The 72089-nt window shown below is 33.8% G+C and overlaps 5 protein-coding genes across 10 annotated transcripts; 2 read left to right on the plus strand and 3 right to left on the minus strand.

Annotated features, from left to right (window-relative positions):
- Positions 1–7999: 7999 nt before the first annotated feature.
- On the plus strand, positions 8000–12025 carry LOC120072305. The gene is made up of 7 exons (XM_039024759.1): positions 8000–9018; positions 9087–9173; positions 9291–9506; positions 10115–10279; positions 10376–10429; positions 10527–10673; positions 11523–12025. Exons 1-7 carry the CDS (start codon positions 8845–8847, stop codon positions 11898–11900), a joined length of 1221 nt encoding a protein of 406 aa, XP_038880687.1. The 5' UTR covers positions 8000–8844; the 3' UTR covers positions 11901–12025.
- A 2869-nt stretch (positions 12026–14894) lies between these two features.
- On the minus strand, positions 14895–21666 carry LOC120071345 (2-oxoglutarate and iron-dependent oxygenase JMJD4). Of its 5 annotated transcripts, none has more exons than XM_039023563.1 (10): positions 21317–21666; positions 20381–20551; positions 17857–18019; positions 17664–17781; positions 17138–17207; positions 16967–17047; positions 16598–16654; positions 16379–16490; positions 15301–15971; positions 14895–15121 (listed from the first exon to the last, which is right to left on the minus strand). In XM_039023563.1, exons 1-9 carry the CDS (start codon positions 21524–21526, stop codon positions 15517–15519), a joined length of 1437 nt encoding a protein of 478 aa, XP_038879491.1. In that variant the 5' UTR covers positions 21527–21666; the 3' UTR covers positions 14895–15121; positions 15301–15516. The 5 variants fall into 5 exon arrangements, with proteins under 5 accessions (XP_038879491.1, XP_038879492.1, XP_038879493.1 ...); XM_039023564.1 differs by having other exon boundaries at positions 20381–20655; positions 21317–21453; XM_039023565.1 differs by having other exon boundaries at positions 20381–20544; positions 21317–21444.
- A 158-nt stretch (positions 21667–21824) lies between these two features.
- LOC120071344 (cell division cycle protein 48 homolog) lies at positions 21825–27192 on the plus strand. 2 transcript variants are annotated; one of them, XM_039023559.1, is made up of 9 exons: positions 21825–22043; positions 22628–22793; positions 22884–23112; positions 23221–23987; positions 24081–24302; positions 24462–24533; positions 24655–24936; positions 25036–25395; positions 26638–27192. In XM_039023559.1, exons 1-9 carry the CDS (start codon positions 21979–21981, stop codon positions 26929–26931), a joined length of 2457 nt encoding a protein of 818 aa, XP_038879487.1. In that variant the 5' UTR covers positions 21825–21978; the 3' UTR covers positions 26932–27192. The 2 variants fall into 2 exon arrangements, with proteins under 2 accessions (XP_038879487.1, XP_038879488.1); XM_039023560.1 differs by lacking the exon at positions 21825–22043 and adding an exon at positions 22050–22184.
- Positions 27193–35999: 8807 nt separating this feature from the next.
- On the minus strand, positions 36000–42102 carry LOC120071053 (LRR receptor-like serine/threonine-protein kinase). Its single transcript, XM_039023058.1, has 2 exons — positions 38188–42102; positions 36000–36739 (listed from the first exon to the last, which is right to left on the minus strand). Exons 1-2 carry the CDS (start codon positions 41051–41053, stop codon positions 36210–36212), a joined length of 3396 nt encoding a protein of 1131 aa, XP_038878986.1. The 5' UTR covers positions 41054–42102; the 3' UTR covers positions 36000–36209.
- A 25766-nt stretch (positions 42103–67868) lies between these two features.
- On the minus strand, positions 67869–68258 carry LOC120071960. The gene has a single exon (XM_039024392.1). It carries the CDS (start codon positions 68256–68258, stop codon positions 67869–67871), a length of 390 nt encoding a protein of 129 aa, XP_038880320.1.
- Between the last annotated feature and the right edge of the window lie 3831 nt (positions 68259–72089).

Here is a 72089-nt window from a genome sequence, read left to right on the forward strand (position 1 = left end):
AGATATATAATATAATTAGAATATATAATATATTATAAATTGAGATAAATTTAAACAATAACAAAGTTCACGAATAATTTTTATAAGAAAAAGTTCGAGTCTTTATATAAAATGTACTATAAAAGGATGGAAAATTAAAAAGATATTCTCCTTTGAGAAACTATTTAAGAAATTATTGTTGTTTTCAAACTATTTGTAAAAATATGTTTTTTTTTTAAAATAAGTCGAGGGTTAAAATTCGACCGAATTTTGAAACCTCGACTTCTTTCATTCGTCGAAACTTTAAACCCTCGACCTTGTCCTTTCTTCACATTATTATTGAGTTGTTTAATTATCATTCCGGAAGACCTTCCTCTATTAAAAGATCGTATTTAAATTTTCATTAGGTCTCCCTGGAATTCCTTTCAAAGCTTGTTGAATAATTTTTACGGGATTCTTTCTCAGCAAGTCTGACTAATAACGAGCTAATGAAATCTCCTTCCTTTGTCACTAATCCATCTCTCTTTTTTGACATTGCAAATTTTATGAAATGTAACTTTCATTAGTGGCCCTAGCAACAAAAAAAACGACATGAATAGGGAACAGGAACCTTTTCGTTTTTCTTTTTTTAATTAAAAAAAAGTTATATATTATGTAGGGTAGTTTGCAGGCACATTAAAAATATAATTTTGACTTGGTGGTACTTTTCGATGGAGTAAATATTCTATAAATAAAAAATAGAATTTATAGACAATCTAGAGTTTACTATAGAACTAAATAATACAATAAAAAAGTGGAATTTTTATAAATAGAAAAAAATGTCAAATTATTTACAGAAATAATAAAAAAATTGTTATAGACATTGATAGACTCTATCAATTCCTATAAAAAAAATTAAAATTTTAGTATTTTATGTGAATAGTTTTCTTTATTTTTCTATTTTTGAAAATCTCTCTAAAATCTTCATTTCATGAATCAAGTTGAATGGTAAAAGGAATTTACTTTACAACTTAAATACAGCTCAACTAATTCATCCATATATTCATTTTGGATGATCTCATCAACTACAAAACATACTCTACATTGACAAAAATGCATAGTTGTATTATCCAATTTATATCATCATCATTATTAATTTATGACATATGTTCCAAGCCTATTATGTTCCAATATAAAATATATGGACTAATTAATCGAGTTATTATTATTTTTGAATACCAGCTATTTAGTTTTAGATTTTAATATAGTGAACTAACATAACAAATTAAAGAAAAATCAACTTATTGTTATGTAAATAAAAATAAAGTATCACATATATAGTATATTACCAATAATAACGATTTGATTCTACAAGTGGGACTAGATTAAATTCTTTAAATTTTAGAGACCGTATTGAAACATTATAAACTCAATTTAAAAGTTTATTATAAATGTAATAGAAATTTTTATAGTATTACTCTTATTGATTAGTTCCTATGTCAACATCTTTTTCTTAAATTTTGAGTTTTTATTTCAATTTAGTTTAGATTTCAAAATATTATAATTTTGCCTTTGAGAATTGAGTTTTATTTCAATTTGGTATCTAAGTTTAAAAAATGACATTTTTAACCTCGTTTTTTTTTCACTAAATACTCAAATGTCAACTATAGTGGTAATTGTTCGCACAAAGTTTATGGAAAAACTTGCTTCGATGAATTTGAACTTTTGTATTTGTATTGATTTCAGTATAGCAAGCACAATCTATATTATATAATTTTTTGATGCATTTAAAATAAACTTTAATCTTTATGTTGGTTTATCTTGTTGGATGACCGACCTTTGGGCTTGTTGATCTTCTTGGATGATCGGCCTTTTGACTTGATGATCTTCTTGAATGATCGGTCTTTGGGCTTGTTGATCTTTTTAGATGATCGGTCTTTGGGCTTGTTGATCTTCTTGGATGATCGGCCTTTGGGCTTGATGATCCATTTGGATGATCGGTCTTTGGGCTTGTTGATCTTCTTGGATGATCGGCCTTTGGGTTTGATGATCTTCTTGGATGATCGGTCTTTGGGCTTGATGATCTTCTTGGATGATCGGTGTTTGGGCCTGTTGATCTTCTTGGATGATCGGTGTTTGGGCTTGTTGATCTTCTTGGATGACCGGTCTATGGACTTATTGATCTGATCGATCTTTGCGCTTGTTGATCTTCTTGTCTGATCTTCTTGAATGATTGGTCTTTGGATCGGCCTTTGGACAGATGATTGGCGATGATCTTCTTGGATTATCGATCTTTGGACTTGATGATTTTCTTGGATGATCGGTCTTTGGGCTTGATGATTTTCTTGGATGATCGGCCTTTGGGCTTGATGATTTTCTCGGATGATCAGCCTTTGGGCTTGATGATCTTCTTGGATGATTGGCCTTTGGGCTTGTTGAACTTCTCGGATGATCAGCCTTTCGGGTTGTTGATCTTCTCGGATGATCGGCCTTTAGGCTTGTTGATCTTCTTGGATGATCGGTCTTTGGCTTGTTGATCTTCTTGGATGATCAGCCTTTGGGTTTGGTGATCTTCTTGAGGATTAGTGTTCGCACGAGGCTTTCGGAGAAACTTGTTTCGTGGAGTTGAACTTGAATGGATTTTGATGTTGACGTTGATGGTGATTTGATGCGATGTGATACTTGATCCTCTCATTCTCTCTCGTTTGAATGTGTACGAGTTTGGACTCTTAGAAGAATGCTTGTATGTCAGCGTCTTCTGATTATTGGGAGAATTCTCTCTAGGTCCTCTGGACTGTAAAGTTGCTGACCCCCACAAATGAAGAGAGTTCCTCTATTTATAGAGCTCCTTAATAGGCTTCATGAGCTTGGGTTTGGTTAGTTAATGGATCAGGTCACTTCGACCCAATTAGTTGAATTTTGGTCTCATTGACATTTGGGTCATTTTGGTCTCATTGACATTTGGGTCAATCAAATTATGCCCTAATTTTAGTATTTTAGTAAGAGATAAATTGAGATTTTTTTTTCCTTACCTACAATTTATTTTGATCGAAGATAAAAGCTTAAGGTTGCATAACTTGAATTTGGAATAAAATTCGGAATATGACCAAATTTCAATTTGGGATAAATTTTAGATCTTTTTCGCAATTTAAAATTGGAATATGGCCAAATTTTGATTGAGATAAATTTTAGATACTTGTCCATAATTTGATTTGACGGGAGATAAAGGGATTTGAATTTGAGATAAAATTTGGTATATGACCAAATTTTAATTTGGGATGAATTCTAGACTATATCCATAACTTATTTGATTCAAAAATTTCGAGATAAACTTAGATGATTAAAATTTGGGGTAAATTTTGGATACACCCCAATTTAAATGGAATTTAGCTAAATTTGGATAGCTCTCAACATTTGATTTTGAACTAATTCATGCCCAAGTTCCCCAAATCTTTTCAATTTTGAATTTAACAAGTAAGATTGTTCAATTTATTTGATTTAATTGATCTCAGGTTAAATTAGGGATTGGATTCACCGAACCCTATAAATGGACCAGCTTGAGGTTCTAATTTTTTGCAACTTAGTCAAGAACGGCAAGTAATACTTCAAAATTCTTGGTTCTTATTTGCTAATCATCTCGGCTTGATGATCGCCCAGCCCTGTAAGTGGACTGTACGACAAGTAATATTTATGTTTTCTTTTCTGTTTTTCTTTCTTTTCTTATCTTTTTTTAATTGACTTTTTTTTTCTTCTTCCTTATTTTTCTAGTTTCAACTTCTTTTTTTTTCTTCTTTTCTTTATATGTATATACTTTCAAATTTTCTCCTTTTTTTTTTTTAATCGTTTGGAATTACAAACTTTTTTTTTTTTTTTACTAACTTGCCCCCATTCTTTTTATAGGAATTAAAGTTATTCGCAACTCGTACTCGAGGGGTAGCCTTTTTTTATATTATTATTATTATTATTCTTTGTTTGCAGCAATGTCTCGATCGCCCCCTTGACATACATATGGATAACCCCGCAAAGGTCTAAATAAATCTATAGTCGCTACTTTCAATATGGGGATACTCCAAAAACGTCTAACAACTCTATTTGGTCAACATAGGGATGACCCTAGAAAGGTCTAACAACCCTATTATGCCGCCGTTTCTTAACCAACATGAGATACCCCGGAAAGGTCTAAAACCATATTTGGTCAACCCAGGAAAGGTCTAAACAACCCTATTATATCGCCACTTCTTGATCAAAAGGGATGACCTTAGAAAGGTCTAACAACCCCTATTTAATCAACATAGTGTAGGATTGTATCAGCAACAAGGGAAGCACAAAGATCATCTAAGCACTCAAATTCACTAATTTTGGCAAAAATATATAGCATACCTCTTGTAGGACTTCTTCAAAGCTCCTTCTCCAGCTGCCATCTTCTCCAAATCTTGTTGCAGACCACCTCAACATCTTTCCCACTATTCTCTTGGTGCTCTAGATTGAATTGTGGGACTTAAAACAAGCTTGAATCAAGGGATGAAGAAGAAAAACTCACAGTAACAATCTTTGTGAAGAACCTTTTCTTCAAACTGAATTTTCTCTAAAATTCTCTATAGATTGCATGCCCGATTTTCACTCTAATCTCTTCACTATATTGCAGATCAACATGCAAAAGAGAGAGTTGCATGAGTTGCAACTCATGCTTGAAGAAGACAAGGCAAAGAGAATGTCATTTGAATGAGCAAGTTGAAAGATGGATAATGGAAAATCAACTTTTTCCATTTTGTGTTTTGTTTTTCACTTTTTTTAATTTTATCACAAAATCAAATTTTGATTTTAAAAAAAAATAAAAATTTAATTAATTTCATAAATTAATTATTAAATAAAACTTAATTAATTTAATATCAAATATAAAATTAATTTTAACACATATCCATATTTATATATTTAAATCATATTTAAATATATAAATTCTCCTATTCCATTTAATTCTAATTTGAACGTTTCAAATTAACTTATCACGCTATTCTAGAGCTAGCAGGGACCTCGCGGACCTACAAATCATGAACTTTGACGATCCGAGATTAATTGGCTAAACTCATTAGACCATATTAATCTCCATTCGTTAACTAATAGGTCACTCCACTCCACTAAAGCCCATAGTTTCATTTGGGTCAAATATTTGTTTTATCCCCGAGATTACATCTTATTACTCAAGTTCCTATTGATCCTTTAATGAACAATTAGTTTGTGATCCAATCACTAAACCAAACTCTCTCATCCCAGTGAGAGGGTGGGGCCCTTTATTTAAGACCTACTTAAGAGAACAACCTTTCCCCTATCCCTAAATTGGGTAGGTGTGAACCCCGTCTTGCACCCTATGTCCCCAGCTATCTATCTAGTTTTACCTCTGAAATGGGAGTCTTATTGAGCCAGCGCTGTTGAGCCAACCCTCACCTATGTAAATCTAAGACAATCCCGAATAAACAGGAGTTCATATTTAGCTCAGGATTAAGATCGAGTTACCTAGGTCATCTAGGTGAAAAAAGTCAGTCTTAAACAATAAATAGTCTTATAAAGTAAGAGTGACTTATTTCTTGGTCCTGATCTTATGCAAACTCATTGCATAGGATGCCCCCACTCCTCGTGTCATAATAGGTACGAATTAGGATCACATTGTATATAGCACTTTACAACTCTTTGTAACAACTACAGAGTAGGCCGCATCCAATGGTGTTACCAGAATAAGGTACTCAACCTTATCCATGTACCATAGATCATTTTGACTATTTACTCAAACATGATCAACTCTTATGACTCCACATAAAGTTCAAGTATTGATACAATAGTCATGGGTCTTAGTTTATTGGATTTAGACTTTCATACAATTTATGAAATCAATAATAAGTATATTGATTATAGAAAATGTTTATCATTTTACAAACTGCGAGTTTTAGGACATAAAACCCAACACATAGGGATGACCCCGAAAAGTTTGCCTTGTTATATCTCGATCAACATGGGGATGACCCCAAAAGGGTCTAACAACCCTCCATTTGATCAACATAAGGATGACCTCAGAAAGGTCTATCCTTTATGTTACTTATTGATAAAACTTTGAAGATAAGATAAGACTAAAGTTGTTCTCGCGTATGAGGCGAAGCCAAGCGGACTAGAGTTGTTCTCGCATATGAGGCGGAGCCATACCAACATTTTTTTTTTTAGAGGGAGTGAAGCTGCACTAACATTTTGAGGGAGGGAGTGAAGTTGTACCAACATTTTGGCGAGGGGGTGGAGCTGTACCAACATTTTGGAGAAGGAGCAAAGTCGCACCAACATTTCTGGAGAAGGAGCAAAGTCGCACCAACATTTCTGGAGAAGGAGCAAAGTCGCACCAACATTTCTGGAGAGGAAGTAAAGTTGCACAACATTTTGGAGAAGGAAGGAGACATCCAAACTTGACTTCGAAGAGGAAGTGGTGAAGCCTCAAAACTTAAAGATGGAAGAGTATCGACGAAGCCTCTGAACTTGAAGATGGAGGAGCATCGATGGAGCCTCTGAACTTGAAGATGGAGGAGCATCAACGAAACCTCTAAACTTGAAGATGGAGAAGCATCGACAAAACCTCTAAACTTGAAGATGGAGGAACACCAACGAAGCCTTTAAACTTGAAGATGGAGAAGCATCGACGAACCTTCGCACTTGAGCTTGACAAAGCATCAATGAATCCACCACAGTTGAATTTGACGAAGCATTGGTGAATCCTCTGCATTTAAGTTTGATGAAATATCGATAAATCTTTGACATCTAAGCTTGACGAAGCATCGACGAATCCTTTGCACTTGAGCTTGAAGTATCTACGAATCCCCCATTCTTGAGTTTGTTGATCTTCTTGGATGATCAGCCTTTAGGCTTGTTGATCTTCTTGGATGATCAGTCTTTAGGCTTGATGATCTTCTTGGAGGATTAGTGTTCGCATGAGGCTTCCGGAGAAACTTATTTCGTGGAGTTGAACTTGAGTTGATTTTGATGTTGATGTTGATGTTGATTTGATGCGATGTGGTTCGATCTCTAGTACTTGATCCTCTGGTTTTCTCTCGGTTGAATTTGTATGCTTGATGTATAGAAGCAAAGCGTGTGGATGTTCTTAAGCTTAGACTCTTGGAAGAATGCTTGTATCTTAAAAGAACTTCAATTCAGTCTTCAAGTGTGGTCAACTTCAAGAGTTAGAGCATCTTCTGATTGTCTCTAGGTCCTTTGGAGTGTAGAGTTGCTAACCCCACAAATGAGGAGAACTCCTCTATTTATAGAGCTCCCTGCTGGCTTCGTAGGCTTGGGCTTGGTTGGTCCATGGATCTGGCCACTTCGGGCCAATTAGTTGGATTTGGCATTTGGGTCAAATTAAGCCTATTTTTTTAGTTTAATTGGATTTAGGCCCAAATAATAATATCAAATTTGACCAAATTAATTTTATTCGATCCTACGGTCATGAAGAAAACACGTGGCATCATTGAAATTTGTCAATTTATGTCTTCAATTTTGATTTGAGACACCTGTCAACTTCTAATTAGTCCCAAATTTGATGATTTGTACTTTCGTCATTAATTTGAGAAATGACATAAGAATTTGTGATTGGTCCAAAATTTATGATTTAATAGTAACACATACTAGTTAGTTAATTTACAATAATTATAATTAATTAAGTTTCACTATTTTTCATTACTATTAAAATTCTACAATTATTTTTTAATTAATCGATAGAGATTGACGTGAAAGATTGAAAATGAGTAATTAATTAAAAAAAATAAAATTAAAAATATAAATATCGAAACTTAAAGACCAAATTGTAAAAATTCAAATCTCAAAAATAAAATTATAACATTTTAAAATATAGAAATTAAATTGAAGCTAAACAGAATACTAAAACTAGAATGTTAATATTTTGAAATCGAGATCAAATAAAAGCTAAAAAGAAAAAATATTGGAGTGAAAAATATTTTTCAAAGATAAAATTGCAGTGTGGAGAAAGAGAGTAGTTTTACTCAAATTTTCCCAAATGTAAGTGCCAGACCAGCCAGAATTTGCTTGGTAGTGAAGAGAGAGAAAATTCTGCTGCTTTTGGAAAAGGGGAAAAAAAAAAAAGAGAAAAAGAAAAAGAAAGTGTAGTGCAAGCAATTGTATCAGAGAGGAACCAGCTTTGCAGGTGAAATAACAGAACATTAAAAAAGATTCAGGCCAAGTTTGTCTGGTTGATTCCCCTCTCTGTTTCTTCCATTGCCAGAATTCTCCAAAGTGAAATCAAAATCAAAGCAAAACCCACCTCAGTTTCATCCATCTTCTTCAACACAAACCCAATCCCAACAATTCAAATGGCCATCTCTGCTTCTTTCTCTTTCAACTCTGCAAAAAAGAAAAAGAAAAGAACCCATTTCCTTTTTTAGTTTCTCGAGCCTTTTGACCAGTTTCCTATTCATAAAGAGACAACCCAAGCCATCTTGGTCCTTTTCTTTTTTAAAAATTGAAAAAAAAAAAAAAAAACATTGGTGCTCTCTAATTTCTCTGTCTGTCAGAAAATCGCCATTAACGAAGCGAAGATGCTTTTCGAATGGAGAAAAGCTATATATATTATAGAAGGTTGAAAATGGCGGATATTGTGTAAAAATATTCATGGGTTTTTGTTTCCGAAGAGAATGGTTCGTTCTGTTTTGTAAGGACATGCAGAGAATTCGAAGCAGAGGAGGAAGAAGTCAAGTGTTAAGTTAAGAAGCTCTGTTGATTATTTTTCTTTTTTGCCCTAATACGACAACTCCGATACGTACAAACGCACGTATTCTTCTACCAAAACGACACCCCAAAACATTCCTTTGATCTGGCCGTTTTCCCCTCTCTTTCTTCCTCTCAATGTTATTAGCGGCTTTTATTGCTTTATTTCTCCTCGTTTCGACCTCTTTTCTTCTGTCGGCGCCGCCCATTGCGGCGGAGAATTTCAGACCCGCCGCCGAAGAGTATCAGAAACTGAACGGCGTTGAAGCGTACTTGAAGAACGTCAATAAACCTCCCGTTAAGATCATTCAGGCATGTTTTTTTTCTTCTTTTTTGAAACTTTGAGGGTTTGGGGTTTGCTGATTTTTCTTCTTTTACAGAGCCCAGATGGGGATTTAATCGATTGTGTGCTTTCTCATCTTCAACCTGCTTTTGATCACCACAAGCTCAAAGGGCAACGGCCATCGGTAACTTGATTTATCTGCAATGTGAATTATTCTAAACAAAATGGAATATAAAATGGTAACAGAGAGAGAGAGAGAGAGAGAGAGAGAGAGAGACAGAAATGATATTTCAATTTTCAGGATCCACCAGAGAGGCCAAAAGGTTACAATTCCTCAGCCGATTCTGTTGCAGAGAGCTTTCAGCTATGGCGGCAGACTGGTGAATCATGCCCTGAAGGAACTGTTCCCATTAGAAGAACTACAGAACAAGACATTTTAAGAGCAAGTTCTGTTCAAAGATTTGGAAGAAAGCCTTTAAAATCTATCAGAAGAGATTCAACAGGCAGTGGGCATGAGGTTAGTAGTTTCCTTTTCTTCTTGTTCTTCTTCAAATTCCTTTAGTTTAAGAATTAATGCCATGAGATTGATTTGGTTGTTTGTTGCTTGATCTGGGAATCAAGACAAAACTGTCTTTTCATTTTGTTTTTCTTTCCAAATGATTTAATACATCTGTAGTTCATCCATTGAAAAGGGTAGCTAAGTTTTCCACCATTATAGGCTAAGAACTACACCAAATTACATCCTTTCTCCTTCAGGGAATGATCAAATAATTGAGATGTTATGGAATAGACAAATAAAGATAAGCATAAAAGTGTAAACAGTAGAAATCGATACAAAGATTTACATGACTCACTAGCAAAGTGTTAGCTATGTTCACGAGCAATTTATTATTAAAGTGAATAATTTAGAATATAGATTAGAGACGCATTTAGGGTCAAGAGTTTATATAACGTACTTTTCTAAATCCTAAGGTCAAAATCATAAATAACGTAAATATGACAAATACGAATATCAAATTCAAAGCATTCTAACATGAGAGAATATGAAAGGGCTTATAAGTTTTGTCTCTATAAGCTCAAAAACAATGGTCAATCTATGACAGTTTTACTTTCCATTTCTTACAGCATGCTGTTGTGTTTGTTAATGGAGAACAATACTATGGAGCAAAAGCAAACATAAATGTTTGGGCACCCCATGTGAGTGATCAATATGAGTTCAGCTTATCTCAAATTTGGGTTATTTCTGGATCATTCAATAATGATCTGAACACCATTGAAGCTGGTTGGCAGGCATGTTTTACCACTCTCTATTTCTCTTTTTCTCTTTCAATTTGCTTCTGTTTGTGCTGAAAATTTCTGTAAATTTTGTTTATGGTGATTGATCAGGTTAGTCCTGAGTTATATGGAGATAATTATCCTAGATTCTTCACATATTGGACGGTCAGTTTTACTTTACAGTAAAATTTCTTAAGATTCAAGGGAAATGGAAAGAAAATTTTCTAGTTTTGAACTTGTTTCTCTCTCTTCTGTTTTTCAGACAGATGCATACCAAGCAACAGGGTGCTACAACTTATTGTGTTCAGGTTTTGTCCAAACTAATAACAAGATTGCCATAGGAGCTGCAATATCTCCAAGATCTTACTACAATGGCAGACAATTTGATGTGGGTTTAATGATTTGGAAGGTGAGCTTTTTTCAATATCCAATGAAAGAAAATTGAAAAAAAAAAAAAAGAGAGAGAGAGAGAGAAGATGGAGTGATTGCAAAATAACTTTGCCTTCTTTTCAAATGGAGGTGATTTTGACAGTAAACATGGTGAAACTTGAAATTACCTTTTGGATGTGAACTTTGTCTGTAAAAACAATTGGTGGGGTTGAGGTAATTTGAACTTTTGGTTGAAGATAAATGCAAAAAATAATTGAGCTATGCTAAAATTGACTTTTGTATCTTAATTTTTATATTATCTAAACATTTTTTTAAACCTTAATCATTTCCAAAGCAAGAATTTCTCCTTTGCCATTGATAGGGACTCCTAGATAATTTTGTTTTTCTTCTTTAGCAAAGATTTCTGTTCCCCTTTTGATGGTTTGACTACCAGTGAATTACTTTCAACTCTCCATAAGTTTCTCTCAGTTTTATATTAATTTTTTTGTGAAAGCTTTGGAGATTTTTCCCCAAACCAACAACTGAACCACATGGGAAATCCACTGTTTGCTTTTTATGCAGTGAAAATATACAAATTATTTTCAAGATTTTCTTTGTCAAGTAGTCATTTTAGGTTCTGTACCAGGAGGCAAATATTCCACCTTTCACAATAAATCTGTTAAAAACCCCATCCTCAATTTAGGTTTAACACCCTTTCTTTTCCTTACCCATAAGCAGAGCTAGCCTACATCAGCATATGCACATCCCAACTAATCTCATTTTAGACAACTAGTCATTATAATCTAGATTGATTTCAAAGTCTACGAGTTGTCCCTTTACCCTTATTACCTTTCCTTATCGGGTTTTTACCGATTGATTCTTGATGCAGGATCCGAGGCACGGAAACTGGTGGCTGGAAATTGGGCAGGGTCTTTTAGTAGGTTACTGGCCAGCATTTTTGTTCAGTCACTTGGGAAGCCATGCCAGCATGATCCAATTTGGAGGAGAAATAGTAAACACAAGATCAACAGGCTTCCACACATCAACACAAATGGGAAGTGGCCATTTTGCAGAAGAAGGCTATGGAAAAGCTTCTTATTTCAGAAATCTACAAATAATTGATTGGGACAACAGCTTGCTTCCTGTCTCAAACCTTCATCTATTGGCTGATCGTCCAAATTGTTATGACATAAGACAAGGAAAAAACAAGCTTTGGGGCAATTATTTTTACTATGGAGGTCCTGGTAGAAATGTACACTGTCCATGAGCAGATCACAATGGCATAGAATTTTTTTTTTCTTTCTGTTTATTTTTTGGGGATTTTATTTCTTACCCACTTTCTCTATAGGTCTTCAGAATGATTTGGGTTGCTGTTATTGTTAATTTATATTTATATAATATATATATATAATATTAATATAATATATTAAAATATATATATTTGGTTTCTTTCTTATTTTTTCCTATGTGAGCCCATTTGGGATATTGTAAATTCTGGAGATAATAGGAGATGTATTCAAAATTATGAAATGATGGGGTCCAATTTTCCTCGAGTTCAAAACAAATATAAAAGACAAATCTTACAAACGAAAGGAACACAAAAGCTGAACATAATAATCCAAAAGATTTCCTCTCAAGTTAATCACACTCCCAATATCAATGAGATTCTCTCCATTTATAATAAGTTTGGTAAATATTCTTTTTAAGTTTATTGTTCTTTCAAAAAATAAATATCACTTGTCAATGTTGTGATGTTTATTGCAACAAGTTGGTATACCAACCGTATGTTTAATTTAATTTTTAAGTGTTTGATTTTGAAGATAAGTCATTTTAGAAAAAAGTTGAAGTGTTTGACAACCGTTCCAAATAACTTTTGGAACACTTTTAAAATATATTTTAAACAGTTCTTATAAAAAAAATTAAATAAGAACGATTTATGTGAAAAATATTGTTTAAGTCAATCCAAACAAGTCATACATAAAGATATAAAATATCCAATTTTGAATGTTTGAAATATTATATAAAAAATGTGTAATACAAAATATATATACATATATACCCTAGATTATTGTGAAGTGTTCTAGATTGATGAGTTTTCTTACCAAATAGTGATAAGAGTGAAGCTCTTACAAAAGAGTTCAAGATGGTTTAGTATTTGCAGAGATGGACCCTTTTATCCTTGCTTGTCTTATTTGAAGTGTGAAGACTACACGAGGACAATTTCATATTTTAAATTAATTTATTATGACAGCGTTTAAAATTTAAGCCAATTTTTAAAAGAGAATTTTTAAAAATAGAAAAATAAGAGAATTTCTTATACAAAATAACAAAATTTAATCTTCTTTAATAGAGACTGATAGAAATTTATCAATGATAAGAATAAATAGAAGTCTATCATTGATATAATGTAATAGACATTGATAGATAGACCATGATAGAAGTCTATCAATAACTATCGATATTTTTCTTTTATCATTTTTGTAAATAGTTTCAAATTTTTTCTATCAGTGAAGATTTGCCTTTTTAAAAATGAAATTGTAAATAAGATGAAATAGAGCTATAAAGAAATTAAGTAGAATTATTATAGCTATCCATGCTTAATTATTAAATATGACAAGGACTCATTAAATGAGTAGATAAGATTTTTTTTTTTTTTTTTTTTTTTGAAGATAGATAAGATACATATATTTTTAAAAATTGAGTAAAGTGGCACATAATGTCATGCATCACTAAGATTTGTCAAAAGAAAACTTTGCTCAAATCAGTTTTTAAGGTCCCATACTTTATGGATTTGCATGTGGGGAGCAATAAAGAAGCATAGCATACTTGCATTGCTCTTTTAACATTCAATCTTTAGAAGAACCATACAGAATATCTGCAGTGATGGTATGAATACATCAAAAGGAGAGAATGAAAAGTCAACCAAACATAATTAATGACAGTGGTCAATGCCATTCCAACTTTTTTTTTTTTTTTTTTTACAACACTCGTATATTTTGGTGCAATCATGCATTCTACTCTCATCGCAAATAATAATGAGAAGAAATGAGATTTTTAAATTTAGAGTAATAAGGAAAATGATTTATACAAAATAACAAAGTTTTAATCTTCTTTGATAAAGGCTGATAGAGGCTGATAGAAGTCTATTAGTGTTTATTATTTTTTTGTTATTTCTGTAAATAGTTTGACATTTTTTTCTTTATGTGAAAATTTTTCTGATGATGTTGATGATGATGATAAGGGAGATTTTCAAAAATAGAAAAATAAGGAAAACTATTTATACAAAATAACAAAATTTTAATCTTTTTTTATAGAGACCGATAGAAATCTATCAATGTATATGAATTTTTTTTTGCTATTTCTGTAAATAGTTTGATATTTTTTTCCATGAAAATTTCCCTGATGATGATGATAATAATGATGATAATAATAATAATTAATAATTAATTAATTAATTAAAGTAAGAATAATATGTTACATGCAAAAAAAATTATGATTGGATAATTTTGTGAGATACAAACATTTATGTATATTAGAATGTTCCAAGTATATATTTTTTTAAAAAAATAATTTTATATCTTTGGAGTTCTATTTACATAACATTCACTATTCCACATCTTAATCCACAATAATAGGTAAGATTTGCAAGCAAAGTTAAAAGTTGCTGCCAGAAATACACAACCATTAAACGGCTTTATCGACTAAGCTACGCATTGATTGGTTAGATATTCTCGCTTTCCACTTTTCCATTTTTTTTAATGTCCACAACAATTATTCTTTGTTTTAGGATCAATACCATTATTTTTTCGGATAGTCATGTCATTAAGAATGTGATCCTCTCTTAATCTGATGCCTAATCTCTTACTTATTTTAAGCTAAGATGAATTTAGTTTTAAGATAATTGATATATACTCTTTTCCTTAATATAAGAGGTTTAAATACTCACCTAGTAAACATATATATATAAGAGGTTATGATGAAAAATCCTTGCATCTCCATTTTGTCCTTAAAATTTTCCATAATTCCTATTTTATCCACCAACTCAACTATTTGGATTGAGATGGTTTCATGCAAATTGGTGTACCTTTTTATGTACGAGTCTTACCTAGACTATAAATATGAAACATCATGATTTGACGGTAAAAACATGTTTGAACAGGCACACTTTTTTTTCAAGTATTGGGGTTGAAGTGATATATCTTTATGAATTAGAAGACATGTCATATCCGATCTCTATTGAATGATTTACAAAATTAAACGATTAGACAAACAAATAACAGAAATCTCACATTCACAAACTACTTAAAAACAGTTCCAAGGATTTGTTCAATACAGATTCTTCGAAAGAAAACAAGAGATGAGAGGGAATGAAGAACAGTGGTAATGGAGAACAGGGAGGTTGAGGTGAATGAGAAGAGTGAAATGGACGCCACTGCTTGGTGCCGCCAACTTTAAACACAGACACTCATCTTTGTGTGGTGGCCTGGACTGAAAAAGCATACAATAATACAGTTTACTTTACCAACAAAAGCAAAGGAAACAACACTTTTATGGGGACAGATCAGGGAAAAAGCAAAGGCCCATAAAAGATGGTGATCTTAGGTGGGTGCTCCCACAATCTGATCCACCACTGGGGTCACTTTCAAATCAAACCACTGACTACTAACCTCTGTTTTTCCTCCCTTTCTTTGAATCACTGCGACTATCCAATCATGAGAGAGAAAGAGAATCTGTACGCAAGATTTGTCACTTCAATGCCAGGAGGACCATTACCAATGGGATTCATCATATTTCTCATTTCTCAAATGCCTGATAGATGAAGATGAACCACACTCTTCTACTAACAACTAGCTTGAGAATCAGTTGTGCATGTTTGAAAACAATCATTCTGGTGATTCTAAGTTTGTGTGTTTGGTTAAGACCGTGTCGATAAATTTGACTAGATCTTCAGGCGATGAAACACCATCACAAAAGTTTTGAATGACATTCGATGTCCTAGAATCATGTGTTGCAATTGCCTTCGTACAAAAGTTCGAAATCTGTTGTTTGTGTATGGACCCACAAGTTTGAATTAAAGAATAACAGAGTTTAGAAAAGTTGGGATCTTTGTGTGTTTCTTCTAAATCCAACACGAATCCTTGGTCTTCTGAAAAACATTCCAGGAATTTCATTTTCAAGGCAATCTTCTGTATTGAAGCAAGATTCTGAGCCAACTGTTGAACCATTGGAGATGAGCTCCCAGCAACATTTTCGGTGTCTCTAGCTAGAGTGTCAAGTACAACCAAATTGGCGAGCGAAAAGCATGCTAAGAAGATGAAAAAGTCGTAGAAGTTCATGCCTGATAGGAGAGATAAAAAGTTGTATAAATTAACTAGTAATGCCATATTGGTAAAGTGTGTATGCATATTCCTTCCTTAATACTAGCAGTATATGCATCATCTTAGAGAGCTTTCCACCGAAAACTCCTAATAATGAGATAACAGGAGTTCTTAAGAGCTTGCTCCCTAGTGACGCTCTGGTCTCAACATGCTGAGTAAGAATTTGAAAGTATATGTCCAACTCTAAATTAAACTAGAGAATGAGATAATGTGTTCATGACTTGAATTGTTGAAGACGATCTAGTTGTTTGGGCAGTTCCCTCACTGCAACTTTGTATATCTGGTCAGTGTGTTAACCGTTGAGAAATTTTACAGAAAGATTCAATCACAGCCTAAGGTATTATAGTTATCCAAAACTTTATGCTACCTGTGTTAGCTGCGAGATTGCGCTGACAGAGACCTTCAAAATCATCACATATATCTCTAATGTCTTCTATGTACTCCTTAGCTTCGTTGTAGTCCCGTGACATCAAGTCCAACTGAAAGAATGAAAATTTGAGCAGAGAACGGGCCAGTTGGATCAGAATATTGTTTATCCTGTTGTGAAGAAAGATTGTGTAATGCCCATGATAACAACAATCCTTACCACCCAACAGAGGTTGTAGGAGTTAAACCAATTGTGGTTTATTGATACAGTGTCATCCTGAAAAGAAACAAACACATATCAAAAGATAGAATGGTTATTGAGGGGACAAACTATGATGAAAAATATGGATGAACCTCAAAAAAGTTCAACTGTTAAAGAAAAATCTTTGGAAAAAGAAAAAGCAAACTGGATCAAACATTAGAAGTAATAATCGAACGGAAGTTGAGAACTTAAAGGACAATTCAAGCTATCGATCATAGTGGAACAAGTACAAGTGATCATCATAAAATAATGGTCCCTAAAACCATGAAAAATATACAAATTAATTTGCAGCACGAGAACATAAAAGAAATAAAGGAGGTATAATACCAGATTATGAACTTGATGATACCAGCCACTAGGCACAAATATAATTTCGTTCTGTTCTTGAGTACACTCCAACCAGGCAGCCTGCATAATGATAAACAAATGAACATGGAAAAAGATGATATATTCAAGAGATAGAAGGAGAAGAGGTTGAACATATGGAATCAAACTTACCTTCTTAAAACCTGGAAACAAATCTTCACTTATATCATCAAAGATATTGTATATGCAGGCCTTCATATTCCTGTTTGAAAATATAAACAAAAAGTTAGAAAAAGAGGAAATAATAATGACAAAGCCCAAAGACGTTAGCTCTGAGAGAGCAAGTATGAGATGAATTGATGATAAAGTATGCTTGTATAGATAGGCACTAGCAGGCTACGAAATATTGAATGACTCTAAATGTAGAATGTGAGAAAGATCACCATCCTACATTTACATACAGAAGCAATTCTCTTAGAGAAAGAAAATATGGACGACTCGTAGGTTCTTTTCAGTTAGAGTTTTAACATCTTTTCCATCACTTTTTTCTTCTCAATCTTAAGTACTAATGAAATGGAAATAGTTAGTTAATCAAGTCCACAAGACCCTTCAGAACAGAAATTGGTGGCTACTTACAAAGTTGGAACAAGATCAACATCCAACACATTGAACCATCAGTTAACAAGGAAAGTGGAGAAAACCAAAATTATGTCCATGCCTGTCAAATACAAGATGAGACTGAGAAGGAGGTAAAAGAAACCATTGTTTCTTTCCACAAACATTTGCTGACCAGCTGTATGACCTGAAAACGTCAGCATGAAGTGGAGTCCAAGAACCTGATCAAGAACCATGTATAAATTTTGATGAGGCCAAACATTAAAAAAAGTGCAACAGTTTATATGATGCTACACCTTTTGCTCCCATGTAAACAAAACGATAGTCAGAACAACTTATTTCATCTTTCTCTTGGTAAGAGTCAGAGTCCCTGTGCATACGGTAACTGTCAAGGTACAGGTTGAGCCAGTCATCACAAACGAAGTGTGGAGTTGAGTATGCTGTATAATTTGGGTATTCCTGAGAATCAGATCAACAAGGATAGGAAAACATGTGAGATCACATATCTAGCTATTCTCTAACTAACAAAGCCCATGATTTGATAGTCATGCAACCAAAAATCTATTGCAGCACTTTCCAAACAATAATAATGTAAGAAGAATGTAAAGATCTATCTAGCATGGAAATTTAAGACAATGACTCGAATAGTCAATAGTGTGAAAGTTGTATATTATTGAATAATTTAGAGTAATTCAGAGTACATAATTAACCTTCTACAAGGTGAATAAATAGACATCAATAAACCAATAAAGGAAAATACATAAATGGAAAATACCAAAAAGGAAATAATAATGGAAAATAAAATAATTAAGAATAAACCCTAATTTCCTTTTAACATTGTCCCTCAAACTCAAGGTGGTAGATTTTGGCAAACAACTTGGGTTTGCAAAGATAACTTCCGAAACAAATCAGCAGATCTAAGATGGAAACGGAAACCCATGAAGAACAAAAACATAAAGTAGGCTGGAAACATAAACCCACGAAGAACGAAAACAAACTTCTGGACTGGAAACATAGATCCTCGTACCAAGATCTATAACAAAACCTACAACAACTTCTAGGCTAAAAGATCTCATATAGATCTACAACAAAACCAACAAACGACTGATTTGAAAACATAACAAATACCTTTGTTAAAAAGAGATTTGCCATAATCGCAAATAAACTAAATTGGACCAAGTTAAACCAAACTTAATTAACTGAACCAAACTAGGATGGCTGAAATAAACCAGATTGAGTAAACTGAACCAGACCGGACCGAGTTGGATGAACCAAACCAGACCGTACTAACTGAATCGAACTAAAATCGAACTGGCTCATCTGAACCAAACCGGTCTGAAATTGAAACATTACGCTAATGGAAGAACGAGATTGGAGGCTCTTAGGCAGTGCATCTAAAGCAAACGACAAATCCGAAGACGACAACCTGAGGTAGTGCAATCTGGTTAGAGGGACGAATGGTGGAGGATCTAGTCTGTAGTCACAGTGAACGACAGTTAATTCTGGTATCAGTAGCACAACCTAATGTGCGAAGGATAGGGGCTACGAGAGGGTTCAGGCAGGTTAGACAGCTGAACGAACACCAATGGAAGTCACGGATGGCCGGATCTGGGTTTAGATAAGTCTACGAACTGTGGAGCTAAGCGGAGGCAGCACAACTTGAATGGATCTGAAAGTAGGGTTTGAGGTGGATGTACATCGAATTGAAGATAGATCTGGATGGAGGCAGATCGGGAACGTCAAAACAAGGGAAGCACAAAACAAAACCCATGAGACAAGGGGCCAACAAATTTGCCTCGGTCGATGGCCAAATCTGGGAGACACAACTGATCTGAGGAGCACAAAAACTCATGGCGTAACATGGAGCAGGTGAATCTAAGCAACGACGGATCTGAGCAGTTCGCAGCTAGGCAGGGCTAGGTGATCTGGTATAAAAGGTGTGACAGAAAATTCCAGTACAACGGAGGAAAACGAACATAAAACCTAACTCCATCGATGTCGATTGACAGGGGTAGATAACGAACAGGACTTTGGCGACTAGGGTTTAATGAGACCAAAACTCTAATAAACCTAATGCTCTAGTACCATATTAAATTTGAATATTATTGAATAAATCAAAGTAATTCAGAGGACATAATCAACCTTCTACAAGGTGAATAAATAGACATCAATAAACCAATAAAAGAAAATACATAAATGAAAAACACCAAAAAGGAAATAATAATGGAAAATAAAATATTTAGGAATAAACTCTGATTTCCTGTAACAAATCGCAGTCAATTTAGTAAAACTTGTGCGTGAGTGTGGGATTAGCACAGGAGAAGTTAAGCAGGATACTCACAGTTATAGTACGATGAACATTGAATAATGAATACAAAATTCTATTAATAGGATATCCGGAGAAACCATAACAAGACGTTTCCACCATTTCACAATATACCCTTTAATTGTTATCCTCAGTTGAAAAAGAAGGATGTTCCTAAGCTTTTTCATAGTTGAGATTCAAAGTTGAAGCTATGAGATGAACTGCATTCCAATCCACTAGTCAACAAGAATGGTAACTCTATCCTAAAAAATGCACCTGTTAATAAAACATGCTTGAAATAAGGTGTAACAAGGCAACATCACAAGGGGTTAAAAGAGCCATTTCGTCTTGCACACGTGTTCCAACCAACCATTTTACCAAATAATTCGACACTAGAAGCAGTAAAATAATGGGCTTTCTTAGGCCTACAATTTGTTATTCTTTTTAGACATATATATCCACTAGTTCTAAATAATAAGTATAACAAAAAAAGAACGATAAGTAGATGCTTACACCTTCACAAAATGCCAGTCCTTCAAGTATAGTACAGACTTGTTTGTAAGTCCGTGGTCTGAGGCAAGGCCATGCTCCTGTATAGGCTCCTTACACCATTGATCAATGAACTCTGAAACAGACATTTCTACTCTCTTCTGATCTGTAAATTCTCTAGTACTGCAATCTGCAACCTACAAGTGGCAAATGATTATCTGACCCCATTGATCAATGAACTCTGAAACAGACATTTTACTCTCTTCTGATCTATAAATTCTCTAGTACTGCAATCTGCAACCTACAAGTGGCAAATGATTATTGGACCTCATAAAAAGTGGAATTTTACATAAACTAAATGAGATGGCCCAATCACATATTAGGAAATTCAATAAGTGCTCCCTCTTACTTTGTTTTCTATGGTAAGACATTGCACATGAGGGAGATTGGAAGAACGAAATTCCCAATATTTTCCCTCAAGAGCCATATTGCACTAAGGAGAAAAAAGGTATGGTTAGTCAGGCAAACATGGCTGATCGTTTTTGCATCATTCCTTCTTTACTTAGCAATAAAATGGATCAATTCATTTTCTTTTTCTTTTTTCTCATTTACCAGCTTCCAAAACAGAACACAATGGGAGCATTCTACTGGATCATTAATCTTTAAGCAACAAGGAAACATTCATCCTTCTTAATGCTGTTTCTTAAAACAAGGAAATGATAAATAAGAGGGAGATGCAAGAGCAAGGCTCCTCCTTACAAATTAAATGCATGAATAAAAGCAACCCATTTATTTCACTGAATAAAATCCCTGGATATACTAAGAATTTGAATCAGAATGCATCATGCTGAAATGAGATTAGACAAAAAAGAATATATATATGAAATTTCAGAAAAGCCTAGCAGATTTGGCTTTTATCAATCAGAACTAAAAAGATAATCTTCTAGGGGAAATTTCAGTACCTGTACCCTGGATTTCCCGAAATGAGTGGAAAAGAACCCTAGATTTGGCTGCCTATTCTCGTCGACCCAATCGCTGCAAGCCTTCCAATCATCCATGAGACCTGTCAACACCACAGGTTGGTTCTTCTCCATGTATCGTTCTACAAATTCCTTATAACTCAACCCTTTTCCATTTACTTTGTCTATTCTTCCACAAATTTCGATACCCATCTTTTACTTCGCCGAGATTTTCGTCCGTGAGGGCAAGCAAGAATAACAAAGCTCAATCACCGCCGGTCTCAGCCCTGCGTTTGTCTTCTCGAGCAATGAAATTGGGCTGGCTGGTTTTAATTGGGCCAGGCCCAGATACAATGGCGGATCCAAACAGAATAAAATCCGCAATTTGTCAAACGGCATCTTCTTGATTTCACCTACTACTGAAAAATGGCGCCTACTTCACCGCTAGCGTTGCTTCCATGGCGACCCGCCATTAGTTTCAAGTATAGGTGGAGAGAATTCATTGGAACCAACGTTTATATGGAAACGGGCTATCTCGGTTGTCCGTCTTCCTTACAGCAGTGTGGTCTATTTTATATTTCTTCGTATCTTCCTTCTGCATTGCACCAATGGTCTGAAAACTTGCAGAAACCCTTGTGGTATTCGAAACACAAAAGGCTAAAACGATGACAGAACCAACAGGCTCATCGGTTACTGATAAGGGCCACGAACCCTCTTCTTCATCGGACCAGTAAGTTTTCGTTTGTTATCTTGATTGTTCTTGTTCAGGCCCGGTAATTAGCTGTGAATTTTTCTGGGTTTCAAACGGCTAGAAAGGTTGATGGAGATTTTAGCGGTATCTTACTCCAGAACGAGAAAAGTTGGTGCTACCGTATGTTTCTAACACTGTTGTTCAGGAAATTTTTAGTTGTTCTGCCATGCTTTTTACCACTTATGAGATAGACAGGTTGGGGGAAGATTTTAGCATATCTGTATTGAATTTAGATAAGAGAGAAGATGGAGCTTAAGCATGTTCAGGGATTCTGTTGAATGTGAAGTGTCTATTTAACATTAATTGATTAGAACTTTTAACTTTTCTGAGAGTTTTAAGGTTATATCCGAATTGAGGAATTACTCTAAACGTGTCTACTGAAAATTTTCAACCATTAATGAAGAAGAAGTGACTGCCCTTGACGCTAAAATTTCGCATGTAATTGTAATATTTTGACTTGATTGACTCATTTTTACTGACCAATCAATCAAGTTTAGTAATCATTGAGCTATAAATTGCAGTTTTTGGTGAGTTTTCACATTGAATCTTTTGTTTAAAAATAGGAAAAGTACTAAACGGGATTTTTCCACTGCAATTTTGGAACGCAAGAAGTCTCCAAATCGTTTAGTTGTTGATGAGGCTATAAATGACGATAACTCTGTGGTTTCTTTGCATCCTGCTACCATGGAAAAGCTACTGTTCTTTAGAGGAGATACTATTTTATTAAAGGTGATTTCCATGCTTGTTTTAGCAAATAGTTCCATCTACCCAGGAGAGTTATAATCAGTCTTACTTGCATTGTTGTTTTGATTATATTAGGGGAAGAAGCGGAGAGATACGGTGTGTATTGTACTCACTGATGATCAATGTGAAGAGTCAAAAATCAAAATGAATAAAATTGTACGAGCCAATCTCAGAGTTCGTCTTGGAGATGTTGTATCTATCCATCAGTGTCCTGATGTGAAGTATGGAAAGCGGGTTCATATCCTCCCTGTTGATGATACAATAGAGGGTGTTACTGGCAACCTATTTGATGCATATTTGAAACGTGAGGTTTTTGCACTTTTGTTTTCTTATCTTCCCTTGATTTAGGATTATAGAATTTCTGAAAAAAGATTGGCATATGATTCTGATTTATTGCCACTCTTGTTGTTAGCTTATTTCTTGGAAGCATATCGACCGGTAAGGAAGGGTGACCTGTTCTTAGTCCGGGGTGGAATGAGAAGTGTTGAGTTTAAGGTCATAGAAACAGACCCTGGTGAATACTGTGTTGTTGCACCTGATACCGAGATCTTCTGTGAGGGAGAGCCCATCAAACGTGAGGATGAGGAGAGATTAAATGAAGTTGGATATGATGATGTTGGAGGTGTCAGGAAGCAAATGGCTCAGATTCGTGAGTTAGTAGAATTACCACTTAGACACCCACAACTTTTCAAATCAATTGGTGTAAAGCCTCCAAAAGGGATATTGCTATATGGGCCTCCTGGATCTGGAAAAACTCTTATAGCAAGAGCTGTTGCTAATGAGACAGGTGCATTCTTCTTTTTGATTAATGGGCCGGAAATAATGTCAAAGTTAGCTGGTGAGAGTGAAAGTAATCTGAGGAAGGCATTTGAGGAAGCTGAAAAGAATGCCCCCTCAATTATATTTATTGATGAGCTTGATTCTATTGCACCAAAGAGGGAGAAAACACATGGAGAAGTGGAAAGACGTATTGTGTCCCAACTTCTTACCTTGATGGATGGCCTCAAGACTCGAGCACATGTTATTGTTATTGGAGCAACTAATAGACCCAATTCAATTGATCCTGCTTTGAGGAGATTTGGAAGATTTGATCGGGAGATTGATATCGGTGTACCTGATGAAGTAGGACGATTGGAAGTTCTTAGGATCCATACAAAGAACATGAAACTTGCAGAGGATGTGAGATTCTTTCTAATGTCACCCTACACAATTTCTCAGTTTAACATATTTTCCATATAGAAGCATTTTTTTAGAAGCCGTTCTTTGTATCAGGTTGATCTTGAGAGAGTTGCAAGGGATACCCACGGTTATGTTGGTGCTGATCTTGCCGCTCTTTGCACTGAAGCAGCACTCCAGTGTATTAGGGAGAAAATGGATGTCATCGACTTGGAAGATGAAACAATAGATGCCGAGGTTTTGAATTCCATGTCTGTAACCAATGAACATTTCCAAACTGCTTTAGGGTCTTCTAATCCATCAGCCTTGCGAGAAACTGTGAGTCTGCACTTCCTAAAATTTTATTCTGAAATAACTACTTTTGTATCTTGCTAGAGATTGTGGTTAGTTTTGCTAGAAAAATTACCTCTAGTGTTGCCATTCTTTTCAACTGACTACGCTGTTATAAAGACTTCAAAAGTTGCCTTTTGCTTTTAGGTTGTGGAGGTTCCAAACGTTTCATGGGATGATATTGGTGGGTTGGAAAATGTTAAAAGAGAGCTCCAGGAGGTTTGCACCCTTTTATATTATTGAAGTTATAATTTTGAGCTTTTGGTGTATCTAATTCTGCATGTTGCCTCGCGTTTCTTTTCCTCTCTGAACTCGACTATTTGTGGCTGTTTTATGGCAGACTGTCCAATACCCAGTGGAGCATCCTGAGAAGTTTGAAAAATTTGGCATGTCACCATCTAAAGGTGTTCTCTTTTATGGTCCCCCTGGCTGTGGTAAAACGCTACTTGCTAAGGCAATTGCCAATGAATGCCAGGCCAACTTTATAAGTGTGAAAGGACCTGAGTTGCTGACGATGTGGTTTGGTGAAAGTGAGGCAAATGTGAGAGAGATATTTGATAAGGCTCGTCAGTCGGCTCCATGTGTACTATTTTTCGATGAACTCGATTCTATAGCAACTCAGGTTCTAAGTCTTCAAACCTCGATGGATATTTGGCTAATTCATTATTTCTTATCAATTTTTTAAAATCAAATATATATGTTTAAAAATGATAAATCACAGCGTGGTAGTTCTGTTGGAGATGCTGGTGGGGCAGCAGATAGAGTCTTGAACCAACTTCTTACAGAAATGGATGGCATGACTGCAAAGAAGACTGTATTCATAATTGGGGCAACAAACAGGCCAGACATTATAGACCCCGCGCTGCTGAGGCCGGGACGCCTGGACCAATTAATATACATCCCACTCCCTGACGAGTCTTCTCGTCTTCAAATTTTCAAAGCATGTCTGCGAAAGTCACCGGTGGCTAAAGATGTCAATCTATCAGCTCTTGCACGGTACACCCATGGCTTTAGTGGAGCTGATATCACTGAAATATGTCAGCGTGCCTGCAAATATGCCATTAGAGAAAATATTGAGAAGGTACTTCTTTACCAAAAAATAATAATAATAAATAATAATTTTACAGTTTGATGTAGCAGCAACTTTGACTCTGAGTGAACATCTTTTACTTGAATTTATTGCTCTTTAAAAGAACTGTTCTTGGACTTTTATTTGATAACCATTTTGTTTTTTGTTTTTTCATAATTTGTTGGAAAATTTTTTATCCTACTTAAAACACATTTGAATTCTACGTCAAAATGTGAGTTTTTCGTAATCGGGTTTGGTTTTTTAAGAACATTTTCAAAAAGCAGGTAATTTAGGAAGAAACTATTGGTAAAAGTAGCGTTCACAAGTTTAATTTTCAAAAACAGAACATTAAAAATAAAATGGTTATCACAAAGGACTTTGGATTAACAACTTCTTTAAACGACAATGGTGTTTTTGATGATACGTCATCGATGTGGTGATCTTTCTAACCAACTCGGTTCTTTAAAATTGCTTTCACAGACTACGTAAAGTGTTTGCTTCTTATACGCACAAATAACTTCATCTCCTTCATTTTTGTCCATTGTTTCCCCTATTTTTGTTCATCCACATACTATTTATCTCTCTGACCCTGGTCATTGCTGCCTAGCCAACTGCAGACCAGTCTCCCTTGCTCTTTCCAGCTGATAAGGCCAAAGCTGAAAATAGAAAAACAACTGAAGAAACTACAATCTAACTTAAATATATGGCCTTCAAAAAAGACTACATTTTATGGAAAAAATCAGAACTCTTCAGTGACAAGCTTAGTAATAAAGGCCCTCTTGAAATGAGAAACCATGTTCATCCACTGTCGCTGCCTCAAGCTTTTCTCTGAAGATGTATCTTTTCCCTTCCATGAAAATTGAAACCAACGTACTTTCCTTAAAAGTTAGCATTTACACTAACTTCTTGACTTACTTTTTCTTGGGCCAGTTGTAATCTGCCAAGAACTTTCTTTCTAGGCTGTGCTGGTTTGAGTTCTTCACTCTACTCTTTGTTAAACTAGTCGCATGTACACTAACTTATTGACTCTACTTAAAAAAGACTCAATGACATGGATTAAAAAGGTGATTATTTTTTAGTTTTACTTTCTTCAATTTGTGTTTAGTGATATCTACACATTGAGATCTGAAATTTCCAACACCAGGTTGATGGTATTCATTTATATTGCTTCACTACTTTAAAAAATTACTTCTATGGAACTATAAATAATTACTTTGATCTGTTACTTGTTTTTATCCACGAAATGGGTATCAGGATCTCGAAAGGGAGAGAAAGCAAGGTGAAAACTTGGAAGCCATGGAAGAAGACGACATCGATGACGTCTCGGAGATAAAGGCAGCACATTTTGAGGAGTCAATGAAGTATGCTCGACGAAGTGTTAGTGATTCAGACATCAGGAAGTACCAGCTCTTTGCTCAGACCCTACAGCAATCTCGTGGGATTGGTTCTGAGTTTCGGTTCCCTGATCGAACCGAGAATGCAGCAGCGGGAGCTGCAGACCCATTTGCTTCGACTATGGGTGCTGGAGATGATGATCTTTACAGCTGAATTGAAAACCCGTCAGTGCAGGGGAAGTTTGTACTTCTGTAAATGCTTTTTAGTGCTTTTATGGGTTATCTTCTCTTGAAATGTAGTGGTTTTAAGTGAAAAGACTGAAAAAACTTTTTAGAAAGGTTTTTGTGTAAATAAAGGGAATGTGGTACACATTATGACAACTGGGTAGACAGCCTCCTCTTTGTAAATTTTGGAAATAAAAGTTAAAATGTGTAGACAGTAACAAATTTGGAAGGAAAAGGAACAAAAAATATATATTTTTTTTTATATATATAATTTGAGCACTACTTTGATTCAGTACATATGACGTAGAAAGTGGCAATTTGTTTCAATTTCAGTTGTTTTAGAAGTTCCAATTTGGTTAGATTTTGAGTTACATTTCAATTTCATCATTAAGTTTTAAACCATTACAATTTTATTGGAGGAATTATGTTTTGTTTTTGTAGTACAATAAAGGAAATTGAATTTTGATTTTTGAAAAAGAAAGTCATGCTAATTTTATGACTAAATATACTCATCTTTAATATTTAGTGTCAATGTCTATTAATTAATTCGAAAGAATGGAAAAAATTATAGTTAATTTATTATCACTATTTTTCTCACTATTAAATATCAATTTTATAATTTCACATTATAATAATTTAAAATTAATTCATCAATATCAATGTTATTGAAACAATTATAAATGTCGGAGAAACGGTAATATTTTGAAATTTAAAAATTAAATTAAAATAAAATTCGATATTTTAGGAAAAGGAAAAAAAAAAAGGCCGATGGAAATTATTTTAAAACTTTGTAATTGTACTTTATTATTATATGGTTTAGATTTGAATATATATCGGTGGGGCCATCGCCATTACGGGGAGTTGGGGAATTAGAGGGTGAAACGCACGAAATTTTAAGCAGAGGGAATCTTTTTCTTTCTCCTATTTCTTAAATCTTAATTTTAGGGCTACGGTAGGACTAGCAACAAGACAAACAAATAGGCCAAAACCAAAAGAAAATGATATTAAATTAGAAAAGGGGGAAAAAAAAGAAAAAGAAAAAGAAAATCACGTGTGGGTCCCAGCAAAATTTGCAAAGCAAAAGAGACTGCGGCTTTGGTGGTGAGATGAGAACAAGATGAGGTGGCATGTGCATCACGTGATGAGGAGCGTCCCTTCCCACGTGCCAAACGGTCGAGACGAGACTCATCCCGAGCCTCCCCCAGACATGCCAACACGACACGCGTCGTTTCTTTCATCCCACATGATTGGTTTCTCTTTTCCTTTTTTGTTTCATATACACAAATCCTTGCTTGTAGAAACAGATAGAATCTCTGCGTTTAGTTGGTAAAAGTGTGATTTTCAGATTTTCTTTTTTTTTTTTTTTTTAAATAGCCTCCTCGACTTTGAAAAGTTTTTAATATATATATATATATATTTAATTTATTGATTATGAAATTTTAACAGTTAGGTATTTGACTGATATTTTTAAATCTTCTTGAATCTAAATTTAATTATGAATTTTATTTTCTGTCTGTTGATTTATGAACTTTAGAAAAACGTTCAAAAAAATTTATTACCTATAATTTGATTAATTTTTAAGATGTATTAGATAAAGTTTAGAAAACTAAATTAATAATTTAATTTAATTTTGTATTAAAAAATAACTTTATTTTAAGGTAATTATTTTAAATGACAAAATATCACTCTCTATTCATAATAGACCATAATAGATATGAATATAATACTATTAGTATCTATCCGTCTTTGACATTTTACTATTTTTAAAAATATTTGAAAACAATCTTTAATTTTATTATTTATTAAAATTATAAAGAAAAGGAAAACTAAATTTGTTTATTTATTAAAATACTTTATTATTATTTATTTACAAATGTATTATTAATTATTTATTTATTTATTAATAATGAATTTATTATTTATTATTATTTATTTTAAAAAAATATTATTGTTAAATTTTCTCGAATCTAATTTTTATTTGGGTAGGTTTATGAATTTAAAGAAAATGTTGAAAAAAATTAATTACCCATCAAACATCAAATTAAAGTTGATGACTTTTTAAGTGTTTTTAAGCTTACCAGTGCAAGAGTAAAAATTGATGACTAATTAAACACTTTTTAGTATTTATGATATCTACTAAATAAAGTTTAGAAACAAAATTAATAATTTGACTTAATTTTATTATTTATTAATTAGGGTTTTTTTTTCACTTGTTAGACTTTTTTTAGTAGACTTGTTATTAGACTCGATAATCAATGGCATGTGAGGATCTTAGCTTGAGGCATGCTTCGTGCTTCACAACTATAAAAATATTTGGCCAAACTACTGTTCATATATGACTTTGTTTTTAGTGATTGTACGTAATCAATAATTGATCCTTTTTTTTTTCTTGAGGAATAATAATTGGTCCATTATTCTTTGCATAAAAAAACATTTGATCTCTCATTCTTATAGATGATATCGTAACAATATATATACCCACACACACACATATATATATATAAATAACTAGTTTTTTCTTTCCAATAATTCTCTTATCGTAAAATCAATTTCAATTAAGTGGTAATAATTTTTTAGAAAAAAATATCAATTTATGCCTCTAAACTTTGAGAGTCTTAACAATTTAAATTATAAAGTAATAATCGTATCATTTAAATCTTGAAAATTTATAATTGTATCAATTTATTTATTTTATTATGTTTTTTTAAATAAACATTGTGTGAAACTTATAATTTTATCACTTAAATTCATAAATTATAGTAAGTAAATCAATTTAGACTCTTAATTAAGTTTTTCTTTAAAAAATGTTCATGATTCTATATTAATTATCTATTTTATTAATTTAATATTTGAATAAATCTATACACGTATGAGAGTTAATTGAAACAAATACAATGGGTCAAGTTTAAAAATAATACAATAATAAATTCATAGTTTAAATTAATACTATTCTAAAACTTAAGGTTATAAATTGAAAATTGTTCTAATTTTTTAACAATTCAAACTCACAGAGTACATAAACTATAGGTTCATTTAAATTATACTCCCTACATTTTGAGAGCTTTATTTAAGAACTAAATTTAATATTTATTATATATAGAGACTAAAATTGAACAAATTATAAAGTATTAGGATCAAATTAGTATTTTAACTTTTTTTTATTGGGAAAAAATTAAAAAAAAAAAATTGTCCCTAAATTTTAGGTTTAGTTTCTATTTGGTTTATATATTTCAAAATGTTACACTTTTTATTCTTAAGTTTTGAATTGATTTCAATTTAGTACCTAAGTTTCAAAATGGTACGTTTTAAGTTTTTAAGTTCTGAGTTTTGTTTCAATATTGTTATTGGATATAGTTTTCACTTGTAATCTCGATTTTCCACTAAATACTCACTTTTAGCTTTTGACTTTTTTTTTTTTTTTTTTTTTTTTTTTTTTTTTTTTTGAGAAATGTCTTTGAAATCAATGTCTATTAATCCATATCATCTAAAAGAGGTAATTAGGAGAAATACTTGATTTCCCCTTTTGACTATTTTAATTGATAGTCATTGGGACATCTTAGTAATTTCACATTTTAATCATTAAAAAATTTCATTTATCTCTAATATCTTCTTCACATTAAATAAAAGAAAAAAAAAACTTACAAAATCACATTTTATTCTCTAATCTCTAATTCATGTTTTTTTAAAATAATATTTTATCTTTAATAATCTCTTATTTTCTTTAAAAAAAAGAAATTTTTTAAAAACAAAATATATTTTATCCTCTGATATCTTATTCACGAAAACCTTTTTTTTAAATCACATTTTATCTCTAATATATAAATTAAATAAAGTAAAAAATAAATTAAAAACGAATCAAATTTTGTCCTCTAACATCCTATTGACGATTTTAATAAAAATATATACATACATTAAGTCTTTATTTTGGAAATTTTGTTTAAACAAAATAAAATCAAATTATTATTTGAGATCTAAATTTTTTCTATAAATAGCTAATTCCACCCTTTTATTATCCATCAAGTATCTCCTTTTTTTTCTTTCCCCTTTTCCCCTTTTTTTTTAATATTATTAATGGGCTCTCCCTAGCTTCTTTGCTTTCTTCTTTGGTTTTTTTTTTTTAGAAATTTTTTATTCTTCTTAACTTCATTAATAGCAACATCTATCCCTATATTTTTATAGAAATATATAACCTCTCTCCCTTTTTATTTAAGGTATGCTCTCTTTTTCAATTTTGTAAAATCATATATAGTCATTTAATACAATTTTTTGATATATTTTTGTAGTTTTTTCAAATACACACGGGAAATTCACCTAATCGTCACATATGAAAATGATAGGTTCAAGAAATTTCTTAGTTCAAACAATTTTGAGGTCGACGAAGTGACAGAGAAAAAAGTGATTTTTTTTAATGCTTTCGTAGTTTTTTTTTCATGTTTTAATTTTTGTAAATCCAAACTAATGAGTTTAGAGATTTATAATATATATTTGTTTTTTACCTGTCTTTTTGTTAATTTTTTTTCACTTTTCAAATTCATTATAAATACACAATAAATTCATAAAATTTTAAATGAAGTTAAAAATCGAGAAGAAAATGGTTGCAAATCAAAATAAAATAAGTTTTTAGAGTCTCTGCTTGCATAGAAAAATTATATTTTTGTTAATATTAAAATTTGAAAAAAAAAAGATGAAATTAGAAAGATAATCAAATCATTTTTTTCAATTAAGAAACAATCGATATGCAATTTTATACAAAAATAAAAACAATAATATCTTGTTTTAATTATACTTTAAAATTAAAAGGATAATCACATTATCTAAATCAATTACAAAAATTAAGAAAATAATCAAGTCATCAAATCCAAAATAAATAAAATAGAAAAATATTATAGTTAATTTAAAGTTTAGAATTAGGAGGCTAATTAAATCATCAAATAAAAAAACATTTTTTTATTAAATAAAAAAATATCGAAAAACTTTTTTTAATAAAAAATCTTGGTAAAAAAATCAAAGTTTAAAATCAATAGGATAATCAAATCATCAAAATGAAAATGAAAATAATAATAATAATAATAATAATAATAATAACTAATTAAGAGATTACTATCCCAAGTTGTTGTTTTTTTTAATAATTATTTTGATTTAATTTAAAATTTAAAAGTAAGAGGTAGTCAAGATATCCAATAAAAAAGTTTAAAAATATATAAGAAAGAATTATCACAGATTTTTTTCTTAAAAGGAATTCTTTGTTTAAATGAAGTTTGAAATTAAGAAATAATCAAATCGTCCAAATGAAAATTTAAAAAAAAAAAAAAAAAAAAAAAAAAAAAAAAAAGAAATAGTTATCACAAATTTTAAGAGAAAATAGTATAAAATTAAGAGGATAATCAAATAATTCAATTCAAATATTTTTATATATTTTTTTTAACCAAGTGACCATAAATTTTTAAAAAATAATGATAATATTTGAAGTTCAAAATTAGGAAGATAATGAAATAATTCTGATTAAAATAATTTTTTTTACTAATGATAATTATCACAATTGTTTAGAGAAACGGTATAAAATATTTTAGTTTGTTTAATTCATATTTTCTTTTATAATACATTTTATAATAACAATTATTTTTTCTCACCCAACTTTCAAATTTTCATAAATATTTTTTTCATGACTCATTTAAAAAATAAAATGCTCTTATTCATAAACCAAATTTGTATTATTGAAATTTTATATTAAATTTTATTTTTAAACTTTATGTAATTTTTTCATGACTCATTTAAAAAAATAAAATGCTCTTATTCATAAACCAAATTTGTATTATTAAAATTTTATAATTAAGTTTTATTTTTAAACTTTATGTAACACGTGCAAAGCACGTAGTATCAAACTAGTTAATTTTAAAGTATATCATAGTTAATTAGGTTGCACTATTCATAGACGAGTCACGTAGCGGTTAGGGGCACACGTGCCCTCCTCAATTTATTCATCTTTTGTATTTTTAATATAAATGATAAAATAATATATATTAATATACACATATATAAAAGTTGAATTAAAGTAACAACAATGATGTTAGCTTGTTGACGTGTAGTGTCATTTGGTTGGCTATGGACAAAGATTTGATTCTTGCGATCATTTTATTTCAGATTTTGTTTTAAGTTTTTACCCAAATTTGTTATCTCTAATGGGCAAAAGTTCGACTCCTGTAAATAATAATAAATGAAAGTATATATGATATTTAGAATATAATAATGTATCATTTTTAATAAATAATCACAATATATATATATATATCGACAACAAGACTGGGGCAGTTTATAATTTTTTTTTTTTTCATTCTTTTCGAAATTAACTTTTCAATCTCAAGAATATTCGATTAAAAATGTATAGTTCCTTTTTTGCACACAATTTTTATATGAACGTTAATATAAAGGTAGAAATTGCAGTCACTCGTTTGGATATAAGAACTTGGCAAGTAAACCTTTAAATCTTCTTAGACGACTTTAAGTATTTCTATCTTTAAATCAATATAATAGAATGAAATATTCCTATTATTAACACTTATTAATATTTTTGTAGAGTTAATTCAAAATTAATATGGAAAGATGTTATAAAAGGAAAAATAACAATAGAGATTGTAGAGGTATCATCTTCTGAAGAAAAAAATGTTTTGGATTCTGATCGATCTTATGGTCTAAGAATCAAAATTAATGATTATTATTATAATATTCGAGATCAAGTTCGTATAGCATATTTACTAAAAGGTCATGGTCGATCTCAAAATCTTTTACTTTTCCACCTAAGAATCTTGGTAGAAAGTCAAGACATTTAATACAACTTGGTTAAGTGAATTTTCTAATTAGTTAGAATATAACATTTCATAGGATGTTGCATTTTGTTTATGTTGTTATGTATACAAACAAAAAACAATTGTAATGTAATAAATTAGTTAATATACGAAGTTATGATTTTTTTTTTTTTTTTTGTTTTCTTACATCCATTCATAGATTTATTTTTTTCGTTAGACTTGTACATATAGTGCCTCAAATATAAAATCACCGGCTCCGCCACTGGCAATATTCATTCATCATTATTTAAATTAATTTTAATCTTTCACTCCTTAACTATTTTAAATTATTTAGTATGCAGCTAAAAATTAAAGTGGATATTTAGTTAGTAAAAAAAAAAAAAAAAAGTTCAAAGTGTAGATCACTCAAATTTTAAGGATAAAACTTTAACATTTTTAAACATAATACTAAATTGAAATCAAACAAAAAAACTACTAAAAGTGTAATATTTTGAAACATAAGGACTAAATACAAACTAAACCCAAAATCTATGAACTAAAAAAATATATTTTTCTCCTTTATTTATTTATTATTATACTTTTTGTGAACATTATCTTAAAAACAAATATAATTAAAAGGAAGGGAAAAAATTGGATGTAACCATCTATTGTGCAACATCTATTACAATCAATTAAAAGTTACCACATGACAACTATATTTTAAAAAATAACGATTAAAAAGATTTTTTTTAAAGAAAATATCTTGTTGGTCCATAGGTTTCAAAATGTGACACATTTAGTTCTTTAATTTTTGAGTTTAGTTTCAATTAAGTTCCTTAATTTTAGAATGTTACAATTTTATCTCTGACATTTGAGTTTTGTTTCAAACTAGTTCTTATGTTTCAAGATTTACACTTTTAACCTAACTATTCACTAAATACTCATCTTCCATCCTTAGTGTTAATTTATGTTAATAAATTAAAAAAATCATTAGAAGAATTATAATCAATTAAGTTTCACTACTTTTTTTTTTTTATCCCTTTTAATATTAAATTAAAATTTTTACTTCATAACTATTTTTAATTAATTAATAGAAATTGGTGTCAATGACTGAAAGTGGGTATTTAATGAAAAAATGAGATTAAAAATATAAAATCTTAAAACCTAACGACCAAATTGAAATAAAACTCAAATTTCAAAAGTAAAATTAGAACATTTTGAAATTTAGGGACTAAATTGAAACAAAACTCAAAATTTAAAAATCAAATGTGTAATATTTTAAAAATTAGAGAAGATTAAAAAAAAAAAACTAGGTAGCAAAAAGATATTATTAGTACCATTATTATTATTATTTCAGTGAAAAGAGAAGCAAGGCTGCAGTTGTTAAGTATTGGTCTATTTAGAAAGAAAGGTAGTAAGGAGAAAGCGTGTACTTTAAAATAACCCAATGATTGGCATTTCCCAAGTTCCTTACTACCACACATTTTTGCCCTTTGTTTTTCCATTTTTATTATTCCCTTTCACTCTCAATCCACAGTTTTCACAACTTCACAACACACAAATCAACCAAGAACCTTCCAACGTGCACACGCCCACTAAGCCTTCATTTCAGCAACAACCACGGAATTTCAATAAATTCAATTATTCACTTATAATTTTAACTTACCACCCAAGCAAACCCAACTCTAAATATCTTCTCTATTAATTATTATTCCCTTTCTCATCCATTCTTCTTCTATGCCTTTTCTCTTTTCTCTGATGTTGACTTGTCTCTCCATATTTTCACATCTATAACTACCTTTTTGGGTAAAGCATACATTCAATTTCTTAAAGGGGCATTTTTAAGCAATTGGTGATGCTTCATACATAATTTAAATTTTATTTTATGTTTCTAAATTTACCATTAAATATAATTAGTTTTATGTTCTCCAAATTTAACTAGAACTAAAACATACTGCTCGTTTCAGGTTGACTTTGCAAGAAAACAATTTGTTCATAAGCATTTTTTCTATATTTTCTATGACATATATTTCTGTCATTTTGCTTGAATTCGTCGAATATTAGTCACATATCTATAGTGATAATCATTCTTTTAGGTCAATGTAATAAGTCTAAAAGAAAATATTAGTGATATCAATGTTGATTGTAAAAAATCAACTTACTTTTGTTAATTCACATCTATTTAGACGACAATTATCAACGAAGAGGAAAAAATACATCCAAAAAATAATAATGAATTTACAAAAAGATATATTAATATATCATCTTTTTTTTCCTCCATCTATAAAAAAAAAAGGAAGACAAAAAGGAAGAAGGGGATCTAAAATCTAAATCCCTTACATTACCCTTTCTAATAATCCAAAAGATACATTACTCTTAAAATTAATCTTAATCTTAATCTTCCTTCCTAATACGTAAATCAAAGGAGCCTAATTATAAATAATGTAAAAAAAAAAAAAAGCCTAAATATAAATTACAACAAATATCATTGTTTGCGTGGAATATACGCGCCTGACGATGATAGTGAAGCATAAGAGCAACGCGATGATTCCTGAAGTGGCAATGTGAAAAGTAAATGACTCGCAGGAGCCGTAGAAGAGGAAGATGAAAATGACGTTGTCGTGTCAAAGCTTGTTGTGTTGCTATTCTTTCGTGGCGGCTTATCGGCGACCTCCGCCGCTGTTGGCAGTTGGTCCTGTTGGATCTCCCGTAAAAGAGCCGCCACGTCTTTCATTGTTGGTCGGTCTTCGGAGCGGTCACTGGTGCAGAGTAAAGAAATTCCTAATGCTTGTAGTATCTCTTGGATTTGCGGGTCGGGTTGACCCTGAAGTTTTGGATCCAATATCAAAACTGGGTCCTTCTTCTTTTTTAAATGGTCTCTCACCCATTGAATCACGTGTTGGCCTTCGACAAATGATGAATCTGCTGGCTTTTTGCCTGTTATTATCTCTAGCAAAACGACGCCATAGCTATACACATCGCTTTTCTCTGTGATTCTTAGCATGCACCCGTATTCTACATACGCATAAATTTATTTATTTTAAAAGAGAAATAAATGAATAAAATAAAAATGTTCATTTTTCTCTAGAAGTATTTTTCTTTTTAAAATAAATAATTATAATTAAAATTTGAAAAATGAAAAGTGCAAATTTCCAAATGAAATGACATGCAAATCTTTCCAAAACCTCTCACCAGTCACAATCCTGCTGTCCCATTTCATTCTTATCCCTCAATTTACACCTATTATAACGGACAATGACTCTACTGTCTATATTAATTCAGTTTTATTGTGTATATACAAATACTTCACAGTACAATCAAGTTGCAATTTTGTTCTACTTTTAAATGATATTGGAGACAAAAATTAATTAGCTACGGTCAACATTATTTCAACATCTCTATTTACTATAATATTTACTATTTGCTACCGTTTTTACTATTATACATACATCATTTTTTTTATTCTTTATTATAGTGTTTACTATTTTCTTCTCAATATAAAATAATTTACACCTCAAATATATACTATTATAACTTAAACTAAAATAATCTACATCTCAAACACAAACTATTATAATCCAACTATAATAACCTATAATTATAATAACTAACTTCTTATCCCAAATTCCCAAAATTTTTGTTTCTCATCTTTTTTTTTTTTTTAATCATCATTAGGAATTTTAATTTCAAAATAAGTGCCCATTAGTAAAAATATTTATAAAAATTATAATTATTTATAAGATAGAAGCTAACCTAAATACAAGGACTTCTAAAATAAGGTAAAATATAGCAAATGAGTAGCAAAACTTAATACTATTTCCAAAATGCCTAAAAATAACTATTTTCAAAAAATAGTAAAACTAATTTTTAAAACTCTTAAATTTACTAAAATACCCTCATGCTTCACAATTTCAAAATGAGGTGATAAATTGTTTGTGATGGGAATGATATCATTGATACACAAATATCACTCATATCTATTAAAATTTTATCATCGATATTACTAATATCAAAAGTAGCTAAATCCGTTTCTAAAAATAAAATCTTAATCAATCTAAATTCTTGTCATCGATATCACTGAAATCATTAAAATCATTGACACATAAGTATTACAAATATTTATTAAGTTACGTCACACACACGTAATTCCCTTCAAAAGTAAGTAAAATGGGAATTAATTAAAAATCATAATAAATTGTCATTTTTTTCCAAAAGTTTAAATTATTTTCTACTTTTACAAATAAATTCGAGCGGGTTTTGCTATTTATAATTCCCCTAAAAACTATTGTATTTACTTCGTTTACAACATGATACTTTTGAAAAACGAGTTAAGGTGTACACAAATGTCAATAGCTCTATTTGTTAAAAAGAATAAAATATGTCATTATTGTAATTTTATTTTATTGTAGTAATTAATTTAGAGCTTACCATTATTTAAAAAATAAAAAAATATAAGAGCTTACCAGGTGCAAAATAGCCGTACGAGCCAGCGAACTGGGGGTTCGCGGAAGACGAACCACTTGGACCATCTTCAACCAAGCGGGCGAGCCCAAAGTCCGCCAAACACGCCTCGTACCGATCCCCCAACAGAATATTGTGAGCCTTCACGTCCCGGTGCAATATCGCCGGCACGCAGTCGTGGTGCAAATAAGCCAATCCCTCCGCTACTCCCAGCGCTATCTTGAATCTACTCTCCCAGTCCAACCCCACGCGCCCATTCCCTTCGTGTAGCAACGCGCCCAAATTCCCATTCGGCAAGTAATCGTAGAACAGCAACTTCGTCCTCCGATTCGCCCCCCACCCCAGCAATCGGACGATGTTCCGGTGCCGGATCCTCGCCAACGTTGCGATTTCGGATGAAAACGCCGCCGCCGAGAACTTATCTGATGATCGGAATCGCTTCACGGCGATTATTAAACCTGATGAGATGCAGGCTCTGTACACCACGCCGGTCTTGCCGCGGCCGATGACGTTCGCCGGCGTTATGCACTTGATTACGTCGGAGATTGAGAGATCGAGCTTCTGGTATAGTGTCACTTCCCAACCTGAGCCAAGCTCTAAGTCGCTGTCGAAGGCGGCGTCTGGATCTTCACCGCGGGACCCATTGAAGCATCTTCGACATGAATGTCTATCTTTGAGAATGATATAAACTGCTGCTAATAGCAGTGCGCACGCCGTGCACAGTAACACCACCATGGCCAAACGAGCCGCTAGCGTGTGGTGGCCGCTGCCGCCGTGGTTGTCGGTGTAGCATTTTTCGCCGGCGAAGCATAAGTCCGGGTTACCCGAGAGGACGCTCAGAGGAAGCTGCGTGAAGAATGGCGTCTCTGGTACGCGTCCTGAGAAATTGTTGTGTGATACATTGAGGACTACGAGATTTTGCAGGTCTGCGAGAATGTGGAGGTCACCTGAGAGTTGGTTGTAAGAGAGGTCCAATGACCCTAGCTTGTCTAAATTTGCAAACTCCGACGGAATCTCGCCGGTTAGTTGGTTTAAGCTCAGATTGAGACCAATTTCTAATGAAGGAATCTTGCCTAAGCTTGGAGGAATGTTTCCGGAAAGCTGATTGCAACTTAAATCCAGTAACTGAAGTTTCAAGCAGGAACCGATTTCAGTTGGTATAGGCCCCGAGAAGCGGTTGTTTGAGAGAACGAGTTTCGTGAGCGAGTTGAAAGATCCAAAACTCGGATTCGGCGTCCCTTCGATTTGATTATTTGAGAGATCAACGTACTGGAGGGAAGAAAGCTTGTTGAATTCTTGTGGAAGAAATTTTAGAGAGTTGGAATGCAAATCGAGGAACGTCAAATTTCGACAGCCGGAAATCTCCGGAGGCAACGCTCCAGTGAGGTGATTGTTTCCAAGGTCTAGGAAAATCAAGTTCTTCAAATTCCCAATCTCTGGCGGAATTTCTCCGGTGAGCTTGTTGTTATTGGCTCTGAACCGAAACAGAGACGAACAGTTACCTATTGCCGGCGGTATCACACCGGAGAGGTTGTTGGAAAGAAGCAGAAGCTTGGAAAGTTTTTTCAACTGGAAAATTCCAGTCGGAATTGAACCTGTCAAGGCATTCAGTGATAAATCCAATGCCTCGAGATTGCGACAATTCGAAATGGTGGGTGGAATACTTCCCTCGAGCTTGTTTTGCCACAAGAAAAGCAATGTAAGATTGGTGAGATTTCCCAATTCAGAGGGGATCGTACCAGTGAGCTGGTTATTATCAAGCTCGATGTGAGTGATTCTCAGACAATTTCCGATCTCCTTCGGAATCTCGCCGGATAATTGATTTGTACTCAGTTGTAATTCTTGGAGCAATGTTAAGTTCCCAAATGTTGAAGGAATGCTTCCTGTCAGGGAATTAATTGAAATGTCGATGACGAACAATTGGTCACACCTACCTAGCTCCGGCGGTATAACACCGACCAAATTGTTCTGCCATATTAGCACACTCTGAAGATTTTGTAACCTTCCTAACGAGCTTGGGATCTCGCCGGAGAGCGAGTTCTCGTAGAGATAGATGTTTTGAAGCTCAGTGCAGTCGCCAAGTTCATTCGGAATCTGGCCGGAGAGAAGTGCAGTATAGATTGCTAATGTTTGAAGTTTCTTGAGTCGGCCAAGACTAGCTGGAAGAAAGCCGGAGATACTTGTTTCAGCTAAACCAAGAATCACCAAACTGCTGCAATTACCAATTTCTTCCGGCACAGAGCCAAGTAAGTTCTTGTTTCCTCCAGCTCTAATCACTTCAAGCTGCTTCAGACTTCCTACACTAATGGGAATTTCGCCACTTAACTGATTGTCATAGAGAATCAACTCCTTCAAGTTCGTGAGATTACCGATCCCTGCAGGTATTGACCCTTTGAGTTGATTTGAATTCAGGTAAAGCTGTTCGAGATTTACCAAAGCGCATATTTCACTTGGGATTTCTCCAGTTAAGCCATTGTCACTGAGTTCCAAGCTACGCAGCTGGGTAAGAGCACTGATCTCTTTAGGAATTGAACCAGTGAGGTTAACTCCAGACAAGACGAGCCTGTTCAAGGATGACAATGGAGAGAAATTCAATGGAAGCTTTCCAGGTAAGTTCACGTACCTCAGTACTATTTCCACTACTTCTCTGTTTCTGTTGCAAGTGATTCCAAACCACCCACATGGATTTTCATTGTTGGGGTTCCAATTATATAGAGCCTCGTTTGATCCATTCAAACTTAGCTTCCAATTGAGTAGAGCTTGACCCTGTTCATTAATGGCGGAAGTTGTTAGAGGGAGGAAAGGATATAAGACTGAAAAACAGAGGATTAGGATAGATGAAGGGAGGGTCCATGAATTTACAGGCATTACAACTAAACTACAAACTCCAATGAAAGGAGAAACAAGAAAGTGGGTTTGAGCCTAGGGAGTGTCAAAAACAAGAGAAGCCAAATCATGTCTTGCGGTCTACGATGTCTTAAATTAGGTTCCCTATAAACTATTAAGCAAAAAACAATTCAAAATGCCTGAAATCCTGGGATCCAAGAAGAACAGCTAGGCCATGATGGTTGTGCAGAGGGAAAATGGAATTTTTGGTTGGCGTTTCCTTTGTAATTTTTTATTCATAAAGATGAGAGGTGGGAGGAAGATGGAAAACTGTATTTTAATTCAAAGAACTCCAAAAGAGAGAGAAGGCACAAATCACAATGAAAGCAAGTGACTTTGCATATTTAACAATTGTCCTCTGAAAAAACTTTTTACCAACAGTCAATTCGGGTGAATGCGATGAATTAAAGGCCAGATATCAAAAAAGTTTTGGGGTTTTTGTCACCTGCATTGCTTTCAGGCCAACCAGATGGTCTTAAACCATCATGGCCCAAACTTTATGTGATAGCGTTGTTGCTAAACATTCTGCTGGCTTTCAAAAATGTGTGTGATTATATTGCTTTTCTTCACGTTTTTAACCTTAATAAGGCTGTTCTCTTTTTGGAGTTATTTTTTCGATAAAGATTTAATGCAATTATGTTGTTGTACAGTATTTATTTTTCTCCCGTTGTTTTTATAAATGTTTTTTTTTAACTCTCTTTGTTTTTATCACGAACTTTTAATCTCTAAAAGAAAAGTCATGGTAATTAATGTTGATTTAATCTCACTTTAGTTTATCAATGATCTCTTTTCTTAAAGCAACAGAAATTATTTATCATTTTTAGGTTAAATTATAAATTTAGTCTCTATTCTTTTATGAAAGTTGGAGAAGTTTAGTCCATATAGTTTATAATTAGAATTTAGTTCCTACGGTTTGATAAATCCTTCATGAATAATCCCTATAGAATAAATTCTAACCTCTAAAACTATGAAGAATAAATTCTTTACTTTTTCTAAATGGTAGGGCCAATTTGCAATTTAACCTAAATATATTTATGATATTATATATATTAGGTATTATATTATATATATATATATATAATATATATATTTAGTTTGGTTATTGCCTTATTGGTACTAAAATATCTCTCTTATTGGGCCTTAGTTTTCCACTGACTTAGCCTCCCTTATCAATATATGCTATTTGCTACAACCTCCTCCAGAAACAAACAAATAAATCCCAGGTCCTTCATTATCATTGGAAGATTAGTAAAAATAAAAATATTGGTCTAACTTTATCCTGTCAAGTTTGGCAATACCAGAAGCAGTGATTAACAGATTTGAAGCCTGAACCATTCACATGTCATAACTCTAAATCTAAGATTTATGAACAGATCTGGGAAGGAAAGATAGAGGTTTGGATCTAATATATATATATATATATAAAAGAATCAAAGATGCGAATGCCTGTGAATCTGCTGCATAACCCTGTTTCATTTCACTTTATTTCTTTTGAGACAAAATTATGAAGTGAAAATTCCCCACTAGGAGGTTTTTCAGTAGAAAATTTCAAGACGTCATGTGATTTTAGATAAAATAAATAAATAGGCCAATCCAATCCAAAATTTAGAATCACAATTTGGATTTTGGGTTTTATTATGGAACGAAGTCACTTTCCTTGTGCCTATCTCGTGACCATGATGTGGATTTATGTTATTTTAATCACTGTATTTAAATTTTGTGTTTGTTTTCTTCTCCAACAAGGAGGTGGGAGTAATTTTAAAAACCCAATAAAGCTTCGCTTAGAACAGCCTTTTGGTGAAGATAATCAAAGTCTTTTCTCTCTCTCTATCTCTCTCCTTTTTTGTATTCTTTATTGTCATTTTTTATAGAATCTATTTTTGAAAAGGGAGGCAACACCTTCAATTGATGTGGTATAGATGTGATTAATTATGAGTTCAAAAGGAACGGATCCTGCTCATTTATTTTCTGAAGATAAATTTATATCTATCTGGGAAAACAAATGTGTTTGTTACAACTGAAATGAAATCGACAAAAAGTGAAAATGGTAAAAGAAATATATAGGAATTTTCGTATTTCACTAACGGTGTATTAACTACATTCTCAGGTAAAGAAGATAACATTTTTATTATATGAGTGAGAATATAAGAAAAATACCGACATTGAAGCGTCAATGGAATTAGAGGGTTTTTATATGGCATTCTCTTCTACATCCAGGCTTAATAACGCAAATTTTATATAATCTACATAGAGTTTATATTTTGCAGACGTGGTCTCTGTGTTTAGTTATTCGAAGCGCCATTTAAGACATATCAACAGTGTTATATTACCTTTTTTTTCATAGCACTATCTGAGATTTGAGTAATGCTAGTGTTAGGACAATGGTCTTGTCAATCTGATTCCCTAGCTCTCCTTGCATATCTATGTAAAATAAACATGGGCTGTCTCAATAATTGTAAATTTTTATGGGGGAATTTCGAATTTCCCATTATTGATTTTGAGACAACTAAAATAATTTGGAACCATCTATCTAGAACTCTCATGCAATTATACAAAATGATGTTGCTTCATATAATTAGTTAAGATTCTGCCTTTTACTATTTGTACAGGTCAGTTTGACATTCTTTATTTCCATGAGGTAGATTTGGATTTTAGATGAGTTTTTCTAAATTAACTAGACTTTTCTACCTGAGCTATTATTCATGAATAATTTTGTCTTCAACTTGGAAAAGGTGGGGATGAGATATCCATTTTCCACTCTTACTGCTACACAAAAGTATCTTTAAGGTTTTTTTTTTTTTTTTTTTTTTTGAATTCAATAATTATTGGTGGAGATTGAACGTTTGACTTTTAAATGGTAATTGATGTCTTTAGTCAGTAAGTTATGTTTGAATTGATAAATACTCTGAAAACTTAGGATAATATATAAAACTTGTGCACAGATTAAATGTTGCTATGTCTATTGTTTACTTAGTGAAATTGATTTCAATTCTATCCACCACTCGAACTTTTAGAGCTTTTGTTAATTTAACACAATGTGAAACTATATTTACTTTAAGAATTCATATACCATTATAAGTCTACATCACATATTAAAGTTGGATTGTTTTTAATTTAAAATTTATCAATAAGTTTAAGCCTACAAATGAGAACATCAAGAATATACTATTCAATAAGAACAAGTGACTTTATTTATTTATGGTCTTAAAATACTAGACGTTGACAATACTAATAATGTTTTCATATAGAACGTGCAAACACTCTTTTTGTTATGGAAATATACCTATATGAAATTATTACATACGATCATTTTAAATATGAAGTTTTCATATTTTTGTTTCCAATCCATACACCAACACCGATGTAGTCTTCTAGGCATAGGTATTCAAATAATTTGTGTTGAATGTTTAATAGAAAATGGAAAATATGCTATTTGATCGAAATTTTAGGTCTAAGTTTCCGTTTGGTCTCTAGATTTTAAAATATTACAAATTTAATTCATAAATTGTGGTTTTGATTTCATTTTAGTTCTTAAGTTTTAAAATGTTACAATTTTATCCTTAAAATTTGAGTTTTGTTTCAATTTGGTTCATAGGTTTCAAAATGTATACTTTTAACCTTATTATTTTTTTTTTTTATCAAATACCCAGTTCAGTTTTTTACGTCAATGTTTATTGCTTAATTTAAAATAATTATAAAGTTGAAATTTTGAATTAATTTTAATAATGGCGAAAAAATTTGGAAATTTAATTAATTATAATTATTTTAAATTAATTAATACACGTTAACACTAAAAATTTAAATTGAATATTTAGTGGGAAAACCAAGGTTAAAGATGTAACTTTTGAAATATAGGGATCAAATTGAAATCTCAAGAGTAAATTTGTAACGTTTTAAAACTTAAAACTAAATTGAAATCAAACTCAAAATTTAAAAAAGTTTAATATTTTGAAACCTACGAACCAAACAAAAACTAGATCCAAAACTTAAAGGTCAAAAAGACATTTTTCCAAAATTTAAACATATATGTTAACAAGAACATCAAGAATATAATATTCGATAAGAACAAGTAACTTTATGAATAGTCTTAAAATCTAATATTTTTTATATACAACTTGACACACCCTTCTCTTTTTGTGATGAATAATATAATATGCATATGAAAGTTGAAACCCCTACATATATGAACTTGAAAAGTGATATATAAATTGGAAAATGAAAAAGTCTAAATTCCAATTGCTTGTTTTAGAGCAATAATTTAGCAAATGTGAGTGATAAAATAAAGATGCCCTCCATTATATGAATGCCTTATGGCAGCTACTTGCAAGTCAAACAGTTCAAAGCATAAATGACATTTTTCCCATTTTTTTTTCTTTTTTCTTTTTAAGCATAAATGACCTTTTTCTTTTGCCCTTTCTGCGTGGATGTCCCATTTTAGCTTCACAACATACCCTCATAAATCGGAAAAATGTTCCTCACTACGTCTATATGAGAAGTTTTAATACTCTACCTGCCAATTATTTTGTCACATAATCAATATTCAAACTATAGTGAAAGTTATTGTTTGATTTAAATAATTATTAAATTATACATTCATCATTGTATTTGATAATCGTGTCAATCGTGATCCTAAAGTTCCAATTTTATTTTTAACTTATCAATTCTAGTGAATTATGGTTAATGGATAAAGAAAATTTGGTTGAAATAATGTCTTCATCGTTTGGAGAAAATTAAATTTAGTCCGGTAATTTTAAGAGCTAGAATTTAGTTGCTACATAATAAATGACTAAATTATAAATTATAGCTTTCTCTATATTATAGAAACCAAAATTAATTCGAAAAATTATTAAAAAAAATTATAAACACAAAATGAATTTGAAACAAACAAGAGAATATGCAAAAAAAAAATAATACAACATTATTTTTAATTCAATAATTGGGAAGGAGATCATTAAACCTTTAATTTTAAAAGAGGAATAAGTATCCTGTTATCTATCTATTAAGCTAGATTGAAATATATGATTTAAGTATGAAATAGTTTTGTAGTATTAAAAATATTTTTGTATTCCCATAATTGAACTGATGGGTTTTAATTCATGTCTTCTGAAATTTCACTTTATTGTGAAAGGAAAATGAATTAAGAAATTAGGCCACCAATTACTTAAAATTGTGTATAAATCTTCTATTTAATCGGGAAGAGGACAAAACAAAGTGCTCAAAAATGTTTTTACAAGAACAATCCCAATCATATAATGTTAAAAACGTCAATTCTTTTCTTGTCATTTTTTAGTACAATAAAGATAGGAAGATTCTAACAACATATCTCTTAATCGTTAGCACGTTTATGCTAGTTGAGTTATGTTTATCTTGAGTACTTCTTTCTTTATTGTTTGAACTTAAAAAAAAAAAAAAAAAAAGAGTCAAAGAGAGGTTCTCTCTTTGATTACTATGAACTTTTCTTCTTTTTGTGGGGTTTTTAATTAATGAATCTTAAAATTAATAATTCCATTCTTTTTAGTTTTTAGGCTGGTTTTAAGCACTTCTTTTTCTCTCTTTTTTAAGATGAATTTGATTTTGAGCACTTAATTTTACTTCTTTCGGCTTTCAAATGAAGAGTTTTCTTTTTTTTTTTCTGTTTTCTTTTTCTTTTCTTTTCTTTTTTTAATGACCATAGCAATCACTTTTTGTTTCATTTTGTCTCTTTTTCGACCAAATTTCGACTTTTTTTAATATGTTTTTTATATGTGGCTTCGAATGGTGATCAAGCCTAGAGTCAATCTAGAAACTTCATTCTACACGTTCCAAGGTTAAAATTATCCTAAGACAAGTTACACGCAACTTTGATTTTTCATGAAAAAAAAATGTTGGATTAAATGTAGCAATAGAGTACTTTTGGGAAAAAAATTTTAGCCAAAACCAGACTTGAAAAGTATTGCAATAAGGTGTTTTTTTTTTTTTTTTTTTTTTTTTTTTAATTTTTTAATTTTATTTTATTGATATCAGCCTTTTGAAAAAATTGAAATCACTTATTTTATTATTTTTTATGGTCAATTTGCGTGGGGTCCCATGCTTTTTTTACTTTTTCTTTTGGTTGACTAAGTCAAAATAAATTTGCTTGTAATTCTTTTTTTCTTTTGTTTCTCTTTTAATTTTGTTAATTATGTTCTTTTTTTTCTAATTTTTTTAAATTTCTTTGAAAAATTTTGTTTACTTTTTTCATTTTATAATTTACATATTTCTTTTATTTTAGATGAGAAATATTTTTTTGAGAACGAAATGAAAAATAAGAGGTTAAATTCCTAAGTCTTGAAAATTAATTATTTTAAATTCTTCAATTTATAAAATTAATTTATTTTTTAGTAAGTTAATAATTTAAGAAAAATACCTTTAAAACCTAAACGAATAATAACAAAATTAAAAGAGAAACAAAAGAAAGAAAGAATTACATTAAAAGAATTTAAGAAGAAGAAGAAGTTTTTGCTTTTCAAGTTTCTCTACTTTTGCTAATCCCCTATATCCACTTTTATAACTCAAAAATCTTATCTAGAAGATTGAACTAAATCGAATAGTCAAAGGGAACATAGTTCAATTAACATATAATAATGTGTAAGTGATCATAAGGTTTGTCGTTTAAATCCTCTATCCCTATTGTACCAAAAAAAATTAAACTTAGGGACCCAATGTTAAAATTTTGAGAAATTGTACTATATGGTCAAAATAAAATACCATTTTCGAAAAATATCTAAAAACAAAATCTCTTTAATATATGGCCATTCTAAATTTAGGGTTCTTTCTCCTACGTTTTTCTTTCATTTTTACCCCTCTACTAATGGGGACAAAGAGAATCTACCATTTATGGAAAAACTCATCTCCTAAAATGTTGGTTTTCAAATTTCATATCACCCTTATAAATCTTATTTTTATTTATGAAATCCAATATGTTTATAAAATTGTTATATTATCTTTCCATATTATAAATTTGATTACATTTTCTTTTTCAATCCCAAAACCTAATACACATCAAATAACCATAGCAACCTCTTGCTATATTCAAACTTTTATCTACAATCTCGACATCAACATTTTTTGCCTTCAAATTTTAAAGGTTTGTAAATAAAAATTGAAGTTGTGAAAATCTCTACACAGTATTTACACATCTATCTTGAAGCAAGCACAAATGGGGGACGAAGAGAACTTTGAAACCCTAACAAAAGAAACCACCAACTGGAAGAATTGTTTGAAACGAAACAGGCCCTCACAATACAACTCAATAGATAAGAGAAGAAGATTGTTCTCTTACTCACATAAGATTGGAGAAACTAGAACTTGAATATTACTTTATTTTCTTGGCTTACTTACAAATGACAAATCCTACACACATTTATACTAGTAGTAAAATACATCAAAAGGCATCAATGATAATGCAAATACATGTGACTTTTCACCAATATATGAACATTCATCAATGTATCTTATAATTCGTGTATTCAACTATTCCTTAAATCTCAACTATTCATGTATCTAATCAAATGTAATTCATGCATTTTGAATATAAGTTTAGATTAATTCTATCAGGGACTGCAGTTACAATTACAAGAATATGAAAACTTAGATATTTTAGCGATGACTCTTGTGGGGTCGTGTATGGTTACTGACATTAGTTAGGTGCCATCATTTACTAATTGAGAAACTGTTGCAGAAAAGATATAAGTGAATAGTATCCTCTTTTCCAGTTGTGTTGATTGAAAAACCTAAGCATATGTGATGTTATTTTCCAATGTATATACCGTATTTACAAAAACATACCATGTATTTTCTTTTGATTTTACTAGGTGTCTATCATATTCAAGAATGTTGCGAGGTTATTTTTCAATGTATATACCATAATTGTAAATAAATATCATGTACTTTCGCTTGATTTTATATATACACTCTATTTGTATAAAAATACCATATACTTATGGTTTTTATATCTGTCTATCATTTTTAGGAACTTATTTGTTATTTTTGGGACCTGACGATTTTTTTTAAAAAATACAGTAATAATGAAAAATATTGTATTCTATTATTTTGATTTTGTGTTGTTAGTTGGTTTAAATTATTAGATTCTACTTTAAGTTTTTAAATTTGCTGTAGATTATTAGACTTTTTTTAAAAAAATATACCATAAATTTAGGGATTTGTTAGAGGGTATTTTTGTCCAGTATTAACTTTAAAGTAGTATCAGAATTAGTCGTTTACCATTTTTACCAAGAAAAAAGATTTGGACATTTTTAAAAATGTCATTTAGTTGTGGTCATTGTCCAATCGTCCTTAAACTTTTCATTGGACACTTAGCCTTTGGAGAAAACTCATAATTATTTATTTGGTTTAATTTTGGTTTATATATATATATATATAAATTAAAATCGGTCAAAATAAAAAAGGAAACTAGCCAAATTCCTTTTTAGATTTCATTTAGCCCAAATTCAAAAATCAACAAGAAGAGTAACTCATGTATCTTATAAACTCTGTGAGATTCCTTGATTTTTCCAACATCGGATTATGCTCATGGATTAAAGTTAGATTTTTTTTAAAGTTTAGGGATCATAATGAAGTAAGACCAACTTTAAAATCTTAAATCTTTGATATATTCTTTCGAATTTAATACCAGTTGTTATGGGTGATTTTTGGGCTAAAGGGTTGAAGCGACATAATAAAGAAAATGAAACGACCAGACCAAGTAAACAAGCAACTGGGCTGAGAGGATTAAATGGGCTTAAGGAAAATGACGAATTTAGGTTTGAGCCAAAGTAGCCTTATTGGCCTTGACCTCGACCAAGGATGAGGCCGAGGCCGACACACTTGATTGGTGAATGGAGCATATTACAACTTATTTTGACCTTGAGAAGATGATGGATTAGGTCAAAAGCCCAAACTAATCTCCCCAGCCTCGACCTTAGCCAAGGATGAGGTAGAAGCCGACCCTCATAGTTTAGTGAATGGAATGCACTACGACCTATTTGGGCCATAGGATGAGGATGGTTTTGAAGGAAATCAGACATGAGGATTTCCATGAGCAGCGAAATGATCGTTCCAAATTTCATTCGAAATTGAACATAAACAATTACAGTCAACAAACAGAAACTAACTGGTCATGCAACAACTAGAAATTACGGCATACTTTAAGATAATCAAGGGATAGAGTATCATACCTTTGAAGATTCTTCTTTAAACTCCCTCGATCACTCCAATGGGTTCAAGAATAGCACCTCAGCCCTCGAACACAACGACCGGAACAACAGCAACCACCACACAAACACCGCGAACACACAATAATCACGAATCCAATGAACGTCCTCTAGAACCTCGATATAAACCAAGTTGAGTGAGAACACCACCACAATGGTTACCTTGGTATTCTCGGTGTGAGAATCCAGGAGTTGTGGGCTCTGTATGATCTTGGTTAGAGTAAGAGACTGGAGGAACTGAAGGAAATCAAACATGAGGATTTCCATGAGCAATGGAAGGATCGTTCCAAATTTCAATCGTATATGAACATTAACAATTACAGTACACAAACAGAAACAACAGGCTATGTGCAAAACCGAAATTATAGCATCCTTTTCTAAGATCAAGGGATAGAATTAACATACCTTTGAAGACTCATCTTCAACACCCTTGATCATGAACGCTTGTTCACAACAAGACGGCAGCCACGAGCGCTCAATTACTACGACGGCTACACTGCACGATCCACAACAGTCTTAAACACAACGATCACCAGATCACGAACACAGCGAATGACCTCCACAAAACCTCGATAATGTCAAGTTGAGTATGACACCACCACAATAGCTACCTTGGTATTCTCGGTGTGAAAATCTAGAAGTGTGGGCTCTGTGTGGACTTGGTTAAAGGAAGAGACCGGAGGAACAATCGTGTAAACGATTGAGTAAGTGGGAGATGACAGTATCTATTGTATAGACGATGCCTAATCGTTTAACAAAAGCTATTTGATCGTTTAGCATTAGTTGCACGATCATTTAGCTAATCGCCCAGCTGAGTGACTACTGTATAGAAACACTTCATGATCGTCTAGTCTTTCCAAGCTGTCGTTTAGTAAATCTAATTTACTTGACAGCTGCCGTGAGTAATTTTCTGAGAATGGAAATCTTAATTGAACAACTACTAAATTTATGAAAACATTTTTCCTTTTATCTCACGGTTACCATGAAACTACCAATAACCTCCCACTCAATTGGTTATTAAAGAAAAAGAGATAATTATCCAACACTTAATATTATTATAAATATACATGATAACCAACTTACCATAATATACTTATAACCTATACTTTTTATATTTCATCTCATGAAATATATAAACTATAGCTCTTTTTCTATTTCATGGCACTTAATATAAATCTCATTTACATTAATCCTCCACTTGATGTATCTCAAACATCACACTGATCATATCATATATAATCGAATTACCTCTTATCAATTTGAACATTTCAAATCAACACCAAGAGCTGATCCTCAACTTGAATCCATTGAGCTACCAAGGGGACCTTATGAACCTATAACTCGAAGCTCCAACGGTACGTGAATAATTGACTAAACTCTTTAGTCACGAGATCCACCATCCCTTAACTGCCAGACACTTCACTAAAGACCGACAACTAAACTCTCCTTACTACAGATATATTATGTGTCCATCTCAACCAATCAACAGTACGATAACCCTTTACAGATCGCTCGTAAGTATAGCTGAGCCAATAACCGTTATGCCCCTGTAGTTACATCTAACTTCTTAAGTACCACCGATCCCTCTAATGAACATAAGTCATAGTCCTACTATGACTGAGTCCTCTCTTCTAAAGAGAAGTTGTGGCCACTATGTTCAAGCCCCGAAACAGTCCTTAAGGGAGCAATCTATCTATTTACCCCTGCTTCGGGGAAGGAGTGAATTCCATTTTGTGTAACTGAGTTCCCAGCTCCCAAATCAGACAAGTCCTAAAAAAGGTAGGCATGTTAAGTTGGCAATCTGGCCACTTTCACCTATACTAATCAAAGGACCACCCTCGAAGGTAGGAGTTTCCAAAACACACAGGATTGAGGTCATGTCACCTATGGTCGTTTAGGTGAAATGTAAGTCACTAGTATCAACGGCGTTATATACAGAGTCTAATCATCTCGTGGTCCGGTCTTATACAAACTCTTTGTATAGGACACCCCCGCTTGCATGTCTCCACATAGATAGTTAGGATCTACCATCTGTAGTAGTTTACTACACTTGCAAACCTCTACAAAGCGAGCCGTATCCGTAGTGTCACCAAAATCAGGAATCCCTCCTTAATCATTATACTACAGACCTATTTAGGTTATCACTTAAGACATGATCCACTTGTATATCTCATATACATGCTTAAGTTTATATACAATAACCATGGAGCTTTGTTTATTGGATATGAGTAAATGCCAGAATGAAATAACTCTTATTTTATTCATAACAATGTGTATATATTACTAACAACGAGACTCCAGAAGAATTAGGACACCAATCCCAATAGGAACAATAATTGTGTAGACGATTGAGCAAGTGAGAGATGACACAGTCTATCGTATAGACGAATGCTCAATCGTGTAGAAGATGACAACCTATCTTATAGACAATGCTTTGCGATTGTTTAGCTACGACCAACTGAGTGACCTATCTTATAGTGACACTCAACGATCGTTTAGTCTCTCTATGAGCTATCGCTTAGTGAAACAATTTCACTTGATAGCCTTGCTGTGAGTTTCTTTTCAAAAGTAGCAACTCTTCTAAATTTAGGAAAATATTTTTCCTTTTATCTCATGGTTACCATAAAACCACTAATAACCTCCCTAGAGAAAAAGAGATAGTTATCCAATAATAATAATTATTATAAATAAATATGGTAACCAATTTACCATATTATATTAATAATCAGTAGTTTTAATATTTCATCTCATGAAACATATAAACCATAGTTATTTTTCTATTTTATAATACTTAATATAAATCATATTTACATTAATCCTCCACTTGATGTATCTCATACATCACACCAATTATATCATATATAATTGAATATCCTCTTGTCAATTTGAACATTTCAAATCAACCCCAAGAACTGATTCTCAACTTGAATCCATTGAGCTACCAATGGGACCTTATGGACATGTAGCTTGAAGCTCAAACGATACGTGAATAACTGACTAAACTCTTTAGTCACAGGATCCACCATTCGTTAACTATCAGGCACTCTACTAAAGACCGACAATTACACTCTCCTTACTACAAATATATTTTGTGTCCATATCAACAGTGCAATAACCCTTCACAGATCGCCCGTAAGTATAGCTAGGCCAATTTACCATTATACCCATGTAGTTACATCTAACTCCTTAAGTACCACCGATCCCTCTAATGAACATAAGTCGTAGTCCTACTATAACTGAGTCATCTCTTCCAAAGAGAGGTTGTGGCCATTATGTTCAAGACCCGGAATTAGCCCTTAAGGGAGCAATCTATCTACTTACCCCTGCTTTAGGGAATGATTGAATTCCATCTTGTGTAACTGAGTTCCCAGCTCCCAAATCAGACAAATCGCCAAAAAGGTAGGCTTATTGAGTTGGCAATCTGGCCACTCTCACCCATACTAATCAAAGGACCGCCCTCAAAGGCAGAAGTTCTCAAAACACTCAGGATTAAAGTCATGTCACCTATGGTCGTTTAGGTGAGATGTAGGTCTCAAGTATCAACGACGTTATATAAATAGACTAATCATCTCGTGGTTCGGTCTTATACAAACTCTTTGTATAGGACACCCTCACTCGCATGTCTCCACATGAATGGTCAGGATCAACCATCTGTAGTAGTTCACAACACTTGTAAACCTCTATAAAACGGCTTGTATCCCTAGTGTCACCAGAATCAGGTATCCCTCTTTAATTCTTATACTATAGACCTTTTTAGGTTATCACTTAAGGCATGATCCACTTGTATATCTCACATGCTTAAGTTTTCATACAATAACCATGGAGCTTTGTTTATTGGATATGAGTAAATGCAAAATAAAATAACTCTTATTTTATTCATAACAATGTGTACAGTGTTTACAAACTATAAGACTTTGGGAGAATTAGGACACCAATCTCAACAAGTTTAAGTCAAAAGCCCAAACCAGCCTCCTTGACCAAGGATGAGGTTAAGGTATAGCCTCTAAACTTGACAAATAGGGCATGTTAAATGAAGCTACCAAGCCAAGAAAAGGATAGTAAATAAATAAGCAACTTGGCTGAGAGGATTAAATGGGCTTAAGGAAAATGGAAAATTTAGGTTTGTGTGAATCCTGAACCCTAATTTCTCTACTTGAGTATGTTCCTTACTGAAACTAGTATGGTGAGTAGGTTGGTGTGGAAACTAATGTGTAATGGTAGAGAAAAGGGTGGGAAATTAGAAGAAAAATGTGAATTTGAAAACTTGACTCTTGGGAAAAGCTTGGAAAATTGGCTAAGTATAACCCATGCGTTGGAAGCAAGAAAATTGACTAAGTGGTGTCCATTCGTTGGCCTTGATCATTTAGAGGTTATTTGGGGCGTTAAAGGAAGCCAAAGTATGGCCAAGAACAACGCATGCAGCAACTAAATGTATTGAAAGGTTAGAACAACGCATGCGGCAGCCTCAAGTTGCGCATCTAAGGGTACTGGACGTTGGATGCGTTGGATGCGATGGATGCGTTGGACACGATGGATGTGATGGTATGCAGCCGAAGGCATGCGACCGAAGGAAATGCATTGGTAGTTTGCAATAATGCGAGGGCATACGATGACGTGGTGTGAGGAATGCGTCGATGGATGGTATGCGTCGAGGGAGGCATACGGCGTTGGACGCGGTAGTGCTATGCGATGGTATGCCGCGATGGATGCGGCAGTGCTACACTATGCGTTGGTGATGTACTATGTGTTGGTGATGTGCTATGCGTTGGTGATGTACTATGCGTTTGTGATNGCGATGGATGCGGCAGTGCTACACTATGCGTTGGTGGATGCGATGGATGTGGCAGTACTATGCGATGGTAAGCAGCGATGGACGCGATGGATGCGGCAGTGCTACACTATGCGTTGGTGATGTACTATGTGTTGGTGATGTGCTATGCGTTGGTGATGTACTATGCGTTTGTGATGTACTATCCGTTGGTGATGTGCTATGTGCTGGACATGTGCTATGTGTTGAACATCCAAGGGTTTGTGGGCGCATTTGTGGTTAACGCATATGAAGTTGGATAGACACATGCAAGATTGTCATCCGGACATGTGGCTTATTGGGAAGAAATCTTAAGCCTTAAGAAAACGAGGTGGTTGCACAAGAGGACATGCAAAATTAAGCATTTTGTACTGGTTAAGGATGAAGAAGACACCTTAGATTGCGTTGATAGTGTGAGGAAGAAACACATGGACATGCAGCCAAGTAGAAGGTGTCGACCTTGGAGAGCTTTTTTACGCCTATAAATAGGGCCAAGGAATTCTTTTCAGATCACAATTCAAAAGAGATTAAGAAGAGTGGGAAAGCTGATTAAACATTACGTTGATAGCAAATCTATGCGTTGATCATAAAGCTTCCAGAGGAAACGCAGTAGACAGTGAAGTCCAGAAACAACATCAACTTGAGACAAGGAGTTCTCCCAATATACTTGTGTGTTTGGAGTGATTTCAAAGCCACCTGAAAGCTCCGCAAGTCTAATTTTTAAGGTAGGGTTGCCGAAAAAGAAGCTCTAAGAGATCGGGCTAGAAACTGAGAAAAAGATAGAAGGCTCAAGCTATCGGGTAAGCTTAGGTCAGTCTTGAATATTTTGAGATTCGGTCAAACCACGAGAAGTTCTGAGATCAGATTTTAGAATAAGCTTCCTGAGATATTTTAGAACATGTTTGAAGAAGGAAGTATCTCAAAATAAGACTTAGAACTCCGAGTAATTTGAGTTTTAAATTGAATCTGGATTTTAGGGGTTCAAAAGGGAGCCCGAGGTAAACAAAGAACTTCTAGAGTGAAAAGTTCCTAGATGACAAGGTGAGTGACTAAAATATTTTCAATATTTTAAAGTAACTATGTTTTAAAGAAATATTATTCTCATTTCAGCTAGTTTTACAAAGTAATTTCCAAGCAAACCATGAGTTATGTTTTAAACAGGTGCATGTATGAAAAGTTTATTGAAAAGCTATTTATGTGTGTTAAATACACCTAACATGTGTTAGTATCTATAAAGACATGTTTTATATGCATTATACTTTACATGCTTTAAGGAGAAAGTCATTTATGACTAGTTTTACTTGAAACGTGATACCGAAGGACATTTGAGAAGGTATCTGAGCCGCTCGATACTGAAGGACAAGTTTAGAAAAGGTATCTGAGCAGAAGTACCTAAGGTATGATGGTACTTAGTATGGCCACGTGCACATAGGTAGTTAAAGTCAGAGATTGAGCAAAAGGGTTCTCTCTTGACTAGCAGTTGGTGTTGGGATTTAACCACAACAGGGTTATTCTCAACTAAGAAACAGTTTTAATGTTTTCTGATAAAAACTACTTTATATGTTTTATGCTTGGAAAATGTTTATACTGTAGTACAAGGTTACTGTAGAAGTTTATATTTCAGTTTAATCTCTTTATTGAGACTATTGCATGAGAATCAGTTATCTTTCTTAAGTCACTCACTAGGCTAGCAAGCTCACCTCGTTTTCAAATATTTTCCTTTTCCCCAGGTAGTGGTCAAATCCTTAGGAGATAGCTCTGCATCTACTCTGCCACTAAAGAACAAAGATATTATAACCCGTCTGTTAGGTGGTTACTGTAAATATTGTACACATGTTACAGTTGTTCATATAGGGACTAGGGTTTTGGGCATCGGGACTTGTGAACCTAGTAATGTAATTACTCTAAATATGTTGTGTTTTTTAATTAATAAATTTTGGCCTAAGAGGCATCCGCTGTATATGAATTTATACATTGGTATCAGAGTTATTACCACAAGAGTTATTAGGCAGTAAGTGTCAGCAAAAGGGTTGATAACTACTACAGTCATGTCTTTTCCTAGGCTCGAGTCTGGGACAGGTGTGACAGTTTGAGCTAAAGTAGCCTAATTGGACTCGACCTTGACCAAGGATGAGGTGAGGCCGACACACTTGATTGGTGAATGGAGTGTATTACAACTTATTTCGACCTTGAGAAGACGATGGGTTAGGTCAAAATCCCAAACTAACCTTCTCAACCTCGACCTTAGCCAAGGATGAGGTCGAAGCTAACCCTCTCAATTTAGTGAATGGAACGTACTATGACCTATATGGGCCTTAAGATGAGGATGGTTTAGGTCAAAAGCCCAAACCAACCTCCTCAGCCAAGGATGAGGCCGAGGCCAAGCCTTTAAACTTGACAAATAGGGCATGTTAAATGAAGCTACAAAGCCAATAAAAGGATAGTAAATAAACAAGCAATTGGGCTGAGAGGATTAAATGGGCTTAAGGAAAATGGAAATTTTGGGTTTGAGCCAAAGTAGCCTAATTGGCCTCGATCTCAACCAAGGATGAGGCCAAGGTCGACACATTTGATTGGTGAATGGAGTGTAATATAATTTATTTCGACCTTGAGAAGAGGATATGTCACACTCCCCCCCATTTTACCTTCTTAACCTATTAGGATAGGAAATGTGACTACATTAGATACCAACTCTTATGTGGCACTTACTGCCTAGATGACCTGTGTAGGAACCTTGAACATCACAAAAGTCAATCAAGAACTAACTGAACTTTGAACTTTAAAATAACCTTAGGGTACCATTCATAGTCATTTACAATATGTACATATAGAAACAATGTTTAGTGGGTCCCACAAACTAAGTACTAGTCCTTATATGCAACATATATACAAATATTTATGTAGTATCTACCTAAGTTTCCTTCAATTAATCTTTAAGTGGCAGAGTAGTAGCGTAGTTAACTTATGGGGAGATGAACGCTACCTAGAAAGGAAAACATTTAAAAAAATGGAGTGAGCTACTAGCCCAGTGAGTGACTTTAATTAAAACATAAATCTCATGCTTGAATTGAAAACTAGTAATTGGAAAATAAAACTGAAACTGAAAACTGGCCAAGCAAACATTCGTGCATACCTTTTAAAAACATAATATTTCTGGAACATAGCTGGGCTGATCTTCAGTTGAGAAATAACCCTTTTATTCGATTCCCAACCCATAAACTTGGCCTTTACATAAAACCTTTTAAAACATATCATACTTGGAAACATAACTGAACTGATACTAGGTTGAGAAAGGGAACCCCTTTATCCAACTCACATTATAACCTAGGTTAATGTGTGGACCCTTTTCCCATCACCTGTTCACTGATCTTCATGTGAAGGAGAGACCCTTTTGCTCAGCCCTCCATGCTCATCTTCTTTTGAGGGAGAGACCCTTTTGCTCAGTTTTTTATCCTAAATTTCTTTTAAGAGAGAGACCCTTTTGCTCAGTTTTTTATCCTAAATTTCTTTTAAGAGAGAGACCCTTTTGCTCAGTCCTTTATCCTAAACTTTTATACTTGACATACGTGCATGTATAGCTAACTTGGATCCTGACATCAAGTACCATAACGAAAACTAAGCTCAGATACCTTCTCCTAGTACTTCAGTATTGAGCTGTTCATTTATCATAAGAAAATACTTTCATAGAAAGACTTACTGAAAACATGGTGCCATAGATATAGCATTCATCAGAACTTTGCTTCTAACGCATGCTCATAAACATTAAAAACTCATTAACTAAATTCATACTTTAAATCTTTATAACCTAGCATGCGTCGAGCTCTTCATAACTTTTAAGTAAATAATTCCATTAACAAGTTTACTTAAGTCATGTATCATAGCACATAACAACTAACACATGTCTCATCTCACCTAGTTCATTGTTGATTTAAACATATGTTAGAAATTATCTTTTTAAAACTAGCATGCGTTGGCATTCTTTCTAAACTTGGTTTGCTTGAAAAACTTGCTTTATAATAAGCTAGCATGAGAATAAACTTTAACTAAAACATTCAAAACATTTATAAAATGTTTATAGTCACTCACATCCTTGGTCAATCCTCCTAGGGTTAATAAGTTTCTCTTATTAGTCTCAATCATGTGATCATAACAACATATTTTAGCTACTAGCTATGGTCTCCCTTTTAAGACTAACTTTCATACTTAAACTCATTTCCTTTTTGAAAACTCAAGTCTTACCTTCCAACGCAAGTTTCCTTATGCGTTGAGTACTTAGGAAAATTCCTAAGTTCTAAGCTTTGGCTAGGCGGCAACTATAGTGTAAATGCATCCACCACCCTCGATCTTCCTTGTCTTAGGTGCCCACTTGCTGCACTTTAACGCCTAGGCCTTTCTTTGGGTGTCCATTACACTTATGGTCACCTATACTGCCCAACGCATGCCAAGCTTGCTTTAGCCCGCACACATGCATTCAACCTTGAACTGCTACCTTGCTCAACTCAAGCAGCTGCCTGCTTGTTCAAAGAATTCCATATTCAAATTTCTTGTTTAATAACTTATTTTCCAGAGATTTTCTTGAGAAACTTCCTTTTATAAACTTGCTAAAAAATTTCTTAAAATGACTACCTTAAAATTTGAGCTCATAACTTTTTTTAGTTTGGCCGAAATATTCAAAACTCTAGCACTGGCCCTAGATTACCCGAGAGCTTGACCTTCTCGCAAATTCTCCAAATTTTCAGCTCCCCATGGTTTCATCTTCCAGCAGCCCTCCACCATCTACTAGACTTCTTTAGCTTTTAGGTGACTTTGAAATCTCTTCAAATGCTCGAGTGGTTTGTTCAAAATAGTTTTTTGAAGTCAACTTTCCCCATTTATACTTGAATATGCCAACCATTTATCCTTAATAGACTCCCACAACAACCACTTAGTGGACTAATCCCACTAGACCGACCCAGCTAACCTTCTTAAACGGTGCTTAAGGCTGATTGCTCACGCAAAGTTGATACTCAAATGATATTTTGATAATTACTCGGTGGTACTCGATGGAAAACTTGATGACTGGTCCCTTCCTCACTCACACATGGCCTAAACTCAATGCTCGATTCCTTCCTCGCTCATGCATACTTGATGCATGATCCTTTCCTCACTCATGCATACTTAATGCACGATCCTTTCCTCACTCATGCATGGATTTTACTCGATGCTTGGCCACCATTTTCATGGCCAACACTTAGCCAAAATTTCTCCTTACTAGGCTAACTTATAATTACCCGAGAGCCAAGTCTCTAATACTTAAGCATTTTCCTTCTTCATTTTCTTATCCTTTACCTATTTCTCTATAATTCTACATTAGCTCAAATACTAAACCCCTCATTTTATTAATCTCAACAAAGAACATATTTAAATAGGGAAAGTAGGGTTTGAGTTTCACAGAATGGGTTGGGTCAAAAGCCCAAACTAACCTCCTCAGCCTCGACCTTAGCCAAGGATGAGGTCGAAGCCGACCCTCTCAGTTTAGTGAATGGAATGTACTACGACCTATTTGGACCTTAAAATGAGGATGGTTTAGGTCAAAAGCCCAAACCAACCTCCTTGACCAAGATAAGGTCGAGGCCAAGCCTCTAAACTCGACAAATAGGGCATGTTAAATGCATGCCTAGGCCCGTTTGGTTTGAGAATTAACCTAATATGATTCGAAAACTTTGATATGGATGTTGTAGGATCGGTATGGAAACCTTAGAGGTAGGGTGAATAAGGTTTCATTAAACTAATTAAAATTTTTCACAATGTGGGCCCAATTAAGCAAATTTATACACTTTTAGGTAATAAGTAATTTAAACAAGAATTTCATACAAATACATCCATTTAAAAAAAATTAACATAATAAATTGTAGCAACTAATTTTATGCAATGAAATATATTAATAAATTACAAAATTAAATAGGAGAGGGATAGAGAAGTAGACACTAGTAATTTTATAGTAGTTCGGCACAACCAACCTACATCCATTTCCCAAGCTCTTCTTGAGTACTTCACTACGGACTTGATTCTTTCAACGGCTTATAGTCGAATCATACAATGTTCTTTTTTTGGACGCAAGATCAAACCTGATCCTTTACACAGTTGAGGATCAAATCATTACAATGACTTTTTTTTTTTTTTTGGATCAAGAACAATCCTTATAATAGTATGGAAAAATAAAGAGCACATATGACAAGCTCTCTAAAAGAGTGGATTTACAAATTTTAGCTCACAACAAATCAATCCTCACAATACAATATATTTCTCTCAAGGACAAGATGAAAATAAAGAAAATTAGAAGCTTGTAGAGAGAGTAACAATGGTGGCCTTTTTGCAAATTTTGAGGATTGTAAATTTATGAAAGGTTAAAACAATTTTAGAGAAGACGAAGTATAAAAAGAGAAAAATGGGGTAAAAATCAAATTTTGATTTGGGCCATTGGATTGGTCAAAAAATAAAATGAAAGGTGGAGATTAAAAACAGAAAAGTAAAATAAAAGAAGTGGGGTAAAAATCAGAGTTTGATTTGGACCATTGGATTGATGAAAAAGTAAAATGAAAGGTGGAGATTAAAAGTGGAAAAGTAAAATAAAAGAATTGTGTGTGTGAGAGAGAGTAAGGGCCAAAAGGCCAATAATTTGTAAGTCCTTAAACTTTTTCCTTAAAGAATTTTCCAAGTTAGGTTGCTTGCAAGGTTGGCTTAAGGCATTTAGAAAATTTTAAGCTTGGTTGTAGGCGTTGGAAAGTTGAAGGAATTAGGTTTTACGTTGGAAATGAAGGTTTTAATCTAAGGAGGTGAGCTATGTGCCCAAGGTGAAATTGGTAAAGACAAAGGTGTAGTAAGTAATATTAGTGTTGGGATTGGTATCCTAAATCTCTTTTGTATTCTCGTAGTTTGTAAACATTTTATAAACAAATTTTTCTTAATAAAATAATTGTTATTTTATGAGTATTTACTCAATCCAATATACTAAGATCCTAGGTTATTTTATGTAATTTAAACATGCATGTATGTAGAGACATACAGGTGGATCATGTTTAAATGATAACCTAAATAATCTGTAGTAGATGGATAAGGCTGGATACCTTATCTTGGTGACACTATGAGTATAACCCACTTTGTAGATGTTACAATTGTTGTAAACTGCTACAAATAATTTGATCCTGATCATTCATGTGGAGACATGTGAGCGGGGGTATTCTATACAAAGGAGTTTGTATAAGATCGGACCACGAAATGACTAGTCTCATTATATAACACCATTCTTAATAAAGACTTACATTTCACCAGGATGACCATAAATGACATGATCTGAATCCTAAGTGAGTTGTAAACTCTTATCTATGAAGGCGGTCCTTTGATTTGTATGGGTGAGAGTGACCAGATCACCGACTCAATAAGTCTACAATTTTGAGATGACAGATATTTTTTTTATGGGTGAGAGTGGCCAGCGTAAGTAAAAAATATACATTTTTTTTTATAAAAAAATTTAATAACAAAACAATGATAGACATTTAACATCGGACAAGTACTGACAAAAAATAGGTGAAAACTCGACATTAAAGATGATGTTCATGTCGATTGTAACCGACACTAGAGATAGTATTCATGGTCGGTTAAAAACTAACATTGAAGATAAATGACATTAAAATCTTGGTCATCAATAATATCAGTTTTAAATCGATATTAAAAACAACCAATATTGAAGAACTTTTATAACACGATCTTCAATGTCGATTTTCAGCAAATGGCTCGACATTGTACCCCTATAATGTCAGTTTAAACCGACATTAAAGCCCAATTTTGTAGTAGTGCAACAAGAGAAAATTTATTTTTTTTCTAAAGAACTATTTTTAGTTTCTAACTCAGTAATTCTATATTCCAACTTAGCAATTTCATCATTTAATTCCAAATTACAAAATTTAAATTTCTTATTTTCATTCATCAAGTCATTCAATAACATTCATTTCACATGCTAAAGATTTGAGATCACCATTTTCAATGTCGAGAAACTTTAATTTATAATTTAATGCATTTTTCTCAACACAACAAACATCACTATTATTATGCAACAACGTATCATTAGCTCAATTTTTCAAACAAGCATTTTCATTTATCAAATATTTATTTTCAATAAACAATGTCTTATACTTCTTTGATAATTTCACATATTTAAAGCTAACTTTTTCATGAACACATTGCATACTTTCAAATGCATCAAATAATTCATCATAAGGGGATGTATGATTTACCTCACTTTTGTCACTTTGATCTATGGAACCACTATCCAAATGAGCTATTAAGTACAATGAGAATCCATCACATTTTTCTTTTTCAACTTCATGAGTGTTCTCTTGATTTTGAGAAATGTAATTCTCATTCACATCAAATAAATCATTAGTACTACGAGGAGAATTTTCTACACCATTCATAATATCAAGAAAATTCCAAATATCATATGCATGTTCAACTAAAATTTTGTCACATACTTTTCTATTCAATGCACAATATATGTTATTCATATCTTTGAAAAATAATTTATGTAGAAGAGCTCCTCACACTAATACCAATTGTAAGATCAGTCAGTATAGCAATCCTAGAGGGGGATGAATAAGATTTAATTAAATTAACTAAAACTTTTTCATAATGTGGGCCCAATTAAATAAATTTATACACTTTTAGACAATAAGTAATTTAAACAATAATTTCATACAAATACATTCATTTAAAAAAGATTAATAAATTGAAATAGACAAATTGAAGAATAAATTGTAGCAACAGATTTATGCAATGAAATATATTAACAAATTAATTGAAAAATTAAATAGGAGAGGGATAGAGATATTGACACTGGTAATTTTATAGTGATTCGGGACAACCGATCTATATCCACTTCCTAAGCTCTTCTTGGATACTTCATTACGAACTTGACTCTTTCCATGGCTTAGAGTCGAATAGTACATCGTTCCTTTTCTGGACGCAAGAATAAACTCAATACTTTCCATGGTTGAGGATCAAACCGTTACAATTATTCTTTTTCCGGAATCAAGAGCAACCCTTACAATGATATGGAAAAACTAAAGAGTACACTTGACAAACTCTCTAAAATAGTGGATTTACAAATTTTAGCTGACAACAAATCAATCCTCACAATACCATATATTTCTCTCAATAATAAGATAAAAAGAAGAAATTGAGAGCTTGGAGAGAATAACAATGTTATCTTTTACCAAATTGGAGGATTGTAAAAATATATAATTGTTGTGAAAATTTAGAGAAGAAGATGTGTTTAAACAGAGGGGGAAGTAAGTGAAAACCAAACTTAACTTGGGCCTTTAGGTCTTGGAAATGAAAAATCAATATTGGAGGGGTTTTTTTTTCAATCAACTAGCTATAATACAAAACAAAAAATAATATAATAATATATATCATTTAAAAAAAAAAAAAAAACTTTCAAAACCCAACAAAAGGCAAAACCCACCATGTACCAAAAACTAGTCGTTAGACACAATTATAAAATAATATTAAATTCATTTTCTTTTTAAATCAATCCAAAAATCAAAAGCCCATAATATGTCATTCATCCTATGTCACCTTACACTTCGATCCAATTTGATGTGAAAAATTATGCCACATCATCCACTCAGGATTTTTTCGTTAAGATTGTTTCGGTCATATCTTATTCATTTAAACTCCGACTTGAATGATTCAAATTTTCTTAAAATCGTTGTTTCGAGCTAGGGTTGGCAATGGGGCGAGGCGGTGCTAGGGATGTACTCCCCGTCCCCGTCACCACCCCATTCCCCATTTTGAGGAGTCAGAGTCGGGGAATCCTCATTCGGGGATCAGGTCCCCGCAGGGAAAAATTCTCCGCCCATTAATTTTTCTTTTTAACTTTTGTTTTTAAAATCAATAATTTTTTGTATTTCTATTGAAATAATACACTTTTTAGGTAACAAGTTAGTATTATAATTGTTTTATTTATTTAATCTAATAATAAAAAAATATTTTAACATTTATTTATTTTAAATTTTAATAAAAAATTAAAGTTAATTATATTACGAAAAAATTAAAAAAAAGACAGTGTCTTTATATATATTATATTATATATAATACTACGGGCAGGGTCGGCGGGGATATGCTCCCCTTTCTTAGTTCATGGATCCATTTTGGGTCCTAGTCAAACTGGGGATTCCTCGCCTGATCGGGGTAGGTACCCATCGGGATTTTTGCCAACCCTATTCCGAGTTCTACACAATAAACACTTCAATACACTCAAATTATTAATTTGAGATTAAGGACAAAAAAGCCAACAAATGTCATAGGTCAAGGTTTTACTATAAATACGTCATTATAGATTCAGAGGAAATAAGTCCATTCTATATCAAAACTCTCCTATTGGCTATATAGTTAATGTAATACCCAATTTCTAGTATGTTTCTAAGATGCTACTTTATGCATGCATAGGCTTCACAATACATTTTCTCAAAGAATAATAAATAAAAGAGATAAAATTTTTATTAATTGAATAATGCTCAAATAAGTAAAGAAGAGAAGACCTAAAAAAAATACCGTTCGGGTACGCCTAACCCAACTTTAAAATAAATAACAATTAAATAAATCAATAAATAAAATCAATGAATATTTCATAAGATTTTAAAATGTCTAACTCCTAAACCAGACTCTAGTACATGAACCTAAGTGCAAAAGCAATAATCCATCCAAATGGCTAGGTCACGGATCCCTCTTGTTATGCGCGGGTCTATCTTTACCCTTACCTAAAAAACGTGAAAAGAAAAGAATGAGTATAAAAGTATACTCAGTAAGCGACCCACTACTGGGCCCACTTAGTGATCTGTTAGTCTTTCCATTGGGACAGAAGTGCACAAGGGCATCATAGGTGTAGGCATATGTATAGGCATAAGGGGCGAACCCGAAGGCACGCTTTCATAAGTAGTGACCCCAGAGATCACAAACATAAACATAAGTGGTGGTCCCAAAAGGACACCGTACATAAGCATAGGGTGTGGGCCCGAAGGATCACAACATGCGATGTGCATAGCCCAATGGCAACACTAACAGTCACTGAAATCTCATACAGACATAAGCATACAAACAAGGTCATAAATCATGCCAAGATGACCTAATAGTTCACAATTTATCTATCCATCAAACTTTGCGACAACATACAACATTGACATACAGTGACATAAGCGTAAGCTTCCAAAATTTTCATCTGACCAGCAGGCACATCAAAATATTTTATTCCAACTTAGGAACCAATACATAACACATGCTTGGGTTCGAGGGCAAACCGATAGTAAACCACTTACCTAAGTTTTACCCAACGAGCAAATTCCAATGCAAGCACGAAAACAATGAAACCCACACACTCGAACGATCTCCCAGCACTCCAAATGAACCGTCCAACCTGGTCATACAATTAAAACAACAGTTTGACACAAAACACAGTAGCATAACCCACTTACAAAAGCATTAACACTGAATCCACTTACCTAAGGATACTGAACTGCCCCAAAACGAACCTTCACTCTGCTTGGAAACTTCTTTCACTACCACAGTTCCTGAATCTAACCACAAAATTCTATGGGTAATACAAATAGCTTTGGCCCAATACAGCCAATGACAATGAGCCTATCAAAGGAACCCGAAACTTACCCCAAACAGAAGAATCAGATGGAATCAACCACGATTCGGTGACAATCAAAACTGCCCGCATCAGAACTGGTGAACAACACTTGGGTTAGGTCGGCGACTGGCGAACTCAGCAAGGCGCGACTGGACGCTTCGGGTTTGGATGAACGGATTCGCAGCCTCGATTCGTCGATCGTCACTTCAGGTCGACGAACAGTCTGGACGCTTCCTAGTGGATTGATAACGGCTTCGGACGGACTCTTCACGCCATTGAGCTTCACCACAAAACGAGCGGAAGCAGAATTGGAGACGACGTGGCGTTGATGGGGATGTGGCGTGAGCGGTACGGATAGCTGGCGAGCGGCAGACCCATGCACGACTGGCTAAAGAAAATGATTGAGGAAGAAGGGTATCATGCGTGTGGGGCTGGGAGGAAGAAGAAGGAGAGAGAAAAAAAATAAAATTTTCTTTTTCTTTCTTTTTCTCTACACGCAAATTGATGACTCTTTAATTCCACATTTATAACCAATTGTACCTAACTAAACCCTAACTCCTCCCTTTTCCTTAAAGAAATATAAATAATAATTTTTTAAATATATATATATATACACCCAAATCCTCTAACCAGTATCATGTATTTTCAAACCCAAAAATAAAAAGGAACAAGACGGATTTTACCTTACAATCTTTTGGGGCGTCACACTTTTTCCTCCTTAATAAACTTTCGTCCTCGAATGTTCTAATCCTGGAAGAGCTCTGGATGCAGTGTTCTTATCTCATCATCTCGCTCCCAAGTTACTTCCTCAAAATGATGATTCTGCCATAGAACCTTCACCGGTGACATCCCTATTGCACAAAACTCTCACCTCTCTGGCCATAATTTGTGTAGGCTTTTCTTCGTAACTTAAGTTTTCATTCAGCTGCAAGGGCTCAAAGTCCACCACATGAGACGGGTCTATTAAATACTTCCTCAGCATGGAGACATGAAAANCCAAATTTTTTCCTTTCTCTCTTTTTTTTTTAAAAATAAAACTTTGTGGCGTCATACTCTTCCCCCCTTAATAAACTTTCGTCCTCGAAAGTTCTAATCCTGGAAGATCTCTAGATGCAATGCTCTCATCTCGTCCTCTCGCTCCCAAGTTGCTTTCTCAAATTGATGGTTCTGCCACAGAACCTTCACTAGTGGCACCTTCTTGCTGCGCAAAACTTTCACCTCCCTGGCCACAATTTGCGCAGGCTTGTCCTCGTAACTCAAGTTTTCACTCAACTGCAAGGGCTCAAAGTCCACTACATGAGACGGGTCCATTAAATACTTCCTTAGCATGGAGACATGAAATACATTATGGACCACGAAGAGAGATAGTGGCAAAGCCAAACGGTAAGCCACAGAGCCGACCCGCTCCAAGATCTCGAATGGCCCTACAAAACGCGGACTTAGCTTACCCTTCTTTCCGAATCTTAGGACACCATTCATCGGCGCCACTTTCAAGAACATTTTCACCTACCTCGAACTTAAGATCTTTATGCCTAACATCAGCGTAACTTTTTTGTCTATTTTGCGCTGCCAGCATTCAAGCCTTGATCTTCTGCATGTCTTCATTTATCAACTCCACTAACTCAGTTCCCACTAGTTTCCTCTCCCCAATCTCACCCCAGAAAACAGGAGACCTGCAACCTCTACCGTAAAGTGCTTCAAATGGTGACATGCTAATGGTATCCTAATAGCTATCATTATAAGCAAACTCTGCCAAATGCAAGTGAGAGTCTCAACTCCCTGAGAACTCCAATGCACAAGCGCGCAACATGTCCTCCAACATCTAATTCAAGCGTTCTGTTTGCCCATTCGTCTGAGGGTGGAAGGCTGTACTGAAGTTTAACTACGTCCCTAAGGCTGCCTGGAGGCTCTCCCAAAAACTGGAGGTGAAACGAGGGTCCCTATCAGACACAAATGACACTAGCACACCATGCAATCTTATTATCTTCTTCATATATACTTGAGCCCACTTACTCACCGTGTACTTTGGCTTTCCTAGAATAAAATGTGCCACTTTGGTGAGTCTGTCTATCACAACCCAAATCACTGAGAAGTCCTTCGCTGTCCTGAGCAAACCCGTAATCAAGTGAGAGTCTCAACTCCCTGAGAACTCCAACGCACAAGTGCGCAACATGTCCTCCAACATCTAATTCAAGCGTTCTGTTTGCCCATCCGTCTGGGGGTGGAAGGCTGTACTGAAGTTTAACTGCGTCCCTAAGGCTGCTTGGAGGCTCTCCCAAAAACTGGAGGTGAAACGAGGGTCCTTATCGGACACAATTGACACTAGCACACCATGCAATCTTACTATCTTCTTCATATATACTTGAGCCCACTTACTCACCGCGTACTTTGGCTTTCCTGGAATAAAATGTGCCACCTTGGTGAGTCTGTCTATCACAACCCAAATCACTGAGAAGTCCTTCGCTGTCCTGAGCAAACCCGTAATGAAATCCATGGACACGCTCTCCCACTTCCATTCTGGCACATCCAATGACTGTAGCAAGCCTATTATCTTCTGCCTTAGGGCCTTCACCTGTTGACAGACTAAACATATGTTGACATAGTCAGCCATCTCCCTTTTCATATTGGGCCACTAGTAATACCGCTTCAAATCTTGATATATTTTAGTACTACCTGGGTGCATCGAGAATGGAGAGTTGTGAGCTTTTGTCAACAATTCCCCCTTCAGGCCATCATCTGCTAAAATGCATAACCGTCTCTGATACAGAAGGCCCTGATCCACCGACATAGAAAATTCACTGGCCTGGCCCGACCCTACCTGGTGACATTTCTGAACCGGGTTCGGATCACCCTGCTGTGCAACAATAATCCTCTGCTTTAAGGTTGGTTGCACTGTCAACTGAGCTAGCTGCGAAGTGACTTCCCCCACTGCCACTGCAATCTCTGCTCGCTCCAGATCCTTACACAACTAAACCTGCTTAGTGATCAAGGCAGCCGAATGAGCGGCCTTCTGACTAAGGGCATCGACTACCACATTCACCTTACCTGGGTGGTAGAGGATCTCACAGTCATAATCCTTTCCTAACGCGAGCCACTTGCAATGCCTCATGTTTAACTTTTTCTAGGTGAAGAAGTATTTTCAGACTTTTGTGGTCGGTGAAAACCTGGATCTTTTCCTCATATAAGTAGTGCCTCCAAATCTTCAGGGCAAACACCACCGCTGCAAGTTCCAAGTCGTGAGTAGGATAGTTTCGCTCATGGTTTTTCAACTGACAGGAGGCATAGGCAACCACTCTACCATGTTGCATAAGCACACAACCCAAACCCTTTTTAGAAGCATCACTGTAGATCACGAAATTCCTGAAACCATCTAGTACCATGAGAATCGGTGCTGAAACCAACCTTTGCTTGAGGTCCTGAAAACTATCTTCATAAGCTTTGCTCCAAACAAACGAAGCTCCCTTTTGGGTTAGCCGAGTCAACGGTGTGGCCATGCCAGAGAAATTCTCTACAAACCTACGATAGTACCCAGCCAACCCCAGGAAACTGTGCACCTCACTGATCGTTGTAGGGTAGGGTCAATTTGTAACGGCCTCAATATTAGTTGGATCCACTGAAACCCCGTCATTCGACACCACATGCCCAAGAAAAGGCACCTTTCGTAGCCAGAACTCGTACTTAGAAATCTTTGCATACAATTTGCTTTCCCTCAACGTTCCTAGGACTTTCCGAAGATGTTTCTCGTGTTCCGTCTCTGTCTCGGAGTAGACCAAGATGTCATCAATAAAAATAATTACAAAGGTGTCCAGGAAGTCCCTGAAAATCCTGTTCATCAAATCCACGAATACCGCTTGAGCATTGGTCAAGCCAAAAGATATTACAATGAACTCGTAATGCCCGTATCTAGATCGGAACGCAGTATTCGGGATATCACTGCCCCTGATCCTCAACTGATGGTAACTTGACCGTAGGTCAATCTTGAAAAATACAGTAGCACCCTATAGCTGGTCAAACAGTTTATCAATCCTAGGAAGCGGGTATTTATTCTTGATGGTCACCTTATTCAACTTCTTGTAGTCTATGCATAAACGTAACGATCCATTCTTTTTCTTCACAAATAACTCTAGTGCACCCCACAGAGAAACACTGAATCATATAAACCCTTTATCAAGCAGTTCCTGCAACTGGACCTTCAGTTCTTTCAATTCGGCCAGAGGCATTCTGTACGAAGCTTTGGATATGGGAATAGTGCCCGACTCCAGTTCGATGCAAAATCAATCTCTTTTGGTGGAGGCAACCCTGGAAGTTCTTCCAGAAACACATCGGGATAATCTCTCACAACTGGCTCAGAGGTTAGAGCATTCTCGATTTCTCTTGGGTCAACTACGCTAGCCAAGATACTCCAGACACCTTGGTTAATCAACCTTTTGGCCTTTACTGCTGAAATCACCTTGGGCAAAACTATCGTCCCGGCCCCCTTGAACTTAAAACTGGCCTCCCTAGGGGGGGTTAAAAATTAACTCCTGACGAGAACAGTCTATACTAGCATGGTTGGCAGCCAACCAATCTATGCCTAGAATTACATCAAAGTCACACATGTCTAACTCTATTAGAGTCACATCAAGGGTGTGATTTGCTATTTCTAACTTACACGATTTTATCTTTCCACTTGCTATCATAATTTCTACTGATAAAACATAAACCAAGGGTTCTAAAACTAACATAGCATGCTTTATGAACAACGATGAAATGAAAGAGTGAGACGAGACAGAGTCAAACAATGCCAAGGCATAGTGCCCCAAGATTGGGAGCATACCTGTCACTACTGTTCCTGAATGCTCGGCTTCCCGACGACTGATGGCATAGACCCGACTCTACTACTGTTGTCGGTTTGAACTACCCTGGGGCTGACCCCCCGCACTTCCAGAACCACTACTAGGGCATTGGTCCGCCATATGCCATGCCTGCTTACATCTGAAACAAGTCCCCGTGCCAATCAGACAACGTCCCCAACGACGCTTCCCGCACGACTTGCACACCGGTCTTTCCCTTCAAACACCACCTGAAGCAGTAGCTTGCCATTGGGCGTGCCCTAACGACTTATCTGTACTCTGAACCTTCTGCAGAGGTCCCAGAGCTTTATACTCAGCTTTCCTCTTCTAGCCTGGGGTAGGTTCCTCCGTCAAGGACTTCAAGAACTCTATCCCTAAAGGACAGCCCATGCGTGCTATTGCTCGAAAAGCTCCGGCATAGATAGAAGGCTCCAAACCTTGCACAATACCTCGCACCCCATCCTAGAGTCTTTGCACA

The sequence above is a fragment of the Benincasa hispida genome, chromosome 2, assembly GCF_009727055.1.
Source record: "Benincasa hispida cultivar B227 chromosome 2, ASM972705v1, whole genome shotgun sequence".
Classification (NCBI taxonomy): domain Eukaryota; kingdom Viridiplantae; phylum Streptophyta; class Magnoliopsida; order Cucurbitales; family Cucurbitaceae; genus Benincasa; species Benincasa hispida.

What these genes read in the sequence shown, in the direction of transcription:
- LOC120072305 (XM_039024759.1), top strand. Translation starts at nt 8,845, where the DNA reads ATGTTATTAGCGGCTTTTATTGCTTTATTTCTCCTCGTTTCGACCTCT. An exon ending in TCAAAGGGCAACGGCCATCG is followed by an intron (nt 9,174 to 9,290) that starts GTAACTTGATTT and finishes TTCAATTTTCAG; the next exon opens with GATCCACCAGAGAGGCCAAA. An exon ending in CCATTGAAGCTGGTTGGCAG is followed by an intron (nt 10,280 to 10,375) that starts GCATGTTTTACC and finishes GTGATTGATCAG; the next exon opens with GTTAGTCCTGAGTTATATGG.
- LOC120071345 (XM_039023561.1), bottom strand. Translation starts at nt 21,526, where the DNA reads ATGGGTATCGAAATTTGTGGAAGAATAGACAAAGTAAATGGAAAAGGG. An exon ending in TGTTTACATGGGAGCAAAAG is followed by an intron (nt 17,782 to 17,856) that starts GTGTAGCATCAT and finishes GTTCTTGATCAG; the next exon opens with GTTCTTGGACTCCACTTCAT. An exon ending in ATCATCAAGTTCATAATCTG is followed by an intron (nt 16,655 to 16,966) that starts GTATTATACCTC and finishes GTTTCTTTTCAG; the next exon opens with GATGACACTGTATCAATAAA.
- LOC120071344 (XM_039023559.1), top strand. Translation starts at nt 21,979, where the DNA reads ATGACAGAACCAACAGGCTCATCGGTTACTGATAAGGGCCACGAACCC. An exon ending in ACATGAAACTTGCAGAGGAT is followed by an intron (nt 23,988 to 24,080) that starts GTGAGATTCTTT and finishes TCTTTGTATCAG; the next exon opens with GTTGATCTTGAGAGAGTTGC. An exon ending in TTAAAAGAGAGCTCCAGGAG is followed by an intron (nt 24,534 to 24,654) that starts GTTTGCACCCTT and finishes GTTTTATGGCAG; the next exon opens with ACTGTCCAATACCCAGTGGA.
- LOC120071053 (XM_039023058.1), bottom strand. Translation starts at nt 41,053, where the DNA reads ATGCCTGTAAATTCATGGACCCTCCCTTCATCTATCCTAATCCTCTGT. An exon ending in GTACGGCTATTTTGCACCTG is followed by an intron (nt 36,740 to 38,187) that starts GTAAGCTCTTAT and finishes ATGCGTATGTAG; the next exon opens with AATACGGGTGCATGCTAAGA.
- LOC120071960 (XM_039024392.1), bottom strand. Translation starts at nt 68,258, where the DNA reads ATGAATGGTGTCCTAAGATTCGGAAAGAAGGGTAAGCTAAGTCCGCGT.